A 72,089-nucleotide genomic window follows, 5' to 3' on the forward strand; every position below is an offset into this window, starting at 1 on the left:
GATCCATCAATTTCGGGAAGCAAATCAAGTTGCAGGTTTTCTGGCTAAGCAAGGAGAATTGGGAAGAAATATTATTTATGAGGCGAGCCAACAAATTCCTCCGTTTTTAAAAGATATTGTTCGGGTAGATAAGTTGGGTCTTTCCGCCATTCGTTTATAATCTTTTAGGCCTGTTTAGCATTTTTTTTTTTATCTACTTAGGCCTATTAGGTTTACCTGTGTTGCGTCTGATAGGCTTGTTTAGACTTTTTGGAATTTTATTTTTTTGTGTTTTGCTTTTGTTTGTTTGTATGTAAGAGGACTTTATTGTTCTTACCTGTAATCTCTCAGATGCTTGGCTTATAACTACGGTATTCCTTCGCTACAAATGAGGCCTTATCAATAAACTTGGGACGAGGCCATTGTTGGACATGTAGATATCGGCTCTTAAAAAAAAGAAAAAGAAAAAGAAAAAAGAAACCATATAGAAGAGGTTTGGATAACGAAAAGTCGTAGGTGTTCTCTTAATAGAATTTGAGTCATAGTCTAGACTCTAATCTCATTAAAAAATTCAGTAAATTCTTAGACATCTAATACTAATAGTTAAAGACAATCAATATTCAAATTGAAATTCAAAATCAAATTCGTAAACTAAAACATGTTAAACGAATGATCTAATTCACTACTCTGATTATCTCTTAGAACTTTATCATTTATCAACATATTCTAATAAAATTCATTTCTTTTTCCAAAAAATGAAAAATAATATCATATCAATCTAATTTTCTTAGTTATTTTTAGTAATTTGCGCCCACAGTTGAAGAATTATTTTTCAAAAAAAAAAAAAAAAAAAAGAATTATGGATTCACGAAAGATAGACTGTCATCTTAGGATAAAAATATATATAATGAAAGAAAGTCTTGGCTGAGTAAACAATAAGAGCCTTATAATAAGTTCTTTTTATTGTCTATGCAAAACATCACAATTGATTGGCTTATCAAATTATCCATATAGAGCTATCTGTTTTAGGTTAAGCAAGACGGTAAGTAATTCCTAAACTAGCAATAAAAGCAAGTGGTGGTGCGAAGAAGTATACCGATGTGCATTTTCTTAAGTAAAAAGGTGTAGTGGATGGTTTTTATAATTTCTCTTGATTCATCTTATCTTATTTCATCTAATTATTATAATTTTTTTAAATTTTAATATAAAATAGAATAAACAATTCAATTTTTTTAAATTTTAAAACAAAAATAATATTAAAAAATATATTATAATAATATTTTATTCAACTTTTATCTTTAATCTTATTTCAATTTTTTTATTTAATGATTAAAAAAATATTTCTTAATAATTTTGTGAATTTTTATTTTAAAAAAATATATATTTTAGAATATAAACAAAATGAATAAAAAAAATAAAAGCTTTTACTCTTATCGGAACCATCTCGTGCTGGTGAGCGTAGCAGGGGGACCTTTTGTAATGCGCAGTCGTTGTCAAAAAAAGACTACGCAGCATTCATGCCATTCTGCACTTAGTAGTTAGTACAGCTCTTAGTTGTCGATGATACGTTTGGGTAGACAAATAATAATAAAAAATAAATAAAAAATAATAATAAAATATTAAATAACAATTGAGTGATCACGCTACCCAAACAAAGTCATCCATAGCCTCCCAATTCCAAAAAGGAGGGCGCTACGAGGACCGACTTGCATTTCTGTGCATTTTTTTTTTAATATTTCTATGCATTTTTTTAATATTAAAAAAATTGCACAGAAATTAACCATCGGTACATTTTATTTGTTATTTTGCAATTTGCATTCGGTCATTGTTCACGAAAAAACACCCAAAAGCCTAGTTTTTTTTTTTTATTTTTTATTTCATTTTAAAATTTCTTTTGGATAATAAATGGAATGAAATAATTTTTATTTTATTAATATTATTGCTTTTAAAGATCTATTTAGATAGTAAGATAAAATAAAATGATTTTAAATAAAAATTTAAAATAAAATAAAATAAAATATCATTAAAATATTAATTTTTAATATTATATTCAGTTGCCGACATGCAAAACTGTTCAAAGTTCAAACCTCGCAAGTGATTCAGACCCTCGAACACTAACTTCACCGTAACAAATTCATCATTTGGAATTTTTGAAAACCAGTACTACAGATGTAGTGATTATTGAAGTCTCCAAAAGTTGATTCCCAAAATAGGGGCAATCGGTTTGAATAGGCAACAAGTTCGACCACGATCATGAAGGTAAAATTACTACTTGTTTAAAACCTTAAACTAAAGGAAGGGAAAAGAATAAGATGAGATTTGAATAGTGAGTTGAGATGAGAAAATTGAGATAAAAGTTGAATAAAATATTATTAGAATATTATTTTTTAATATTATTATTATTTTAAAATTTAAAAAAATTGAATTGTTTATTATATTTTGTATACAAATTTAAAAAATTATAATAATTAAATGAGATGAGATGAATTGATATCAACTCTGAATCCAAACGAGACCTTAATATTTGTACTATATCTTTAAAACTCATTCTCACGTGTGGATTAGATTCTCTTTAATAAATAAACCGATGTATAAAATATTTATTTAATTGAATGAAGTGTAGGTTAGAATATGAACTTAAGATTTTTATTTTAATATTATGTAAAATCATTACATATCCAAAAACTTATAACGAAGGTTCAAGTCAATCTCAATATGTAGCACTGGAGTCCAGCACCAAGTCCACACAAGAAGCACCAGAATATGTGCAAGGAGCCAAGTCAAACTCTATCATGTATAGATAGTTGCCTTTGACCATAGACTCATCATTTTCTCAAAGTTGTAGTCTGCTTATTCTTATCACTTGTAATTACTTATCAACCGTACACGGTTAGCTGTAAATATAAGTATCTCGACACGAACTATTATCCATGCCTTCCATTCAATACTATTTCCATTCTTAGTATTAGAGCGTTGCTAAAGGCTTTAAATAAAGGGATAGATCAGTTGAGACTGCACTGAAACATTCGGTCCAATCATTAAGCCAGCCATGATCTGAGTCCTCTTGGCTCTTGCTTTACGCTTTAATTGGCGTATAAAGTAACTGGATGTATCAATTGGTTTTCTTCATAGTTTCCTTACTAAAAAAGTCTTAGAAGGAACAACCTAAAAGCTTTATTGATACTAAATATCCTGAACATGTTTGCAGGCTGCATAAGGCCATATACTCGACCCATTATCCTGAACAACCCAAGGACATGATATACTCATCTATATGGATGATATCATTGTAAAGGGGTCATACAGTTCAAGCTAGCATTACCGGCTAGTTGAAGTCTATAGAAAGATTTCAATATGAGGGACCTGGGAAATTTAACATACTTTCATGGAGTGCATGTTCACGTAAATATACATTGTTTGCATCTTAACCAAGCTAAGTGCATATTTGATTTACATTTTTTTTTTTCTAAAGTGACTTCATTAGAGAAAAACATTAGTACAATAGTAGATTATATTACAGACCATCTCATGGATCATGCTTCTAATACCTAAGGGAGGGTCCTTCCCACTATGAAAAGCTAATAAACATGACGGTATTTCTATCAGAGGAATTTTTCCAAACTTATTGTTGGAATATGCCCATTGTGCTATTGAATGCGCACATCGATTTTGTGATCGATATATCTTGACTGCTCTCCATTCTTCTAGATCTTTTAACAAAAATCTGGTATCCTTTGCTACTCTTTCTGATTCCCAATTGTTTGGATTTTGTGGATGATTAATGTTGTTGATGACATTCAGTGAATCCCCTTCTATGATCACTTTTATGATATTTCTTGTGAATGCTTCTTGAAATCCTATGTAGGTTGCCTTCGCTTCACTCTATTTTGAATCTGTACTCCATAGAAACCTTGTCACTACAAATTGAACTTGTCCATTGTTTGATATGCAAACTGCTACTAATATACTACCATGTTGTCTCACTGTAGCATCAAATGTGATGGAGTAGGTGTCTTCGAATTCAGGTGGCTTCCAATTCCAATTTGAATTGAGTTCTGAACATTTTCACTCCCATGCTTTACACTGTTCCTGGTACATGTCTAAGGTTTTTTTGACAAATTGTTCTACTGCTATGTTGCCTTCTCATGAATTTTCTAATTTCTAGTGAGCCAAATATTATCCATTGCCACAATAGCAAAGATCTGAAAATGATGTGCTTCTTCATCAAAGAGATTTAGTTTAGTAGGATCAAGAATATTTTCAATCCAAGTCCTAATCCCTAAAGGTTTGAACGCTTCTATATTTAGTGGCCAAGGTGATTGTCTCCAAAGAATTCTTGTGAAAAGGCAGCCAAGAAAAAGATGGTCATTAATCTCCTCTTCTTGATGACAAATAGGACATATTTTTTGATCCTCAGAAAGTGTTATAAATCTACTAAGAAGGCTCTTAGTAATTACAATGTCATTTAACACTTTCTAAAGGAAAAGCTTGAGCCTATCTTGAAGATTAAGTAACTAGAGTTTTTTTCCAAGAGGGAGTGAGATTTGTTGAGTTTTGTTCATTTTGTCGAATAACAATAGTAGCATAAGCTGATTTTATAGAAAATAAACTTGATGTATGTTGAATCCATCGTGAATTGTCCTGCTGATTGTGATAATGGTACTCAGTTAGATGGATTTTCCTTATTGCCATTACTATTTCTTGAGTAAAGAGGGCCTGTAACAAAATTATATTCCATCTTCTTGGCTCCTCAAGAATGAGTCCAGAAACTGTCATTTGAGGGTTTTGCCATATTTCAGATGTTTTTGGTAGAAGGTACCCATGGGTCTGTCCAAACTTTAGTTCCAGCCCCATTGTTGATTTGGACACAGAGATTCGAGAGAATGAAGTCTTTTTGTTTGAGAATGCTTTTCCAGAAACTGGAATTTGTTGGTTTTGCAGAGATATTGTGCCAATTTGAATGTCTCATGTATTTTTGGATGAGCATTTCTTTGCATGTGCTTGTTTCTTTATTGATAAGATGCCAGGTAATTTTGCTCAGAAAAGCTTTATTGATGTTTGATGTAGTTCTCATTCCTAGGCCTCCCAAGGATTTAGGTTGACAAATTGATTTCCAAAATTTTGGTGTAAGATTGTGAATTTTGTTAGTCTTAAACTCCCACCAGAACTTCATTTGAATTCCATCAATTTGTTTTGTGGTTTTCTTAAAAAGCCAAGTAGTAGCCATAGTATAAGAAGGAATTGTGCTAGCTACTGACTTAATGAGAGTTGTTCTGTTAGCTTGAGATAGGAGCTTTGATTTCCAACCAGTCAACTTCTTCTGAATTTTTTCAATGATTTCTTGACAATGTTGTTTCATAGGAACCGCAACATTGAGAGGCATACCCAAATACTTGATTTTTGAGTGGGAAAGTTTAAAGTTAAAGATTGCTTTAACTTCTCTTATCAAGTTCTGCCTACTATTCTTACTAAATTGAATGAAAGATTTGGTTGAGTTGATCTTTTGGCCATACCAAGATTGATAAATCTCAAGGCATTGTTCACATGCATGAGCATTTTGAGCATTGGCCGTGCTAGAAAAAATTAAGTCATCTGCAAAGAGCAAATGGGAAAAGTAGGGCCCATTCCTACTGATTTGAATCCCTTGAATAATTCCCATTTGTTCTTGTCTTACAATCAATTTAGAGAGAACTTCACTGCCTAAAGTGAAAAGGAATGGTGAGAGTGGATCATCTTGTTTGATTCCTCGAGTTGGATGTTCAAATCCATGAGATTTTCCATTTATCACAACTAAGTACGAAGTTGTTGTGATACACTCTTTAATCCAATTTATCCAAGTTTGATGAAAACCAAGACAATTGAATATATGCAACAGAAAATTCCATTCCATAAAATCAAAAGCCTTTTCCATGTCAATTTTGACAGCCATAAGTCATTTTCTTCCTTTTTTGTGTTTTAGAACATGAAAAACCTCTTGAGCAAGTATAGTATTTTCTTGGATTATCTTGCATGGAAGAAAAGCATTTTAAGAGAGGGAAATGATTTTTTTCGTTAATGATTTGAGTCTGTTGGAAAGGATCTTGGCAATGATCTTATAGCTGACATTGGAAAGGCTGATTGGCCTAAAATGATGGACAATGCTAGGAGATTCAATTTTTGAAATGAGAACAATATTTGAATGATTCATTTCCTTTAGCATATGTCATGAAGTGAAAAATCTCTTGATAGCAGCAATGAGATCTCCTTTCACAATTTCCTAATACTGTTTATAGAAAAAACTCGTGAACCCATATGGACTAGGGCTTTAGAAGAGGGAATTTGTTTAATTGTTTGAAGGATTTCTTGATTAGAAGGTAGCTGGCAAAGGAATTGATTGTCAGTCTCTGTGATTTTCTCATGAAAAAGATGATCAAGGTTTTGAGTGATATGTGGAAAAGATATTTCAAATTTTTTTTTGAAGTGATTCAGAAACATTATTTGGATGTTCAGAGGATTGGAATCTCATTGGTTTGAGTTATTTTTAATACAACTAATCTCATTCCTCCTTCTGATTGTGGAAGTCATGTGAAAGAATTTTGTATTTAGATCAGTGGTAGTTAACCAATTGATCCTTGATTTCTGCCTCCACAAAATTTCTTATCTTTTCAACTGTTCATTGAGACATTCTCGAATGTAATTGTCTTGTTGTGTGTTATTCTCATTAGGGATTTGAGATTGAATTTGAATTAACCTATTGGACAGATCTTTTATACTGTTTTGAATGTGTCCAAAGTAGTTAATGTTCCATGTTTTAAGACCTTTTTAAACCTCTTTAAGCTTTTGATTGAGAATGATGGATGGTGTGCCAATCCAGATTGTTTCCCAAGCATTTTTAATCACATTGACATAAGTGGAATCCTTTGCCCAAAATTCCTCAAATTTGAAGGTTATAAATCTTTGATTTCTGCCCTAAGTTGTGAGTTAAGAGATGGAACAGTTTTGCATCTGGGTATATCATCGACCATTGAGGGCTTGCTATGGCTCTATCCAATCTTTCTTTTATAAGACCTTGACCATATTATCCTCCATGAATTTCCTTAGGCCACTAGATGTTGAGGTTGAGCAAAATGCCTTCCACCATGTTTTTCAGTTTGACTTAATAGTGAGTTAAAGTCACCTATGCATAGTGTGGGTCCTAGATAAACTAAGAGTTATTTGGTTCAAAAGATCCTAGAAATTCATTCTATTAGAGTACTTAGCAGGGCAGTAAACCATCAAAAGTAACCATGGCATATATACAGGATCAGAGTACACAAGCATAGTTATGATATTGTTTGATACATAAACAGGTTCTACATCTACCCCAGGTCGCCACATGACCAAAAGCCCTCCTTTTTGCCCTTGACATGGAACATGCATATACATAGAAAAACCTAGACTATTAACAACACCTTGTGTTTTAACATCATTCAAAATTGTCTCCATGAGGAAGACCATATCAGGTTGGTGAAGTCTAATATGAGCCCTGAGACTTCTTCTTGCAGCAGGCCGGGCTATGCCTTTGCAGTTTCAAGATATGACTCTCATTTTTGTTTTGGAGGTAGATAAGGCTCTGCCTCTTTAACCAATTGGACTGTTGATGATAAGGAAACTTGAAGGTTCGTAGCTTTCTTACTCTTCTTCTGTTGAGCTGCTGGTTTCTGACATGGACTGTTGAGCTGGTTCCTGCTGCATTTAATTTTTCCATGTCTACCTGCTTTTCTGGTTCTGAGAGGTATGTTGTCAGTGTCTGTTCTTCCTCTTTGCAGCTTCCTTGGCTTTCTATTGCTTGAGCTTCATTCTTTGATTCCTCTGATATTATAGTAATCCCCCTTGTGTAAGTTTCTCTCTTTTTTGGTGGGACATCTCTCTCAAAATGTTCTAACACTCTCTTTCTTATAGTATTTCCTGAACTGATTGAAGCTAAATGTTTTCTTTTGGTGCAATCAAATTTGTTTCTAGTGTTGATGAGTCTTCTGGTATTGGTGTGTTTATCTCCCTAGGTGGTTGGGCTTCTATAAAGAAAAAAGGCTTTGCATTGCTTGCCAGTGCATTGCTAAGTTTGATGGGGGTTGGTTTAATTGGGCCTTGTGTTTCCTTTGTGTTTTGGTTATCTGTGTTTCTGATTGCAATACATGCTTTTTTCCTGAGGGACTAAGCAGTAATGAGAGGGTTGGGCTTTGATTATGGATAGGTCCAGAAAGTTGCTCAAATTGGGCTATGATTTTTTTGAAAATGGAAGGGTTTGTTTCAGGCCCAATTTCATTGTCATCAGATCTTGACGCTTTGTAACCTTGGGAAAAGAGTGTGGGCTGAATTAAATGAGTTTTGGACTATGTGCAAACTGTGAGAAACTGTGTATAAGCTGATGTGAGACTTGTTTTTGGCTCAAAGGTAGATTTGTCTGATCCTGATCTTTCTGCTGATGTGTATTGGATTGTATGTGAGCTGCCTTAAAAGATTATGTTTCCTTGTCCCATGCATAGGACAAAAGATCTCCACATGTCACATTCCCTTGCATTTGTTGACTTTCTTGCATGTGTTGACTGTCTGATTATTGAATAGAATTCAATGAGTGTTGACATGAATTTTCCTGCTACATATTTCTTGGGTATATTGTTGATGCAGATCTTTGTTCTTGATACATCTTTTCTTTGCCTTTTGAGATGGGATCTTGGATTAGACTTAGTACTTCTTTCCCATTTGGACATTGTTCTCCTTTTTATGTTCCTTCTTGGTTTTCACTACTTACTGGAGGCAGAACTTGTCTCATGCAAATTGGAGCTGGCATCTCTACCCGATTTTGCAAATAAAAAAAGTTGCCTCTTCTGCTTCCTCCATGGACCATATTGCAATTTATCTTGTTTAGTAATGAATGATGGACAGGCTTGTTGGATGTGTCCTAATCTCCACAAATATAACAAAATTCTGACAACCTCTCATATTTGAAGAAAATTCTATTTACTGTGCCATTTGGTCTGGGAAGATTAAAACCTTCTGGTAATGGTTTGTGGATATTGTGATGGGAACGGAAGATCCATTTGATATGCATTATCATTAATTTGTTCAAGAATTTGGAAAAGTCCATCCAAGCTACTCCTGTCATCAACATGTAAATGCATTAAATCTAAAGGAGTAAATGGATTAAGTCTATAAAAAATTTCAAAAGGAGAATATAAAGTAGTAGTATGCATGATTATATTATATGCAAACTCTATAAATGACAAACGACCGTCCCAAGTTTTTAAATTCTTATGAACAACAGTGCGTAAAAGCCGAGTTAAAGTTTTATTAATTACTTCAGTCTGACCATCAACTTGCGGATGATAAGTAGTGAAAAATAAGAGTTTAGTGCCCAATTTTCTCTACAACACCTTCCAAAAGTAGCTAAGGAATTTAACATCCCTATCAGAAATAATACTCCTAGGTACACTATGGAGTCTTACTATCTCCTTGAAAAACAAGTCAGCTATGTTTGTGGCATCATTTGTTTTATGCATGGAATGAAATGTGACATCTTATTAAATCTATCTACAACCACAAAAATAGAATCTCTACCCCTTTTTGTCATAAGCAGCCCCAAAATAAAGTCTATAGATATGTCTACCCATGACTCACTAGGAATGGGTAAGGGTGTATATAACCCATGTGGCAAAAGCTTAAATTTGGCCTTTCTGCATATAATGCACCTGCCACAAATGCAATTGACATCTCTCTTCATCTTAGACCAAAAGAAATGTTCATGCAAAATATCTAAACTTTTCTTGACACCAAAATGACCACTCCAATTATATGCAAACTTAATGAAAGGCAAATGATAGTCCCACAAACGTTCATGCAACAAGTCAATAAATGGCAAATGATACTCCCATAAACGTTCATGCAACATATCTAAAATTCTTTTTACACCACAATGACCGAACAAACCACATACATGCACTAGCATCTCACGCATAACACTAGTAGGCTCACAAAGTTTATTCTCTCTAAACAAATATCAATCTAGTCTATAGCACTTACCAAACGGCGCCTTCTCACACTCTCCATACACACTAGCAAAGTCATCATCATTAGCATGCAAATCCTTATCATATTCAAATCTTAATAATTTTGCATATAAAATGAAGAGAATGACATACCTTCTTGGTAAAGCATCAACCACAAAATTTTGTTTGCCATGTGTGTATTTGATTACATGAGGAAAAGTCTCAATACAATCCTTCCACTTAGCATGCATTCTAGTCAACAACTTATCTTATCCCTTCAAGTGTGTCAAGGACTCCTGTTCTTCAAAGAAAGGTTGGTTAGGAATTGTCACACCTGGCACAAAATCAATGTAGTGCTCTATCTCATTAATATGTGGTAATCCACTAAACACACCATTAGAAAACATGACCTCATATCACTGCAATAAAAAGACAACAATACTAGGCAAAGATACGTCAAGTTCATTAGTATTAAGATTCACTTTAGCATAAAAACTCATTTTTTTTCTTTATTTTTCTCACACATTCTTCACTTTGTCCTTTCTTTACACTCCCTTTTCCTTTTTCACTCTCTTTTTTCCTTTTACTCTCTTTTTTTCTTTTCACTTTTTTTTTCCTGTCACTCTCTTTTTTTTTCATCTTTTTTTGAACTCTCAACCTCATAATTGTTTTTCAACTCATTCTTTCTTTTCCTTGAGGTCTCAGCCTCATCCTTATCTTTTTTCTCTCTCATTCTTCTTTTTTTCTCCTTTTCGACCTCATTATTTCTTTTTTTTTCTCAATCTCATATTCACTATTGATTTTTAGCTCAATCGCACTTTCACTCTTACTTTTAGCTCAATCTCTTTTCCACTTTTTTTTTTATCACTCTCACTCTCACTCTTTCTTTTTTTATCACTCTAATTTTCACTCTTTTGTTTTGAGCAACCTCACTTTTCAGTTTCAATTGGTCCCCATGGACCTGCGTTGGAATTAAAGGAACAAGTTTGATTATTTTTCTATCTTTTCCAAAACTGTACATGTTCCTTAACCCATCATGGACCACCTTCCTATAAAACGGCCACGACTTCCCCAACAAAATATGGCCAGCATGCATAGGCACTACATCACAAAGCACCATATCCAGGTATTTCCCAATTGAAAAAGAAACCATCACTTGCTTATTTATCCTAACCTCCCCACAATCACTCAACCACTGCAACTTGTATGATCTAGGGTGTTTCAAGGTAGGTAAATTCAATTTCTCCACTAAAGTAGTACTAGCCAAAGTAATACAATTCCTCAAATCAAAATAATCATACTACATACCTTGTTGTTGATGAGACATCTAGTATGAAAATTGTTCTCGCTTTGCTGCTCTGTAACATCCATTTTAATTTGTGTATTGAGTCCATACTTGGCAACAAGAGAATCACCATACTCTTGATTCTTATACCCATTTTCAACGCTAGACTCACGTCGTCTCCTATCTGCTCTGTAGATTTCTAATTATCGCTTCTTGATGATCCATCATATCCCTCACTTCACTCAATACCAAGCTCAACCGCTCAATCTGTTGTTGCATGGCTTGCAACACAAAGGATGAGTTAGCTGCTATCCCCTTTAGTGATGAGTCACTCCTATGAGACATCATAATGTGTTGCACAAAAAGTATGTTAGTGAAAAACCTCACACACTCCTTTACATTTTTACACTCGAATAATGGCACTCCACTAATGTTTCATTCTTAATTGGTCTTTCTCGATAATAGTCTCATACTATTTTGCCTTTTACCTCAATAGTTTTCTCGCTCAAGTTCTTTAAAAAGTTAAACTAAATCAAGAAAATACAATCTTGTATTATTCCAACTAGCAATAGATTCAAGAAACAAGAACAAGAAACAAGGAAGGAATAAAATGACGTGAGACTCAATGAATTTATACAAGGGAAAGAGTAATGATAAACCAAAATACCAACTAGAAAGATGTATTCAGCCCTTTTGCTGATAAAACTCAATCAACAAATGTATTTCTTTCTCTTTGTTGTACTATGTAGCAACCTTTAAATATGCTACATTTTCTTTTCTTCTTCTTCTTCTTTTCAAATTTTCTTTTCTTTTCTTTTCTTTTCTCTTCTTTTCTCTAATTCAATCACAAACAATAATATTCAATTGTGAAAATCAAGCAATTGAATTCAAACACACAAGAATTGACAATTAAGTATAAGAGAAACAATGGAATGACACTTTAAGCAATTGTAAACTTAGAGATGTAAGAAACCCTAGGTGATGTAAATTTCAGCCAAACCAAAAATTCTAAGAATTTCAGCAGCTTACTTTTATTTCTTTTTTTTTTTTTTTGCAACCCTAGAGCAATGAAGCCTAATATTAAATTTAAAGATGTAAAAATTAAAAGATAGAATCAGACCTGATTGGAAACCTTGCTCTAAATACAAAATGATATGAACCCGCAGAAAAAGAATCCCTTGAACTCACAATTAATTTGAAAACTCACCCAAGAAAGTCAAAATCAAGTCAATGGATGGAGAACTTATACCTGTTGAGAACTTGTTTCAAGAACTTAGATTATATTAAAATCTAGACCCGTTGAAAAACCTGTCTCAAAAATCCAGATTACAAGTAGGAATGCCACAAAGGTTGTGATGGATTCTATTCCCGCAGGTTCATATCACATTGAGTTTAACTTTGATTCGGATATATCTTCTAAGAGCCACTCCAAATACTGATGTAAAATCCACCTCTAGCAAATTCCCTCTGACTTGTCCTATTCTAGTTGCATTGAGCCTGGTCAGCATTTCTAATGACAGGCCATGGATTTGTATCCAAAATATTGAGAGATTTAAGGGAATCTCATTAATACTAAGTCCTGGAGGCCATTGTCTAAGCTCCATGTGAAATCTCTTGAAGTTCCATGGCCTGTTTTCCAACACTCTCTCCTTTTCAAGATTCGTAGAGAATGTAAAGAGAAAAATGTTTACCTCTATATCTTCAATGATGAGGCCAACTGCAAAACTCCAAACAACTTTAATAGTGGCATGAAAAGCTTGTCTATTGAGGGGCTTGGAGGATACTAGCTTCCCAACTAGGGCAAGATTCGAGAAGTTCCTGGCTGCCTCTAGTTCTGGTTCAAGCTTTAAATCATTCCATGTTAGAGCTTCATCCTGAGAGATCAATTTGTCTATTTCTGGATGTGGTGATGACATAGATGTGTTCAGTTGTGGTTGTGGTCGATGTGGAGATGAGTTTTGTTCAGGTAAAAGGTTGGGAAAGGTATGGATGTTGTTTTGTTGGATGGTGATGTTCTTTGTGAGGAAGTTCGTTGTTGCTGTTATGAAGGATGGAAATACTACGAAGAATGGGTTATGTCACCTAGAGAGAGATGGAGAGGAACTCATTTTAGAGAGAGAGTTGGAATTGCATATTTGATTTACTTGATCGTACTAATGTAACACCCAGGCCCAAGCCCTTGAACTATTAATTTATTGAAGTTAATACTTTTGTTCCGCCCATTTGAAATTTAACTAGTAATTTTGAATAGATCACGGGCAAAAATTTATTTTGGTGAAATATGGAATTATTGGGCTTAACATAAATTTAATGGGCCATATTGAATAAGCCTACAAGTTAAATTTATTGAAATTTAGTTAGGTCCATAGGCCCAAAATCTTATTATTAAAATCGCTGAGATGTAGTTGATGATTTTAGAGTATATCAATGGACCGATATTCATAGAAGCCAAATTAGATTAGTCGGAAAATTTTGGAAAGACTACGAGCACATAAATTACTATGGTAGATTATAAGAGTTTTATTAGGCTCAATAACTGGATAGAAGCCTTTTTAATATTTACGGACCAAGTAGGCCCTATTTAATTGGTGGTAGGCTCAACTATTAGTTTATAAGGCCTTTTGTTAAGACCATGCACTAACCAAGCTTGGGCCAAAAAATTTCTGAAAGGAACCTCACCCGATTACCCAAGACCCAGACCTGTTTGTGCTAAACTGGGAGACTCAAAGTCTAATTTTTTTAAACTCCCACCATTCACGTCTCCACCCCACTAGGGTTCACGGCAGTGCATATAAATATACACGCATAATTTTGGAAGCTCATTTTTCTTAATCTAGGGTTGCCAATTTGCACCTCTATCAAACTACCTATCTGTAACACCCCAGGCTTAGGGCCTAAGCCCAAGTGCCAACCCAGCCCACCTAGGTGCAAAACACACCATTTTACTACACTCTCATAATTGCTTCCCCTCGCCTTTCTTCCCTATCCCCTGATAACCCATCTTCCCCTATTACACGGCTCCACAACTCAAAGCACAACTTATCCCCACGACACCACCCTCTGCACATCCTCCTCTTTGTGACCGGCAACCCACAAATCTTGGTTAGTTTTTCCCATTTGCCTTCCGTTGCTCAATCACATTTCATTCCCTCACCCTCTAGATTTCTCCTCGACAAATTTGCACCCTCTCCCCCTCTACTACTCTTATGAAGTTCGGTGACTCAGGGTTCCCCCGTGCGTGGGTCTACTCGATATGGTGTTGCCGTCAAATCTTCGAATCAAAGCACAATTGAACGATGATCACCCGTCACCACATAGGTAAACCCTTATTGCCTTTGTTCGTGGCTCGCTCTCTCTATCTCACTCTCTCTATTTCTCTATCGCTGAGCATATTTCTCTGCTCCTTTGCCTGTCACAGCCACCCACGTGCGACGTTGAGCACCAAGGAATCACAAAAAATTGCTCGTGTCTGACACGGTCCCAGCGCACAAAATTAGCCACTGTAGGTTTGCCTTCCATTGTAAAGCCACACCACCACCAATGTATGTTTCGGTCGATTATATCACACCTTGGATTTTCATTTTGACTGTGTGATTATCTCTCTCTAATTTTGAAAATTAATTTCTAATAGGAATGTTGAATGCTAATCATAGCATAATAATCTCGTCATAGGAAACATTATTTTACTCACCAAAACCCAATTGATCTCTACTCCAAGCTTGTGTAAGGTATTCGCAATGAGTTAGTCTTGTAACTATTGTGTATGTTGGTAACTTGTGTGATAGCGTTTGTTGGAAATATACACTGCCGCTATATGCATGTTAGAACCTATTAATTAGGTAAACATACGAGGGGTTGTGTTGTTTCTTGTGGGGATGCCATTTTGGAAGGTATCTTAGTTTGTGGTAATTCTCTTGACGTAATGTTGGAAGTGTTAGAAATTGTGGAGGTTTGTGTTTGACATGGATTTGGGAGATCTTGTGAAGCTTGTTGGGGTTGATATAGGTAGTTATTTGTGTTTGGACATGTTGTGATTGTGGGCTATGTGTGTGTGATTTGTCATTTGCAGACTGTTTGTTGTTTGATAACCAAAGAGTAATGTTTTCTTTGAATATGTGGTTTGTGTAGTTAATGTACATGTTGTATGCGGTTAAGAGAACCTGAGGAGGTTGGACTAAATATTGGTGTAGTAAGTTTTTGAAGGTTGTACTTATGCCACGGTTGGGAACCGAGGCACTATTATGGGTTAGGTAGGCTAAATTTCGTTAAGAATTATGAGATTTATGTTATTTAGATGCTTTTTGTGCTTGTGTAGATTAAGAACATGTTAGTGAATATTTTGGGTGAGGTCATTGTACTACTAGAGCTCAAGCTCAAGGCTTATGTAATCCTCAGAAGAATCAGATAAGCGGAATTCCTATGCTAGACTTTGTATAAAAGAAATGAACTAAGATTGATCTTGGAAAAAATATGCATGTTTTGTTATTAAAAGAAATTTGAAACAACTCAGTTCTTAGTTTTGCATTACTCATGAAATCTGTATAAAAGAGGAAAGTATTTTTGTCATGACTGGTGTAGACATGAGCAAATTTATAGCATTGTGATTCTAACTATGCAAAAAGAGTGAATATGAAATTTGAAAATTTGTACATGTTATGTGAAGATGCTCTAAATATGTATTGAATATATGAAAATGATATGAAATTTTTCAGTACCCTCTTTTGATATGATGTGGCATCTGAAAAGCTTTTGGCATGACTTTCTAATTCTGTATTTGATTCTGTTTCTGGTCATGATCTGATAATTCTGATTATATTTTACTTTGATATATGGCTCTGCCACGAGTGATAATAGTGGCTTCTAGCCTGTCCTGAGTAATAATAGTGACCTTTGACCTTGTCACGAGACATAATAGTGACCTCCCGCCCTGCCACGAGACATAATATTGGTCTCTAGCCCTGCCACGGGATATAATAGTGATCTCTATTCTGAGTGCAATCGCTTTGGTATCATGGTGATTTATATTCTGCTTGACTTTCCACAGAATGCACAACTTTACCACGATGTTAAATATGGTTTCTATTTTGATATGATATGATAAGATGATGTTCAGTCATGTTTTGCCAAAAAACATGTTTGAATATGTACATTTTAAACTATTGCCCTGATATTCTGTAACATGTTTCTGATTCTTCATTTGAACGTATATGTTTTGTTATGCATTCTGAACTCTGTGAAAAGACTCATATTTACATACTAGTATATGTTTTCTATTTACTGAGTTGTTGATAACTCACCCCTTATTTCCACAATATTTTCAGATTATGTGAATGTGTCAACTGAGGATTAGGAATAAAAAGCGGAAACAAGATTATTGTGTGTATAAGTACTGAGATTTCTAGAGACTACTATCTAGTAGATTGATTTGTTTTATGTATTCGGTTTAATTGGAAAGTTGACACTTTTATTAAGTCTTAAGGAGTTGATTTATTTGTTAGATTATTATTTTTATGACCTTGTAGAGAGAGATTACATTCATATTTAGTGGAAAAGGATGAATTTATATTTATGGAATTTTTTGAAAATAAATGAGGTTATATTTATGGAGTCTTTTGGAATATCCATTTGTATTGTGAAAGATGCTTTTCGGCGACTGGAAGCAACTCTTCGACCTCTTCGGGATTGCGACATTACACTATCGGTTTCCTTTGCTACAAGTCACAGCAGTTTCTCCTTAAGACGCCATCCATCTAGCAAGTCCACCGGTTTTTCTTTTCCACCCACCGCCGTAAAAAGCCACCTGAACCACTCCAAGTCTCGCAAACCAGAGCAGCCACGTTCACGTAGCAACACAGTGTGCAAATCACACTGGAAACCAACGTGCACTGTAGCCAGTCTGCTGCACTAAACCCCCACAGCACAGAGTGCGGACCATTGCCAACGCCAAGCAGAAAACCACTGGAAGAAACCTCCACCACCACACGTCTTCCACACCCACGGCGTTCCTGCATCCATAAAACGGAAGTCTTTGTTTTTAAGCAAGGAAAACATAGCAACTTTGGACTCCACCGTGCACCGGCAAGCATGCAGAAACTGCCGACTAGGCATTTCTGTGACACCTGTCCCTTAGCTACAGCGCCACCGTTCCCTTCAGCCCACGACATCAAGGCTAGCAGCCTTCCTGTCATAGCCCCAAGTCACCCAAGGTGTGACGCCCTGCCATAGTTGTGGTCATGACGTTGTCACCCCAATAGAAGACGTCAAGGAATGAGCCTCCACCGTCTGACGCCACTCAGTTGACCGCCAACGCCACTGTTCGCAGCCCATGCCATTTTTTTTTTCCTCTCTCCGTCGCACAGCTTCTTTCTCTCAGTGAGTCTAATGCACGGTCTCTCTCTCAAGTCGAGGCATTTCGTTCCTAGCCTTTGAGTTTACCCACCTATTATTGATTTTACATAAATTTCCTTAAGATCACGTGTAGCTCCTTTATAGAACATATTGGAAAAAAAATTACTCTGAAGTATTATTACATATATGCCCCGTAGCATGTAAGCCATGACTGAAGGTTTATTTTAGGACAGGTATTTTACATGGGAAGTGACATTTCGGTCAAGCACTTTAATTACTATGTCGTGACAAAAGGTGAGTGTGTTAAATTGGACGTGTTTTCACAATAGACTTGCTTTTATCTTGGTCTTGATAATATTTTTAAGGTTAAGCATAGGATTATTGGGAGAGGTCCTGTTTGCGATGCTCTCAGATTTTGTTTAGAATCGGACAGACTCTGAAGTATCAAGATATGCAATATAAAGTTACTTACCTCCATTCATAACAAATAAAGAAGCAATGTACTTCACATGCATCTAGCAATATGCAATATTTGCAGTTAATTTTTTTTTTTTGAGCAATACTATGCATCAAATAAGATATACCCCAAAACATTGAAACATAATTCATAAATTGAATATAATAGACTTTCAAGATTACAATATAAGTCCAAAAGGTCTTAAATCATAAGAGTATTGGAGACCAAGCTCTTTAGGTATAAGCAGGAACTAAAGCAACTATTAGACTAATCCATTCAGTAGCTCGTGCAACTCACTCAAGGATGCCATAATACTAATGATAAATCAGAGCATCGAGATTATGAGCTCTAGGTCATGCCGTTGCCGTCTAATCGACCGTCTCCAGTTGGTAAGCCTCTGGTGCGCCTCGTGACCCTAACACATGGTCTACCATTCTGGGGGGGAATGGTTCAACACATAGACGACAGTCCGACTTAAGCCACTACCGTGACTGGTGTGCGGAGTTGGAAATCAAGTTGAAGTATTCTTCCCAATGACACCCACAAGCTAATGGGCAGGTCGAACCAACAAACAAAACATTATATAGGATATTGAAGAAAAAAGTTAACTAAAACAGAACCATCGTCAGGACGCCAATGGGAGAGACATCTTTCGTTCTCACTTACGGCAATGAAGTGGTGGTACCACTAAAAGTGAGGATACCAACCTACAGGGTCTCTCATTTCAAGCCGGATTTCAATAATGAGAGACTGGAAGAGCACTTGGACCTATTAGAAGAAAGGAGACAGAAGGATGAAACTCGAATGGCGATCAACAAAGAAAGGTCGAGCACTACTTCAACTGAAATGTCAGACCCAGGTCCTTCAAAGTGGGCGACTTGGTCTTGAGATAGACGAGAATAACCACACAAGAAGGAGGAAGATGGACCACGGTGGGAAGGACCATATGCCGTCACCGCCAACAACAGGCTGGGTCCGAGCAGGCTTAAGAACTCCCAAGGAAACAAGTTGCCACACCCATGGAAGATGCAGCATCTACAAAAATACTTCGCTTAAAAGTACCTTGTAAACATTGAGAAATATGAATAAAGTCAATCTTTTCCCGGAGTTGTATTTCTATTCTCCAATACGGGTGGGCAAGTCCCATGAAAGCCCGACCCCACGTACAAACTAAGTCCTTAGACTCATAGCGAACACGGGCAGTGCAAGTCCTTGACTGCCCGACTCTTGCATGCAAGCTGTATCCCTAGACTCACCGCAAATGCAGGCAGTGCAAGTCCCTTGACTTCCCAAACCTAGCGTACAATCCAGATCCCTAGGTTCTCCGCGAACATGGGCAATACAAGTCCCTTGACTGCCCAACCCTCGTTTACAAGCCGGATCCCTAAACTCACCTTGACCACTGGCAGTGCAAGTCCCTTGACTATCCGACCCTTGCGTAAAAGTCGGGTCCTAAACTCGCTGCGACCATGGGTAGTGCAAGTCCCTCGACTGCCAGACCCTTGAGTACAAGCTAGATCCCTAGACTCGCCACGAACATGGTGGTGCAAATCAGTTAACTATCCGACCCTTGCATACAAGTTGGGTCCCTAGACTCACTGTGAACACGGTCGGTGCAAGTCCCTTCATGCCTTTAAACTCCTTGGGGAGTAGGTAGGACAAGCTTTTAGCTAACTAGCTTACCTCCCTGTGTTGGTAAAGGCAAAAGAGAAGAATCCCAACCTAAAAATAAAAATAAAAAAAATAAAAAATAAAAAAAAAAGTGAGAGAGAAAGAGAGAGAGAGAGGAAGGAGGAAATATGCAAGCCAAGTCGTGAAAAAGGAGTAACCACCCTTCATTAATATCCAATATACATTTGAATGATAGTAGTTTGCAAAAAACGAAAAACACAAGAGCACAACATAACAAAAAGTTGAAATATATATATATATATATATATATATATATATATATATATATATATATATGAACACTTAAGAATCTGGATCAGAGTCTAAGAAAGCATTGGGTATCAAGTCCTTCCCCATAGTGTTGGCGTTGCGCAGCGCCCGACGGTCTAGCTGGAGAGACATTAGGTCCAATGCCTTCAAGTCACTCTGAGGATTCTCCAACACATGGTCATTGAGGTCCAAGCCCTCCCTGTAGCCATAAGCCCAAGCCTAGTTGCAGACCCTCTTTGTAGCAACCTTATTCATCGAAAGACATGTGGTGGCCCTTTGGGAGTCAACCAACTCGGATCTAAGGCCCTTGACTTGCAGGCCGTGAGAGGCCAACTCTTCAAGGGAAAATCCAAGCTAGATTGCAAGGCATTCACCTGCTGTTCCCACGACTGCAGCTCGTCTATGACCATAAACAATTCGGATTCTAGGTCCCAAACCTGTTTGACCCGAGGGTCAAGCTGGGAAGACTTGAGCTTCCAGGACCTTGTGAGGTCCATATACATTTTGGGTAGCCAATTATTGGTCCTCACGTCTGAGTCATACTAGTTGAGCAACTTCACCTTCTTACCTTCAAGGTCGTGCCACAAGTTACGGAGCTCCTCCAGCTCAGCCTCCTTGTGGTCCCACAGGTCGCGCAAGTAGTCACACTTCTCTTCCAGAAGCTTAATCTCGCAGAGGCATTGATCGCCCTCTCCTTGAGATCTGGCCAAGTCGTCTTATGTAATGCCCCAAACCCGGGTGGCTTGGAGAATTACTACCTGTCACTCATAAACACGTCTCCCAACACATCCAAAAAAAAATCTCCAAAAAAATTCATAAATGAAATCAATCTCATATCTTCTCGATAATCTCACTACAAACTCCACACAATCTTAAATGCAATAATAAAAAAAAACATATCAAAGGGGTCCACAATCTCCCGGTAATAACAACATACCAAACTGATAAAACCATAAGTCCTACTAAACCTGAAAATATAATTAAAACTCAAAAACATTAAAAAAAATTGAGAATATCAGAAGTCCTTCTTCTAACCACATTTCCTCAACTTAAACACGTTCACCAATCTAATCCAGGCCCTCATTTAGATTCTCCATATCATCTGAAAAAAATGTTATCGTGATAGGGGTTGAGTTATCACAACTCAGTAAGCAGAAATCATATGCTAGCGTGCAAACATGAGCATTTACAAAGAATACCATGCAGAACAAAATATTTTCCAAAATTATCATGCAGAACAGAACATATTTTTTTCAAGAGTAACAGAGCGATGGTTTTAAGATAAGTAAAAACCATAGTGCTTTGGCATAATATAAACTGAGTATCATCATCAGATCAAAACAGAGCATCAAACAAAGCAGAGACCATGTTTCATCCCCGTGGTAGGGTTGTGCTAACCCCGGTGGCCAAACCAGGCAGAGACAGATGTGAATCTTTCCTTTATTCTTCTCGGAGCCCCGAGTGTGCACACAGGAAAGACCACAATAAAACAACTTTGTTTCCAAAGTGGGAGCACTTAGAGACAGAGAAGTTGGTACCAACCCATACAGAGCAGAGCATAACAGAGCAGAGCAGAGCAATGCAGTGACAGAGTCAGATACGAAAACCAGTACACCATGCCAAAGGTTTTCAGATGTTATATCAAAATAATACAGAGTACCAAAACAGAATCAGACAGTTTACACACGCTGAACACAAAAGCCAGAACATCTTTCTAAATAAATACACAACTTTTCATATTCTCAAAATCGCTCATTTTTCAGATTTCAGAAATCACATGATAGAATTTAGCTCATGTCTACACAATGCATGTTAGAACATATTTTTCTCTTTTTTTTTTCGTACAGATTTCATGAGTATGCAAATAAACAACCGAGGTTGGTTTTGTTTTTCCCAAGTTCTCATTTCACCACAAAAATATGCAAAGTTTTAAAAAAATCAACCTCAGTCTCAAATAATTCGTGTAAGGCCTAGCATAGGAATCCCGCTTACCTGACTCTTGTAGCGTATTATCTAAGCCTTGAAAATGACCTCTATTAGTCTCGTCACCTATTTATAAAATAAAAGAAATATACACCGAGTATTAAAAGACAAAAGGCATAACCTCATCTAATAATTAAATAAAACCCACAATTTAACACACCAAGTCAACCACTTAAAAATATTGAACAGCCCGCACTCCCACTCAAAACCATGTACTAGTCTTTGCTTTTATCCTAAATACTCTCCAAGGTCAACATCACTATTGAAAGAAATAACAATCTCTCGAAAATACCAACCAACAGCACAAAGAAACACAGAACCTAGTCAACTCGAGTATTCATTTGCTCTACCGCACCACCTCGACAAAAATCACAAAATTTATAAATCCTTCTTCAACAACCAAACTATCATATTACAAAGCCCTCAACTCTAATTAAAAACAAAAGAAATCCTTCCCACGCTCCAACAATTAAAGACATAGTTTACACCATGAAAAGTATGGTTCACGGCCTCCTTACCCGCTCAACAGAGTTCAATGCCAAGCCACAGCAAGGAGATTAAACACAATGCGGACAGAAGTGAAACAAAGTGGACTGTAAGAGAAATGAGCGTCAAAGTGGGGTTTTGGAGTGGGGAAGAAAACAACGGCACCGCCTAGAACAATTCAAAGTCGGAATTGCATAAAAACAGAGAAATAAAGTACGGGGAAGGCATCGACCTGAGAGCAAAGAGAGAGATTTACCTGAAGACTCACCACACGCAACACCCAGACACACAAACGCAACCCAAACCTCACGGCCAAAACAGAAACTACAGAAAAAGAGATTAAATCAAACCAAAAACTAAGGAGCAGAATCTGCACAGTTTCAGTAGATGAAACTGAAACCTAAAGGGATGAGAAGGAAACACATACCAGTCGAAAAATGGAGGAATGAGAGGTACTGCTCGCTGACTTGCAGAGGAAGAACAGAAACGTAAAAATGGAGAGAAACAGAGATGCAGCAGACTGCAACTCAATGGAATAAGATGCAGCGCAAGAGAGAAACCGAAACAATGAGGAAGTCTAGGGCATGGGATTCGGAACCTCAAAATAATGCCAACAACTGGAAATAAAGATGAAACCGAAAAGAAAAGAGAGACGTGCGCGAGAGAGGTGCGGGAGAAACTGAAACTGAAACAGAAAAATGCGGAAAGAAACGGAAGTTGAAGAAGAAAACACTCACCTCAAAAACGACGTCGTTCGGGACTCTCACTAGACACTAAAATGGCTGGGCCATTTTCACGCACTAATCCGGGCCACTTTGATGAAGAGACTGGGCCTTACATCCTCCTCCCTTACAAGAATTCTGTCATCGGAATTCGTTACAAGCTATAATAATTTCTTTCGAAGAAGTGAGGATACTTTACTCGCATCTCTTCCTCGAATTCCCAAGATGCTTCATTAATAGCATGATTATTCCACAATACTTTAACCAAAGAAATAGTTCGATTCCGCAACACTTGCTCTTTTCTGTCCAGAATCCGCAATGGTTCCTCGGTGTAGGTCATGTCCTCTTGAATCTGCAAGGGTTCATGATCTATGATGTGAGTGGGGTCATGGATGTACTTCCTCAACATGGACACATGGAACACGTTATGCACCCCTGAGAACGCTGGTGGTAGAGCCACCATGTACGCCACTGGTCCAATCCGATCAAGAATCTCAAACGGTCCAATGTATCTAGGGCTCAACTTACCCTTCTTTCCGAATCTCATAACTCCTTTCTTTGGTGAAATCTTCAAGAATACCTTATCTCCAATCTCAAACTCTAACTGAAAGCGGCTTTTATCTGCATAACTCTTCTGTCGGCTTTGAGCAGCTTTCATTCTGGCCCGAATGGTATCTATCTTTTCTATGGTCTGCTAAATAATCTCTGGCCCAAGAAGTTTTCTTTCACCTACTTCATCCCAATGCAATGGAGATCTACATCTCTTGCCATACAAAACCTCGTAAGGTGCCATCCCAATGCTAGCCTGGAAACTATTATTATAAGCAAACTCGACCAATGGTAAATGTTGCATCCAAGATTCCTTGAAATCCATCAAGCATGCCCTTAACATATCTTCTAAAATCTGAATAGTTCTTTCTGACTGTCCATCTGTCTGAGGGTGAAAAGCAGTACTGAAATTTAACTGAGTACCCATTGCCTCTTGTAAGCTTCGCCAGAACTTAGAAGTAAAACGAGGATCTCTATCCGACACGATGGATACCGGTACTCCATGCAACCTCACTATCTCCCGTACATATAGTTCCACTAGTTTCTCTAGTTTATAAGAAACTTTAATGGGCACAAAACGGGCGGTCTTCGTTAAGCGATCCACGATCACCCATATAGCATCTTGCCCGCTTACGGTCCTTGGTAGAGCTGTCACGAAATCCATGGAGATATGTTCCCATTTCCACTCTGGAATCTGAAGTGGCTATAATAATCCTGCAGGTCTCTGATGCTCCGCCTTCACTTGTTGGCAAGTTAGGCATTGTTCTACAAATTTAACAATTTCTCTTTTCATGCCATTCCACCAAAAGGACTCTCTCAAATCCCGATACATCTTGGTACTCCCTGGGTGAACAGTGTACAAAGAACGGTGTGCCACTTCAAGAATTAACCTTTTTAGTTCATCATCAGCAGGTACGCATACTCTACCACTAAACCTCAAAACTCTATCCTTGGAAACACAAAAATCAGGTTTGTCCCCGTTTCCGATCCCTTCCATTAACTTCACCAACCCTGAGTCTACTTTCTGAGCAGCTTTGATTCTATCTATCAAAGCAGGTTGAACCACTAAACTGGCCATGAAAGCATTTGTATCACTAGCAATGACTTCGATACCGGCTCTTTCTAAATCCATTAGCAACCTATGCTGAGTGGTAATAGCTGCAACTGTTGGTCCCACTGACTTCCTACTTAGAGCGTCGGCTACAACATTAGCTTTGCCTGGGTGATAATTAATGGTGCAATCATAATCCTTGATCAACTCAAGCCACCTCCTTTGTCTCATGTTTACTTCTTTTTGGGTAAAGAAATACTTCAAACTCTTGTGATCCGTATAAATTTCGCACTTTTCCCCATACAAGTAATGTCTCCAAAGCTTAAGTGCAAAAATAACTGCCGCGAGTTCTAGATCATGAGTGGGATAATTCTGCTCATACACTTTCAATTGGCGTGAGGCATAAGCTATAACCTTCCCATGTTGCATCAGTACACACCCCAAACCAAGCCTAGAAGCATCGCTATAGACAACAAATCCGCCTCTAGCTGTGGGAACCGTTAACACAGGAGCTGACACTAATCTCTGTTTCAACTCTTGGAAGCTTTCTTCACACTGTGCTGTCCATTCAAACTTATTATTTTTCCTGATGAGTGCAGTGAGAGGAACTGCTATCTTAGAAAACCCATCAATGAATCGACGGTAATACCCCGCCAATCCCAAGAAGCTTCTAACCTCATGAACATTCCTCGGTGCCGACCAATTAACCACTGCTTCCACTTTTCCTGGGTCTACTGAAATACAATCCTTCGAAACTACATGCCCTAGAAACGTGATTGAATCAAGCCAAAATTCACACTTCTTCAACTTAGCAAACAGCTGCTTGTCTCTGAGTGTCCCAAGTACCAACTTCAAATGTTCTTCATGCTTGGTCTCGCTTTTGGAGTATATCAGTATATCATCAATAAAGACAACCACAAACTTATCCAAAAACTCACGGAACACCCTGTTCATCAAGTCCATAAATACAGCTGGGGCGTTAGTCAGGCCAAAAGGCATGACCAAAAACTCATAATGGCCATAACGGGTCCTGAACGCCGTCTTAGCCACGTCTTCAGCTCTGATCTTCAACTGGTGGTAACCTGATCGAAGATCAATCTTCGAAAATACTTGAGCACCCTGAAGCTGATCAAACAAATCTTCTATACGGGGTAGCGGGTACTTATTCTTTATGGTCACCCAATTAAGTTTCCTATAATCGATACACATTCTCATCGATCCATCCTTCTTCTTCACAAAAAGAATTAGAGCTCCCCAAGGTGAAACACTGGGCCTGATGAAACTCTTGTCTAACAAATCTTGCAACTGCTCTTTGAGTTCCGCTAATTCAGACGGCGCCATGCGATAAGGTGCTTTCGAAAGGGGTGCCGTGCTTGGAATTAACTCAATAGCAAACTCTACCTCCCGCTCGGGTGGAAGTCCCGATAAATCTTCAGGGAAGACCTCTGGATAATCTCTCACAACGGGTATCTGTTCCAACTTCAACTCTTCCTTTGGTGCTTCAACCACACAGGCTAAGAATCCCTGACAACCATCACGCAATAGTTTTCCTACCTGAATGGCAGAAATGATGGGTGGAATTAACCTCACTTTCGACCCTGTGAACCGAAATTCACCTTCATTAGGGGGCCTGAACACCACTTCCTTTTTAGCACAATCAATATTGGCATGGTAGGAAGCCAGCCAATCCATACCCAAAATCACATCAAACCCAACCATGTGAAAAACTATTAAATCTGCTAGCATTAGTCTTCCCTCTATAGAAAGAGGGCATCCAGGTAACATCTCACTACAGACTACAGAATTCCCTGTTGGGGTCGCAACCACTAACCTGTTCCTCAACCTTTCAGCATCTAAAGTGCAAAATTTAGAGTACGTTGTGGAAACAAAAGAATGTGTCGCTCCCGAGTCAAATAACACAAAAGCATTATTAGAAAACAAAGAAAGAGTACCTGTGATCACAATCAAACTCATCCATGAACCAAGAATATTCGAAGTCTTAACCAGAACCAATCAAAGAAAAGAAAATAATAGAAACTATAAATCCTTAAAGTAAAAAAAAAGCGTCATACCAGTGATCACGTCATTCCTACCCTCAACCTCTCCAGGTGTTAGTGCAAAGACTCGAGCAGGCGCAGTAGGACGTTGATTGCTGCCCCGGGCTGATACTTCATTCCTCTGAGGTGGCGGTATGAATGTCTAGTTGCTCCTATTTTGCATTGGACAATCCCTGATGTAGTGTCCTGTTTTGCCACAACGAAAACACAATCCTACCCCTTTTCTGCACTCTCCGGAGTGCACTTGATTGCATGTCCTACACTGGTAGGGCTGTTGATTACTCTGAACCAGCCTTTTGCCGAACTACTACCTTCATTCCTCTTTTTCCATGGTCCCTAGTCCATGCCAGAGTGATACCCAGTAGGAGTAGTCCTTTTCCTCTGTTCATGCATTACAGCGCTTCTTTGAAGGGTTCTTTCAAAAACTGTTGCTTTATCCACCAATTCTGAGAAGTTTCGAATCTAGAAACCCACCACACGCACATACAGTTTCTCATTCAGTCCTTGCTCAAATTTGTGTGCCTTCTTTTCCTCATCGGGAATCAAATAAGTAGCAAAACGGGATAACTCAGTAAACCTAGTAGCATACTGATGTACCGTCATTGTTCCCTGAACCAAGGTCGCAAATTCCATAGCCTTGTCCTCACGGAAAGAGCTAGGGAAGAAGCGCTCAAGAAAGATCTGCTTGAAGTGCAGCTAACTGATTATCTCTGTCCCCTCTGCTTCTCTAATGGTCCTTTTTGAGATCCACCACCTCTTCGCTTCCCCAATAAGCTTGAATGTGGCGTATGCCACCTTTTGCTCCTCAGTACAAGTTAGAACTCGCAAAATCTCCTCAATGTCCTGAATCCAATCCTTCGCCAAAGTTGGATCGCCTCTCCCATCAAATAAAGGAGGGTGCATTCAATTGAATTGCTCAACAGTACAACCCCATTCATTGAAATTACGCTGGCGGCCCGTGGGATTCTGCACAAGGTCATCAATTAATTGATGTGCAGCTGCTCGTAATACGTCGGAAGCACTCGGGTTTGCTTCCCTTTCGTTCTCGATCGCATTCAGATCCGACATGCTTCGTTCTCTACGACGAGGTGGCATCCTGACAAAATAACTTGAATTTTTAATCAACGCTTTAAAAAAAAATAGAGTTTATAAGAACATAGAAAATTTAGTGGTATTTGTAAAAACAAAACGTATATTTTATAATTCAAAATTATAAGAATACTCATAACGGAGAATAGAAAAGTACACATAACCGTAGTAATAGTCAATTTCCAAAAACTAATACTTAAACCCATTTAACTACTTAAGAAGACTCCGCTATTAAACTAAACCTTAATCAACAAGAACTTAGTTCATAGACCTGTGAAATACCACACCTCATGGCTAATCCTAAAGCCTGCGAATTCTAAGACTTCCACATCAACAATATTCAATCCAATAGTTCGCTTTACTATCATAATAAATCTGAAAATGACTTCTTAATCACTATCTATACTCTAAAATCTCTACATCCTATGAACCCATAGCAATCTAAACCTTCAAGGTTTATAGTATGCAGAATTCAAACCGGGCTCTGATACCAAATGTAACGCCCCAAACCAGGGTGGCTTGGAGAATTACTACCTGTCACTCATAAACACGTCTCCCAACACATCCAAAAAAAAATCTCCAAAAAAACTTCATAAATGAAATCAATCTCATATCTTCTCGATAATCTCACTACAAACTCCACACAATCTTAAATGCAATAATAAAAAAAAACATATCAAAGGGGTCCACAATCTCCCGGTAATAACAACATACCAAACTGATAAAACCATAGGTCCTACTAAACCTGAAAATATAATTAAAACTCAAAGACATTAAAAAAAAAATTGAGAATATCAGAAGTCCTTCTTCTAACCACATTTCCTCAACTTAAACACGTTCACCAATCTAATCCAGGCCCTCATTTGGATTCTCCATATCATCTGAAAAAAATGTTATCGTGATAGGGGGTGAGTTATCACAACTCAGTAAGTAGAAATCATATGCTAGCGTGCAAACATGAGCATTTACAAAGAATAGCATGCAGAACAAAATATTTTTCAGAATTATCATGCAGAACAGAACATATTTTTTTCAAGAGTAACAGAGCGATGGTTTTAAGACAAGTAAAAACCCATAGTGCTTTGGCATAACATAAACTGAGTATCATCATCAGATCAAAACAAAGCATCAAACAAAGCAGAGACCATGTTTCACCCCCGTGGTAGGGTTGTGCTAACCCTGGTGGCCAAACCAGGGAGAGACAAAGGTGAATCTTTCCTTTATTCTTCTCGGAGCCCCGAGTGTGCACACAGGAAAGACCACAATAAAACCACTTTGTTTCCAAAGTGGGTGCACTTAGAGACAGAGAAGTTGGTACCAACCCATACAGAGCAGAGCAGAGCAATGCAATGACAGAGTCAGATACGAAAAACAGTACACCATGCCAAAGGTTTTCAGATGTTATATCAAAATAATACAGAGTACCAAAACAGAATCAGACAGTTTACACACGCTGAACACAAAAGCCAGAACATCTTTCTAAATAAATACACAACTTTTCATATTCTCAAAATCGCTCATTTTTCAGATTTCAGAAATCACATGACAGAATTTAGCTCATGTCTACACAATGCATGTCAGAACATATTTTTCTCTTCTTTTTTTTTTCGTACAGATTTCATGAGTATGCAAATAAACGACCGAGGTTGGTTTTGTTTTTTCCAAGTTCTCATTTCACCAGAAAAATATGCAAAGTTTTAAAAAAATCAACCTCAGTCTCAAATAATTCGTGTAAGGCCTAGCATAGGAACCCCGCTTACCTGACTCTTGTAGCGTATTATCTAAGCCTTGAAAATGACCTCTATTAGTCTCGTCACCTATTTATAAAATAAAAGAAATATACACCGAGTATTAAAAGACAAAAGGCATAACCTCATCTAATAATTAAATAAAACCCACAATTTAACACACTAAGTCAACCACCTAAAAATATTGAACAGCCCGCACTCCCACTCAAAAACCATGTACTAGTCTTTGCTTTTATCCTAAACACTCTCCAAGGTCAACATCACTATTGAAAAAATAACAATCTTTCGAAAATACCAACCAACAGCACAAAGAAACACAGAACCTAGTCAACTCGAGTATTCATTTGCTCTACCGCACCACCTCGACAAAAATCACAAAATTTATAAATCCTTCTTCAACAACCAAACTATCATATTACAAAGCCCTCAACTCTAATTAAAAACAAAAGAAATCCTTCCCACGCTCCAACAATTAAAGACATAGTTTACACCATGAAAAGTATGGTTCACGGCCTCCTTACCCGCTCAACAGAGTTCAATGCCAAGCCACAGCAAGGAGATTAAACACAATGCGGACAGAAGTGAAACAAAGTGGACTGTAAGAGAAATGAGCGTCAAAGTGGGGTTTTGGAGTGGGGAAGAAAACAACGGCACCACCTAGAACAATTCAAAGTCGGAATTGCTTAAAACCAGAGAAATAAAGTATGGGGAAGGCATCGACCTGAGAGCAAAGAGAGAGATTTACCCGAAGACTCACCACGCGCAACACCCAGACACACAAACGCAACCCAAACCTCACGGCCAAAACAGAAACTGCAGAAAAAGAGATTAAATCAATCCAAAAACTAAGGAGCAGAATCTGCACAGTTTTAGTAGATGAAACTGAAACCTAAAGGGATGAGAAGGAAACACATACCAGTCGAAAAATGGAGGAATGAGAGGTACTGCTCGCTGACTTGCAGAGGAAGAACAGAAATGTAAAAATGGAGAGAAACAGAGATGCAGCAGACTGCAACTCACTGGAATAAGATGCAGCGCAAGAGAGAAACCGAAACAATGAGGAAGTCTAGGGCATGGGATTCGGAACCTCAAAATAATGCCATCAACTAGAAATAAAGATGAAACCGAAAAGAAAAGAGAGACGTACGCGAGAGAGGTGCGGGAGAAACTGAAACTGAAACAGAAAAATGTGGAAAGAAATGGAAGTTGAAGAAGAAAACACTCACCTAAAAAACGACGTCGTTCGGGACTCTCACTAGACACTAAAATGGCTGGGCTATTTTCACGCACTGATCCGGGCCACTTTGATGAAGAGACTGGGCCTTACATCTTAGACGAGGGCCTTTTCCTAACGAAGCTCTGCGATCTTCTCCTTTTCCTTCTTCTGTCGCCTAGAGTACACCATGTCGAAAGCCTTCTCGACCTCTTCTCTCTCTACTTTTACCTTGTGAACCTCCAGCCGGGCAAGGATGGCGAGGGACCGTAATGCTCAAACTTCCTCTTCCAGCTCCTCCCTCTCATCCACGATGAAGGCAGCTAGCTGATCTTCCTCCTGGCAAACCAAACAAGGGCAACACAAAGTGAGAAGTGGTCTGTAGAAACAGAACATAAGAAGTAATAACCAATAAGGAAGGAAATGTCTTACCGAAGCAAAGAAAATTTTAAGTTTGTCGGATTCCTGAGTAATGGCCTCAGCCCGGGCCTTGTCGAAACTAGAACTGGCCCGTGGCGTCCCGCTTTCGCGAGCTCCTAAGGTGAGGACTCTCACCTTCGTCAGGTGCCGACTTTAGGAGAAGCTTGACACCTTCCACAGCACCATCTCTCTTGAGGTATGCAGAATTCTAAAACCTTAGATCTCCAAAAATCATTTTAAACTATGTAGAACCTTAAACCTTAAATTTCAACAAACTCATTATTATAGTTTGCAAAATCTCTAACCTGGCTCTGATACTAACTGTAATGCCCTATACCTAGAGGGCCGGAGAGTTACATCACGTGACTTGAAATCATGTCTCAACAATACAGTCATAGACTCTTGAGTCTCAATGTCACATAAAACTCATTGGTTCAAACTAACTACTCCAATATAATTAATCTATGATTCCACAAAGTCACAAAATAAATGTCAAACTTCAAAAATACCAAGTCAACTAAACAAAATAAATTTACTGAATAACACTATCCAATAATCGTAGTACCCTTTGCACTCGATCCACTATACTCAAATGGTCTCGCCCTTACTTATTATTCTTGTTTCTCAGTTGAAACATCCAAAATATCTTAAATATCCCAAAATATACACCAGTATGTAAACATGAGCCTGTAAGAGAATGCAGAACAAAAAATATTATCAAAAATATCCAAGCGATAGTTAAAAAATAATCAAACTCAAGAGTCCTTTGGCATACCATAATTTAAACACCATCTTGTCAGAACAGAATTATAGGTTTAATCCCTATGGTATGGTTGTGCAAACCCCAATGACTAACCGACAAGAAACAGAATATGAAATCTTTCCCCTATTATTTTCTAAGTCCCGAGGGTGGACACAATAAAGACAACACAAAAAACAATTTTATTTTTAAAGTGGGTGCACCAAAAACAGGAAGTTGGTACCAACCCAAACAGAGGCAACAATTTTACACCTGTGGTAAGGTCACATCAAATCATAACAAAGTATTGAACAAATTCATAATCATCTTTTCAAAATCATACATAATTTCAGATTTGCTTTTTCTATAAAACTGATAACAAAATGCAAAAAATAGCTCATGTACGCACCAATCATAATAGAAAATATTTTTTTCTTTTTATAAAGATTTCATGAGTAATGCAGATCAAATAACCAAGCTTGTTTCAACTTTCTTTTCATAACAAAATAAGTATGTTTTTAAAACAATCAACCTCAATCTATTTCTTTTTATCCTTGCAATAGTGTCAATCAAAAGTGATCGTCACCTAGACATAATTAATACATACTATAAATTAATATAAAATAAACTGGCGCATCTAAAATAAATGACACAACTAAACAATGCTATGACAATAATTTACCTAGTTTCAATTCGTCTAACCTAGTTACTACTAAACCGCAAATGACTTCCCAAACATCACCTATTTAAGACATTCACACTTAAATTCACTTTTCAGCCTAGCCCATCAAAAGATATTATAGTGGTGTTCCACAAGTAAAATCAATCCAACTTAAAACTCTAAGCCATTAGAAAATCAGCCCACTTAAGATATTTTTTTTAATTAATATAAAACCAAGCCTAACTTAAAGTGCATGCCTAACTTAATAATCTCTTAACATAAAACCTAACTCAAGCACAAGTACAAGATACATCTAGCCTAAAATCAAAAACCCATGTTAACAACCTAGTAAAAAAAGCTGCTAACACACTTAGGGGAGTAAGGTAATTAAACCTTCAAAGCTTACCCTTCGTAAAATAAGGTTACAGAACGAAATATATATATATATATATATATATATATATATTTACGACCCCTTTTTATTTGAGAGCAACACACGAGCGAGAGAGAGAAAGGCGTTTGTGGCAGAGGTTTACGGAGAAAGGGACGACACCCAGTCAAGGTGGATCTGGCTGACTATAGTCGAGAACAGTGTTGGCTAGTTGATAGGATTCTTTCAAACGTGGTGGTGGAATCCAGAGAGAGGATTGAGAGGAAAAGATACTAACTAAGAGAGAGGGAACTCGGTGAGCTAGTGAGAGAGAAAACGAAGAGGGAGAGTACGTCGATAGTCTGTCTGTCTGTCGAAATTGGTGGTGGAACCAGATCTTCTCGGTGAACTGAGCTTTATGCCTCACGGCTTTCTAACTTGAACAAACGTTCGTGAGGATTCTTTGGCGAAACTACTAGGTGTTTAGGCCAGTGGTTTACATCGGCTTGGTGGTGCAAGGTGAGGATCATGGTGGCTGGGTGGTGGTCAAATGGAGGAGGATGGTCACGGCTTTGTGGCTCATGAGGAGAAAGCAAATGCTCTATTTGTGGGTGTAGGAAACAGGGCATGGGGAAGAGCCTTGCGTGGTGGCTTTCGGGCATGAGATAGATCATTTTGGGTGGCAAATCTAGGTTGGATCCACGTGGTGCGATGTTGGTGCTTCTCAATGTTGGAGTTGCTCTAGTTGTTCCCGTTAGTTTCATGGTGATCTCTTGTCTAATTTGGTTGTTTTTAATGTAAAACCTTGGCTTGGAAAGACTGGTGGCGTGCTCGACGTGTGGTAGTGGTGAGGCTCACAGTGGCGTTGTCGTGATTAAGGCTTGCAGAGGGTTAAACTGGTTGAGTTGTTGCATGGGATGGATTGCGATGGTCTGTGATTGTTGGCTCTTGGTTTTATTGCTGGATGTGGATGTTGCCGTGAATTGAGTGAATGTAAGGTGCACTATGGGTGTGGAATATAAACCCACTTACCAAAAATGAGAGATAGAAGGAGAGTTAAAATGTGATGTGATTGAGAGAGGAAGTATCAGGGAGGACAGAAAATGAGGGAGAAAAATGAGGGAAAGAGGAAACCGTCGGGTCTAGGGAGAAAAGAGCGGGAAAAATAAACCCACTTACCAAAAATGACACCGTTTTCCGCAGCTACTAGGCTTCTCAACCTGGGCTAAGATTGAGCCTAGGTGTTACATCCCTCCCCCTTATAAAAAAATTTGTCCTTGAAATTTACTGCACTAAAGTAACGTCTAAAATACTTATCCATCACATTTACCATACCTATTTTAATCCCTGATTAATTTGTTGAATCTTATATTCCAAAAGTCTAACTTTGCGATATTGTCACTCGGGGCCCCACATACTTCCACCTAGGGAAACACGTTCGCGCACATTCCAACAATTATGATATATTTTAATGTCCAATTCAATTAAAAATGTAATTCTCCACAACAAGCTTGATTAAAAGCCTAATAATAACTTTTACCCAACTTCGTAGCTTAACTTCATCTGAAATAGAATATAAAACTCTTAACATAAAATATTAACCTCCTACGGATAATAAAATATAACTCTCCAAAGTCCGGGGTCCTTAATCTCACACTCAATTTACTAAGGTATCCAACTAGTGGTCCTGAAGATCTTATCGTTCCTCATAATCCTCAAAAGTTGAAAATCCATAGCCACGAGATTTAAATTCTAAATGATCTCATGTCAACAAATTTTCAAACCCTCACGAAGTTTACTTTCAACCCATCATGCCTAACTTCATTTGCACACTAATAAATTCACCATCACTTTCTCAATGACACCAATCCATGCTTTCTACTTCCACTATCTTTCACCTTAGAATCTCTAAAAATCTCTTGTTCCTAAAAATCATCAAACTTGAAATCTATAACCACAAGGTCGGAGTCCTAGGTGATCCCAAGTCACAACTAATTTCCCAATTATCACTAAGTTTACTCTCAAACCACCGTATTACTAAAAACCATGCTCCATTACACGCTCTAATAATTTTGCCAAAATGTCTAAAACTAGGATCCATAAATACATCAACGAGGAGTCTAATCCCTTTCAGCACTTACCAAGATGACACTTACCACACTTTGATAATAAATAGACTTATTTTCTACCAAAACCATGCACACTCATTTATACTCTTCTATACTCTCTTTTATTCTCAGTTGCAATCAATACTCTTCAATACCTTTGAGTACACATTTATGATTGATGCCCACACACAACTACCCATGCATCCAAAATGTACCAACCTGCATAGAACAAATATTACCAAATCAAATGGGTAAAATTTGATGCTTTAAAAATTAATGATCTAAAGAGTCTACCCACAATATCCTTACCATCATTTTACTTTGGAGTGATCTCAGAACTCAGAAACTCATACACTAAATTAAGCTCATGGGGTGGATCAGGTTGAGTAGCCATACAGAATGGTCGGAATTCAAAGATGAAGTAGTGAAAGTTGAGATTTTTTTATTTTTATTTTTTTGCCTCAAAGCACCACTTTAAAACAGTATACAAAAACGGTTATTTTCCTTCATATCAAAATCCCAAAAGATTTTTAAGCAAGAAGACTTGGAAATTTTTAAAAGAAATGAGCCATGCTTTTCAAAAGCAAATCAAGTCATGCCATACAAACCATTTTTTTGCAAAGAATGCATGGTAGGGTCTTTTCTGAGGAATGTAAGATGTACATGTGTAAGAAGGTCTGAGTGGTTGCTGCACAGGTCACCGTGAGCCGTGTGCCCCTGCCAATATTGCATCACATTGTAGGTATCTGCATCAGTATAAGTTGGTTAATATATGCATCATACATGTCATGTTATACGCACTCGAGCAGGTACAGATACCTGTCTATACACACTCGAGCAGGTATCTGCACCTGCTCGAGTGCGTATAACATGAAATTTAACTATGGTTGGCACCATAGACATTGATGCTTGACTTTGCTCTGGGGACCAGTTACTTAGCCCAGTTGATGTTACTTTGTCAACCTAAGAGATTTCACACCAGTTTAAATACTTTAGCGTGAACAATGGAGTTCCATTAGAATACTTTCTAATCCTAGCACTAGGGGTCACGATAAATATAAAAGATTTAACTAACTGGAAAATACTTTTTTGTGACAAACTCCATGACATGACGTGGCGTGGAATGAAATGACAAAAGACATTACATGACATAACGTGACATGTAAGTATGACTAACAACATGGCGTAACATGGTTTGCAATAGTTAAACATGGCATGACGTAATATAACATGTAACAAATAATTCCGTACTTGAAAATAAAATATGGCATAACATAACATAACTTAACATGAATGTATAAAAATCTAACCAACATGAATGATGGTTTCTTACCACCATACTTACACAGATACCCTAAAAGTAAGTTAGAGGCTAACTTATAGTGATTGAAACGCAACGTAAACTAGTGCGAATTAACGTGAACTGAAAGGAGATTTTTGTAAAAGTTAGAAACTCCCCATTAAAAAACTTAGAAACATAAAGTACTGACTCAAAATAAAATTTCCATTTTACCCATTTACTTGTGAAAAAAATGTCATTTTACCCCTAATTTAAGGATTTTACATCCTAACTCCAATACTCACCGAAATTTAAATTTCTCATGTAAATTTTATCCTAAAACAAAATATCTAATGAGAAAAATTTAAAACAATTTACTACTAGAAGAACTTCACTATGGTCGAACCACTCTAGGGCAAAAATCAATATTTTGATGCATACTTGACCTTTAAACACACTTTCATGTTTAAACCGATTTCACCAACTTCCAAAAATCATATCTTAGGTTCTAAAATCATGTTACTATATTAAAATATACATTCCATAAAAACCATTAATACCTTATATCAATATACATGCCAAAACATTAAGTTTTGGGTCAAATAGAACAAATCTTTGATGTTCTTGGTCTAACACATTTCAAATCAACCCCAAGAACTCAAAAATCACTAATAAATTTCTTAACATGATCAAAATTCAAACCTAAGTGAGAGGATGCTTGATTAACAACCAAAAATCACAAAACATCCCCCGACACAATCGTCTTGCACACTAACTTGAAAACCAAGTACCACATGCTTTGATTTAAAATCAAACCAGTAAATCCTCAAGAATTAAAATAATATACCTCATTTTTAAGTTATAAACATGATATAATCATTAAAACTAAGATCACATGGGAAAAATCCATGAAAACATAAGACAAATCCGCGAGTCTCAAGTTTGTGTCCTAACCGAGTACCATGTATTATTGACTTGGATCACACACTCCAAATCCAAAATATCCAACAAATAAACCTCAAAGAACAAAATACATGTTGTGTAATCAAGTCCTAAACATGATCCTATCATAAAATCCAAAAATCATAAGGCAAACATTTCATAAAAACCTCAAGCAACTCGAAAGTTTCAATACCTAGCCATGTCCGAACCTTTGCATGCATAAAAATTTATTTCCTCAAGATCACAACTATAAATCTTCAAAATAATTTCCTAACACATATATAAATGACCTAAGAATAACATATGTGAGTATCAAGACCGTCGAAGTATGCTTCCAAAACAATCGATCCAAGTTTACTCAAAAGAGAAATTGTTTTTACACCTCCAATTTCCAACTTTCCCATGTCATGCAAACATCTTAGTAAAAACTCTTAATATACAACAAATTTAAATCCAAATCTTATGTTAATATTTTTAAGTCTAAAGCATAAAAATATCGGACCAAGATCTTGCCAAGAACTCCATCAAAACAATCAACAAGCCACACACTGTCCAATTTATCACCCGGTATGACATTTACATGCTTAAACAGACATTTTGCCAATCAAAACCTCATAAAAATTCACAAAAAATATACCAAAGACAACTATACTCAAATAGGAAAAACTTATATGAAGAAAGTTTCACGAGAATCGCCAAAAAACCTACAAAAATTGCCTCTTGAGTCTTCTCCAAGAAAGTGAATGGAAAGTGATCAAATGGTTAAGGGAAATATTTGGACGACTTATATAGAAGAATGGGCTGACTTATTGGCCAATCTAAGCCAATTTGATGGGAGGTTGGGCAGCCAAAAGTGGTGAAAGTCGTGTGCCATATAGCCCATGGTTTTGAGTTACCGTTGGCCATGAAGGGTGGTGGTTTTACGGTTGCTTTTTGGCCTCCCATCCAAGCACTATATGGACCAACAAGTCAGCCATAGGAAAGTCTTGGTGTGTGGGGGAAACTTCCCCAAGAAGCCTTGCATCGGCAATACATTTCGATGGGCCTCATTTGGGGTTTCAATAAGTTTGGTTTGGGGTTTAGGTTTCTATCAAATTTAAATCCAATTTTTCTTGGTCCAATGAAATTACCAAGGTATAAAAGAATAAATAAGGGTGTAATGACATAAATTTTAATGGTTAATAGCATGTGAAAGTGATTTAATCAAATAATTAAACACTAAACTAAACCGGCTAGATTTAGGGTGGGTTTGGATAAAGAGTTCAGATGAGGTAAGATGTTTTGTTAAATATAATTAGTAGTATTTTTATTAAGGGATTTGAAAATTTTGAATTTTTTATTATATTTTTGTATGAAAATTTGAGAAAGTTGTAATGATGAGATGAGATAGGTTTGTGTACCCAAACCCAGCCTTAGGGTTTGTGGTAACCATTTGGGGTTTGGGAAAACCATTTGAGATTGGAGGTTTCACTAAGGTTTTGGGGTTTCAATTGAGTTTCAATTATTTGGGGTTTTACAAGGGTTGACACCCTTTTTGGTTTGGCACAAAATGAATGGTTGGATATAATAGTGTTTGATTTAGGTGGCTTGATCACAATACTTGATTTTCCTTCATTTCTTACACATTTCCATCTCATAGTTCCTTTTGATACCATGTGTCCTATACTATTCATCAAGTGTGGTTAACATCTTGCCAAGTATCTAAATAAAACTTCTCTAGACTGATTAGGTCAATTTATACTGTGATTTGAAACGACTAGACTGTCTGCTAACATTGGTGTTACTATTTACTTCAAAAATTGTGAAAATAACTTTGCACCATAAAATCCTAAATAATCCTACAAAACTAGGAGTATACCTCGTTTCACGAATTTGGACTCCTAAGAGGCTCGAATAAATCAAAACACATTTTCGAATAGCTGTTGTCTGGAGAACGAAAATTACTTTATTATGCCGAAAAATCCTAAATATTCATCTGAGACTAATGCCTTAGAAATTTTCTCATTTTCACACTCCTAAGTACATCAATTAAATAAAATCACGTTTCTTACACCTAAGTGGGTAAGAAATTGACTATACTAATAGATCAAAATCTACGCTATTGCTTGATTCGTGAGACCTTTCCGAGGTTTTAACGATATTCCTAAAGCCTAAAAAAATTCATCCATTGAATTTCAGGTTGGCTATTACACTCCTATTGTTTCCTCCACATGACTTAATTTATTTTATCTTTCTCCTATCGTGATAATTTTGTTACCAATTTTTAGTGGTGGATCGAGAAATATTCTTGGGCTTTAGACGTAACTAAATAAATAAATAAATTCATATAATGTATTTTTTTTTTAGTTTTTGTATCTTACAATAAAATGTTATAATATACTCAATTGGTATGCTGTAATATAATAAAATTTGTGTAAGATAATAGTTTAGTTTATGGCATAACTCTATCAATATATGTCACACTTTGTTTTAAATATCTCTTTCAATATATGCAACATTGACAAAAAAAAAAAAAAAACCCTAGTTGCGCCCCTTTTCTCTCTACACAGCTGCCTCCCCCCTCAAAAAACTCAGACCAAAGGAGGGGTTGGAGCTTTGGCTCCTCCTTCCCTCCTCCCTCTTCTCTCTAGTTTTTCTTTGATTTTTCTGGTTTTATTTGTTTTCTTCTTTCACAGTGGAGCGAAATGCATATCTGTTGTTCTCCGGAGCCAGTTGACCACCACGCACCCCACTGTAAGATTCTCAAGGCGCCGATCCTTTAGACGAACAAAAAATCTCGCCGAAAAAAGCGACGCGTGAGCCACACGCACGGCCCAAAGTGTGCGCATGACATTCATGCGCCATCACAAAAAGAGCTCTACTGCTACCACACACGGCTCTTTTGGGACCAAGGCCATCAGTTTCTTCAAACTTGACGTTCCGCCATACTTTTAAGATGGTGTGTGTCCCTCATGCGCTACCATAGTGTATCTTTTACTTTTTCTGTTATTTCCTTTGTTTTAGGTTAAAAAAAATACATAGTCTCTTGGAATTTTTGTCCATAGAATGTGTCATCTACTCTGTCTTAGACAGAGTGTGAGGTTTTTTAATTATGTCTTAGGATAGAGTGTGGGGTTTGTTAAATCTGTCTTAAGACAGAGAGCTGTCTCTCAGACAATTTGTCTGTAGAGAGTTACAGCAATGGACTAGACCATATCAATCACAAAAAAATTTGTATATTGGGGAACCTAAAAAACAGTAGTTACTTTGTATTCTGTATGTCTTAAGTTAAAGTTATAATGTCCTTTTATGAATGAATGGAGTTTGTTCTATTTTCAAAAAAAATAAATAAATGACACTTTGAATACATGTAACATCCTCACAAGTCATATTTTTTAATTTCCTCAACAATCCCTTGGTGAGTTGTGAAATGACGGGTCAAACATTATTTTGAGGGTCTATTCTAATTTAATACCAACAACAATAAACTCAAAGGTGAATTTGATTATAGTATTTTGAGAGTTGGTTAGATTTTAGGAGATGACAATAAGTCTGATTACTGCTTTAGTCAAGTTCTTTGATGTATAACCTTACATTGCCTTTAAACAGTTTTGATGGGCACCAACATGGACCTAGTCTTAAAGATCATTTAAAAGTTTCAGATGGGTCAATTACAAGATCTAGGGCCAAGAAGATCAAGGAAGCAACGCAACGATTGGTGCAATTCACTTAGGATGAAGCTAGCAAGAGCCCAACACACAAGATGAGCTTTAAAGAAGAAAAACCAGTTTCGATCCACGTGGTACAAGCTATGGAAGAGTGCAACATAAATTAGAGCCTATTTTTATGTTTATGTGATTGAAGATCTTGGACTTGTTCATTTCATTAAAGAGACTTATTTTATTAGTTATAGGAATTAGTCTAGAATAATTGGGTGAGGATCCTTGGCCCACATATGTTTTATTTTGTTGAACTAGGGTTTCAAAAAGTAACTATAGTTGAGTTATTGTAGCCACGACACTATTCATTTAGGGGTAATTTTGGAAGAAAATGCTTTATTTTGATTAGGGTTTTAATAAAGTTTTGGTTCAAATATTCTTTGTAGGCTCATTTTAATTAATTTATGAAATTTGATGAATTTATTTATTGTGAGTTGAGTTATCTTCTCTTATTCTTGAATAAAATTTTGAACTTATCAAAAGCAAATCACAACCTTTATGACATTCTTTCTTATAATTTAAGTTTTTGAAAGAGGTTCTTCAACGGTTTTAGATTTTTATATAATCTAGGTTCTTGAAAAGAGTTCCTTAACGGATCTAAATTTTTCATTGGCTTGATTTTGACTTTTTTGGATGAGTTTTCAAATTGATTATGGGTTCAAGAGATTCCATTCCCGCGGTTAAGTTTTCTCTCTTTATATATAGAACATCCGATCTTTCAATCACGTTTTTCTATTGTTGCCAATGAATTATTGGTTTCATATGTTGCTGAAAACCCCAATTCAGTAAAATCACCCAAAAGCCTGGTTTTTTTATTAGTATTATTGTTGAGTTTGCTGCGCGTTTTTATTTTCGTTCAGATTTTTTTGATGATATTTACGGTAGAGTAATGCTACATATAATAGCAGAGTGCGTAAGCGTCATATAGTCGCTTTAAAAAAGAGTGAGATCTACTATTAAAAAATTAATTTTTTTTTTATGTGAGTCCTGTATTTATTTATTTATTTAAAATAATTATACTGTATTTATACATTCACAACTATAACTATTATTCCACTTTACGATAATACGAGGCTTTGGGGTCCAATCCAGTGAAGGTAGGAAGGATTAGGAAAGTGAGTCATATTCAGTTGCCCGACATGCAAAACTGTTCCAACCTCACGTATTAGGAGTGATTCAGACCCTTTAACACTGTCTCCGCACCATCATAAGTTCTACTTTTAGAATGTTTGAAAACCAGTGCTGTTGATATAGTGATTGTTGAAAACTCCTAAAGTTACCAATAATTCTTGTCTTTGACTCAATCATCCCATTTCAATTCAATTGTCTGTCAAGCCACAACTATGTGTAATTTCAGTTTGGATTGGCTTTTGCTTGTCTTGGCAAACATGCTAGGACCACATGTACGTGATCCCTAAGTAAATTCAGATTTTAACAAATTATATACTTAATTAAATAATTACACAAGCTCAACTGATAAGTCCGAACATCGAGAGACTTCGTACAAAGTCTTCCAAGAACTCAACATTTATATTTATATTTAAGTAAATAGAAAGATGTAGATTGAATCATTTATATTTATTTTATTACTCACTTATATGTAGACCATACTTCTTTAATGAGTAGGTCCAACACGTAAGTATTTAATTAAATTGGATAAAACATAAAGTTAAGGTTCGAATTTAAGACCTTTACTTTAATACTATGTAAAATCATAACTTATTCTAAAAAATTGAACTGATTGAAAGATTTAGATCTAATCATTTATATATGTCTTAACAGTGCCAAGCCAGTAGACTTTCGGTTCAGCCATACTATAAAAGGCTCGCTCAAGTCTCATTTGGGCTTATTAAAAATGATTAGTTATTGGTACAATTAAACTTCCTTAAGAGTTATTATAGAAAGCAAAATATTCTTAGAAATAATGTTGTGGGACACTATCTTCTTGTATTCAGTCCATCATATTATAGATCAATTATTTATATATTTCAAAACTAAGTGTAAGGAGATTTTCCCCTCGAGGCCCAAGAGGCCCAATTAAACCTGGTTCGGAGCATAAAGCCAATTAACTCGGTCCATTAAGAGGCTCTTCTCTGTACATGACCTGTAGGAGATATGGTGCTACAGAAGATGTGACTCGTCGATCTGAGGACCCCTTGGGAAGTGTCTAGTCTTCGAGTGCCCGTCCGCATAGCGGACGTGATTTACGGAGAACCATTGATCTATTAATAGAAAAGGCATGAACAGACTAGAAGGAAATTAGACTAAGAGGAGAAGGTCGGAGAACCACACCGCATTAATGGTTTTGCCACCCAAACAACACGTCACATTAATGAAGCCGTCGCAAAGCCACACTCATTTAAAGATTCTGACAAAAGGAATAGTACGGGGAATGCAAACTTCATGAAAGAAGGCACGGTCAGCTCCTCGGGCCTGTAGTATAAATAGCATATCTCAGGTACAAGAATATCTCTCTAATCCCTAAACTCTGTTACTTATTTACTACACACCAAGAATATTTACTAACTTTGACATCGGAGGTTCCCTAGCCCTAAGGCCGTCCTCTCAAAGCAGTAGTTTTTTCTACTCTGTGCAAGACCGTTTTCGAAGACCTGAGTTGCCAAAACTTGGCCCAAAGGTGTGCAAAACACGATGTTAGTAGTGGTGTCGTCTGTGGGATCGTAATAGATCCTGCGTGTCCTTCTCATGCTTGCGACAACCCATTCCGAATAATTCAGGAGAAATATGGGAGACGCCATGGAAGCAAGGTTGAAAACCATGGAGGAGTGGGTGACAAAACTAACTGGCGAAGACACTCTGCAAAGAGAACACGGTACTCAAAAACCCAACGAGAGCAAGATGGCGGGGCAGGATCCAGCGACAATCAACACATGGGATCACGAAACACACAAGCGCGACCTAACAAGGGAGAGGAGCAGAAAAACATGCAGAATGAGCTCTGCAGCCTCAAAGGGAAGTATGAGGAAATAGCAAGGAAAGTGGGCACGTCATCAATAGTAGATCAATTACTCACAAGCACGGGTCTACCCGATACTGAAGTAATGGCGGTTCCTTTACCACCAAAGTTTAGAGTCCCCACCATAGAGATATATGACGGAGGAAGGGATCCCCTCGAGCACCTGGAAATTTTCAAGGCTCACATGACGCTGCATGGCTTCCTCGGCGAAATAGCTTGCAAGGCATTTCTGCAGACCCTTTAAGGGTCAGCACGTGTATGGTTTGGGTCACTAGCACCTAAAGTGGTGGACAGCTTCGGCAAGCTAGCTAGACTGTTCCTAACCTAGTTCATGTTCAGTTGGAGGAGGCAGCGTCCTGGTGCATACCTCCTCACTATCATACAAACGGATGACGAAAGCCTAAAGTCCTACTTGGCCTGGTTCAACAAAGAGCGTATGACCACCGATGACCAAAATGAGAAGATAACCTTGGCGGAACGCCTGGGAGGCATCTGGCCACGCTCCTAGCTTATGGCTGAGCTAGCCAAACGAACTCCAGTGACATTACAGGAATTTGTGGACCTGGCTGACAACTTCATCAACGCGGAAAACACTCTTTAGACGTTGACAAAGCTGTGAAGGAAGGAAATAGAGCGTGGGGAGAGGAAAGAGAAGGCCCCAACCAAGACCAAGCCCCTTGAGAAAGGGAAGAAGGCCTCCCAGGAGAAGTGACGGGAGGAAATCCCGACAAAAGGACCTGGACCACAGTACTACCGGCCCACATTCACCATTCAAAAGGAGGACGACCAGGGAACAATGCGCTACTATTGCACGTACCATCAGTCCACCTTACATAACACCAAAGACTACTTCTCCTAGGAGGAATGAAGGAATATGTGAAACATCATAGGCGCCGCTGCTCCCCGGCCAGAAGATAAGAGCAAGAGAGAAGGGGGAAATCGAGGGAAAGGAGTTGCCGAGGTGACTAGCACAGATGGGCGAACAACCCCAACGACTGGTGATAAGCGAGCCACCGCCAGGTCGCCCCTATTCCCCACCAAGGCAGTAGCCCCTTGGGGAAACTTGAACCATAGAGGGAGGGTTCGCGGGCGGGGGCATCACCTCATCAGTAGGAAAGCACATGCTAGGCGGGCTCGATACTACGAGTTATACTCGGCTGAGTATCATCTCTCTAAACAAATAAGGGGTAACCTTGCTTCAACAATCTCATTCACAGAGGCCAACAAAGAAAGGGTTATGTACCCCAATGAAGACGCCTTAAAAGTCACAATGCTCGTCGCCAACTTCACTCGTCGTCAACTTCACTACCTGCAGAATCCTCATTGACAACGGGAGCTCTGCTAACATCCTAATCTAGGAAGCCTTCGCCAATATGGGCTCGGCTGCTACCCACCCCCATGCCCTTAAAAGGCTTCTCCGGAAGTATTGTCCAGCCGGTAGGAACCATCAAGTTGTCCATCCTAGTGGGGAGTAACCCCTCCACAGCCCATGTTATGGTTGACTTTCTAGTGGTGAAAACTCCATCGGCATACAACGCCATTATCGGGAGGGCCCTCAACAACTTAAGGGTCGTCACATCTACCTACCACCTTAAAATGAAGTCCGAGGAGTGCAGGTATTGGCAAGGGAATGCTACGTCTAATAGCTGAAGTAGAAAGACGAAGGGCCTGTCTTGAACAGCAACAGTGGAACAAGGTAGGCCGAACACCATTGAAGAAACCGCGACAAGCCTCCGACTACACCTCACCCTGCCAGTTTTGAGGGGGAAAGTAATGGTACGCGGCTTTGGAGAGAAGGATGGATGCGACCTCCCCAAAGCGAGATTCCTTGTCCCTTAAGTTTGTAACATCTCTTCACCTAGCTAGTGCCTTCCTTTTTATTTAACAAAAAGGGGACCTTTCAGGAATATGCAGAACGTCTACTCCATGTTTTCATATTACCAATAATGCGCCAATAATAAAATGCGCGGCCAATGAAATCTACGGCAACAAAATCATCAACATATTACCTCCCCGCAGGGCACCATAGGGAAAGATAGGTTTAAGGGTTGCCTTATCTCTTTCGCAAAGGAGTGCGGGTCAGCCATTAGCGGCCCAAAAATGAAAATTTACCTTCTTTATAGACGTCAACAAGTAGGTACGGGTCCAGTCACAAATTGTTCGAAAAACTTACTTCCTCGCAGGATACTATAGGAAAATGTTAGCCTAAAGGTGTCCTTATCCCTCCTGTGGAGGAGAGTAGGATCGGCCTCATGGCCCCCCAAATAAACTATCCTGACCTTCACCGCAATGAAGAATGGGACTAGCATTAGCCTAACCCAACATTTACATTTCTTATGATATCAACAAGTGGGAGCAGGTTCAGTAACAGACTGCCCAAATAACTTACCTCCTGCAGAGGAGAGCGAGTCATGCCTTCAATGCGGCCTGAAGAACTTACCCCGTCAACTTTCACGGTGAATAGTGGTCAACCAATTGCTGTCCAAACTTACCACACCGCAGGATACCATAGGGAAATGTAGGCCTTAAAGTTGCCTTATCCCTCCTGCGACGGAGTGCGTGTTAGTCCTCAACTACCCGAAATCAGAAAATGTACTTTCCTCGTAAGTGTCAACAGGCGAGAGTGGGTACAAAGACAAACTGCCTGAATAACTTAACTCCCCACGAAATACAAGGAGAAAGGTCGGCTGAAGGGTGGCCCTACCCTCTCCCCCCTCGGCGCGCCGCGCGAAGGAAAGCGACTTTGCCCTTTGCGGCAACTCGAAAACTTACCCTGACCTCCATTGTGAGTGAAAAGTCGGTCTAGAACCAGCCAAGCCCAAAATTTTACATTTACATGTGATGTCAACGAGCGAGAGCATGACCAGTAACAAATTGTCCGAGCGACTTACCTCCTTGTAGGACCTAATAGGGAAAGACTGGCCTAAAGGCGACCTTACCCCTCCCGTAGAGGAGAGTGGGTCCGGCCTTCTAGGTAGCCCGAAGATTTTACCCTGACTCGTATCATGACGAAAGAGGGGACTACCCCAATGACAGCTCAACGAAGTTACCTCCTTGGGGGACCAAAAGAGGCTGGCTAATTTGAGGTAGCCTGACCTTTCCCCAATGGAGTGCGGGTTTTAGTCTCACGATTACCCGAAATAAGAAGAATCTATAGAAAGGAAGCAAAGTACCACAAAAAGGCCGCACAAGTATCAACAAGCAAGAAATAAAGTGAGGTTATAAACTCTCCAAATACCAAGGCGAAAGAGACAAGCAAGAACAAAAACAGCACACAGCGGAAGGAAATAAGCGTGGAACAATGCAAAAAAATAAATAAATAAATGCAGCAAGGAAAATGCGGAAACCATACAACTGGATACACAAAATCATTTTTATTAATTGTGCAGGATTACAAGGAACAAATTACAACATAAGATATAAGTTACAAGGAACAAGTTACATCATAAAGCAGCAGGACTACAAGGAGCAAGTTACACCGTGAAGCTAATATATCCAACAAAATGAGTTCCAATGCCTGACCCTACACCATGAAACGACCAGGGAACCTAGACTGTAAAAGAGCCAGGGATAATCTAAAAGATCCATAAGACCTCATTGTTCTCAGACCCATATGAAACAGGACAAACAATTCTTGAAGCAATGAAGAAGATAGCACAAAGAATCAAAACATCTCGGAGTTGACTTCTACGTTAAGAACCGCTTATTGGACAAAAGCTCTTCTCTATTGCAACCAAGTAGGCAGAGAGTTTGGTGCACGCAATGAGTGAGGATAAGAGTTTTGAAGTCGAGCCCCATAAGCAAAAGGGCGAGAACGAGTCAGGTATAATAAGCAAAAAGACAAGAACGAGAACAAAGGGTTTGGGACCCCAACAACGAAGGATTGGCGATTCCACCCTCTGACCCTCCAGCAGCGGCTTGAGCGCCACCAGAGGACCTGTCGTCCACTAGGGTGTAAATGATTCATCATAACCATGAAAGATAGAAGGAACTACAAAGGAACTTTGGTAGGAAAGTAGAGGAAAACAAAGGAACTGGGAACTCAAGCAGTAAAGCAAGAGTCACGGAATAGAAGAAAAAGACAAAAGTGAGTATAATAGAATTTCTAACTAGAAGAAGGGCCCTTATATAGGCAACGAGGACGTTTGGCCTGCCAAGGCGTCATAACTCCACGAATCACCATGAGTGGCCACACGTCCCCTCCCCCCCCCCCCCCCCCCCCCAAAGAACCAAAATCCCTTGATTATTGCAATTGTTACAGAGCATATCTACTAATACGACGTGCAAAATTAATGCAAGTAAAGAACGGAGCCATAACGCAAAAATCACAGGGACGCCATTTAATGCAAAAACATAACTAGCACTAGGTTATTACGTAAGTAAAATATAAACGGTCACTCAACATGTGACCAGGCAAGCCAGGAACTTCACGAAGCATAAATGAAGGAAGAGATAAGAAGAATTCTTCCCCGGACACGTCCATAAAGAATTAGCGGGGTAACTATTAGAGATTTATTCCCATTACACAGAACCCACTGGGTTTCCCACCATTACCCGGCCTGAGGGTGCTGAATAGTCAACCAAGCAGATCGGCCTAACAATCTGTGGCCACTTTCAGAATCTAGAAATTTGCACAAAGCACAAAAAAAAAAAAAAAAAAAAAAAAGGTATCAGAAAAGAGAAAAAGCAAACGGAAAAGATAAAAGAAAAAAGCAAAGGAAGCCAATGAGGTGGGCTGAGAAACTTCAAAGGCTAAGCAGCTAACGGAGTCGGAAAGGTTAAACCGGATGCCAGCAGAGTAGGTCGGGAAACTTCAAAGGCACGGCTGGACGTGGCTGCCCAAATAACGATTAAAACGATGGCCGTACTCCGAGAACGACTATCCATACAGGATAGGCAAGTGCAGCATGACTGGTTAGCGGGGTACGTAGGAGCTCTGCAGACCCCTTTACAACAATTCCCCAGGCCAGCCACACAAAAACAAATGAAGAAAGGAAGAAGAGGCAAAGAAGAGACATGACAAGCAAGATATGTACATTACTCAGTGTGTATATATATACAAACCACCGAGCAACAAAATGCGGATACATGTGTAAAAATAAAATAAAAAAGAAAAAGAAAAAAAGTTATTATTAAACAAATAAAATCTTTAAGTCTTAGCGCCAAGAGCATCAGTCTCAGCGGCAATAGGAGTAAAGTTGACCGACTCAACGGCAAGGGAACAAGGTCGGCTGGCTCTACTAATGCCGGCATAGGTACGGCGAGACCAGGGAAAGCATTTGACATTTCTTTCTTTCCCAGTTCATGGTTGGTTTCAAAGGATGCCTCATCTGTGGAAATTTTGGCAAGAGCAAGCCGTTGAAGGTACTTGGTGAAAGATCTTGAGCTCAGCTTTGGACTCTCCAGAAGGAATACCTGCAATGATTTTCGACCTTCAATGATCCCACATCCCCATACCTTGTCGTGAAGCTGCGGGAACCACCTTAGCTTCCCTTGTAAGAAGAGGGTGGCGCCCTAAAGACTTTGGTTCAGCAGCTCCAACTGTTTGCTCTCCTCCCACACTTGGGATAAGTCGCCTTGGAGACGTTGGTTCAGCTACTCCAACCGATCCCTCTCCTCCTGCCTGAGATAAGTCACCTTGGAGACTTTGATTAAGTCACCCCAGTCGAGTTCTCTCCTATTCCCCTTTCTGCTTGCTTTTCTTCTGACGACGCTCCAGCTTCTTCATTCTCTTGCACTAGCCTGATAAGTCAAGTCTCATCCTCTGGAGTTCGCACTTCAACTGTTACCTCTCCTCCAAGCACTTTTGAGTGGTGGCCTCTTGATCATAAAGAAAAAGACTAAGAAAAAGGAAGAGAGAAGAAAGTAAAAGGCAGGAAAGAAGCGATCGAACCTCATGGAAAAAGCCCGATAAGTACTCAACAACCTAGTTAATGGCTTCCTCCCAACTTCCCACCAGAGACGTCAATGGGAGCAGGTGGGTCTCCACTTAAAATCCCCAAATAAGGGCCAATCGTAGCATCCAGAAGAAAGTCGTCCCCCCTGGACGCTCAGCCCGGGCGAGTGGTTCATCACTCGGACTCTCACCTACGGAACCACCACCTTCAAAGAACTCCACCTGGATAGGTGGGTCGATGACTAGACTCCCCTGACCATCATTGGCAAAAATATGCCGAAAGGGACTCCCCCTCTCTGGGAATGCGGCTTGGACAGAACAATCCATAGAAACACTCTTCGAAACCCCAAGGATGGCAACGTTTGGATGGGACTTACTTCCAATATGATCTCTTGCCTATGCGCGGTTGCTAGAAGTAACCTCCACCCCTTCATCAGCCACCTCAAGAGAATGACTCCCAACAGCTGTGCAGGATGAAGAAAGAGGGAAGATCTATGAAGACGAATGTTGTCCCTCATCAGGAGCAGTAGATTCGAAAATGCTTTGATGGAGGACGTTCATCCCAACCTCACCCTCAAACTCCACAACAGTGACCACCAGTAGTGGCGCCACGAGAAAATTGCTCGCCAGCTCACCCGCCACAACCGGCGTTGGACCTAGCATTGTAATGGGATGGCTGGTCTTCAAAGTGGCCAACCCCCACATTAAGGGGTCCTGTACTCTAGGAAGAGGTCTATCCTCGGCCTGAACGCTCTCCCGACAGGCTTTCTTCCCCTTATCCTGCAAAGGAAGATCTAAGGGACACTTTCGAAGCGGAGCAACTTGGGGGCCGCGTAGCAACTGGCCTATCATCAAAAGGAACGTGTCCCAGGGGTGGCAGAGAACTCCTCAGACTCTCCTCAGAAAGGAGGACCTCAAAGAAAACACTGTCATGATGGTTTTTCACCCATTCCCACACGATTGCACGACGCTTCGCTTCATAAGGAGTGGATGTCGGATGCACAGCCTTATCTTCCAAAATTTTTCCTTACTCTGTCTATATAAGCAAATTTTGACAATTTACCTGGCCCACCAGAAACAAACATATATAGCCAGATACAAAAAAGAACTTGGGAGACCAGTCTTTCACCTTGTGGTATTGCAGCTCCAAGGTGACTAGAGCATGAGACACCTTGAAGCTGCATACATTCCCCTTTAGGCTTAGCACCATGTGGGCTAGAAGGAACTCGCGAGTAGTAAGGTCAACGTCGTCTAGAAAGAATTCCAACAAAACCCACCGCCAGATAATAGTGAAGCAAATCAATAATCTCCAGGTGTTTGGATGCAGTTGGGAAGGGGCCAAGCCAAGGCAGTCCAGAAGGTCACGGATAGGGTGAGGGAACGACAATCTTAAGCATGGAAGGGTAAAAGGGCCACCTTATTGGAATGACCCTCTGCATGGACGGCACCCTCGTGACCAGGAATTTCGAAGGGAACAGACTCTGGTACGTGGAAGGTAAGGGCTAAGGAGGCCAGCGTTGATTTGTTGGTAGTTGAGCGCCATCTGTTACCCAAAAACTATGACCAAGTGTTAGCAGAGCCCCCACCGAACACGTTAGGCTGAACAGATTTTTCAGAAGCCATCACCGCAAAGAAGATAGGTCGAAGAGAAGAAAAATCAAGAGAAATAGAATGGCGGGACAATGACATCGTAGTGGGCAAAAATCTGGTCTCACTCCAACGTTTTATTAAAAAAAGGTAACAGTTAGACCCTAATGAATCATAATGACAAGGATACTTGCTGTTTCAGTTTTGGGGAATGTGGTTTACAAAGCGATGCCAACATGACAGCCACCTAACACCTTTTCATTAATAGGTTGAAAAGATGTTATGAAAAGGTGAATCCATCATGAAAGATAGGAATGCCGTTAGAAATGCCAACCCGCAGAAGCCTCTCGGACCTTAGAAAATCTAAGGTTCCCGGCCTCGGGGAGTGTCAGCCAACACAACAGGCATGATTTACGGAGAACCATTGATCTACTAACAGAAAAGCATAAACGAGCCGGAAGGAAAACAGACTAAGAGGAGAAGGTTGGAGAACCATGCAACATTAATGGTTCTGCCACCCGGAAAACACGTCACATTAATGACGTCATCGAAGAGCCACACCGCACTTAAAGATTCTAACAAAAGGAACAATACAGGGAACGTGGACTTCATGAAAGAAAGCACGGTCTGCTCCTCAAGCTTGTAGAATAAATAGCATATCTCAGGTACGAAAATATCTCTCTGATCCCTATACTCTCTAACTTATTAACTACACTCCAAGAATATTTACTAACTTTGGCATCAGAGGTTCCCCTGCCCCAAGGCCGCCCTCTGAAAGTCGTAATATTTTCTACCTTGTGTAGGGTCCGTTTTCGAAGACCTGAATTGTCAAAGTTTGGCCCAAAAATGTGTGAAACACAACATTAGCACTAAGGTTTTAACAAGTGTTTGATCAGTTGTTATGGTATGTTCTTCAATAGGACACAATGCAAATTGACAACCTTCATTGTATAAACACGTGTATTATGTGTTTGAAATAAGGTTTATGTTGGAAAAGCTAAAAAAGAAAGAATGGTATTGGAGGGGATAAAAATAGCAGACCTAGCCCAACAAAAGGTCGCCATTAGGAGGCTAGTGGGAAAATGAAGGAATTAGATAAGACAAAAAGGAAAAGCAGGGTGTCAAGGAAAAAGAGAACTGGAGGAAAAAATGAGAGGAAGGGGGTCAGACATGAAAAGTAGACGGTGAGATCACATAAAATTGATGTTCTCCACTTCCAAGGGCTATATAAAAAGGTATATGAGAAGGGATTTCGGGCCAAGACAAAGCAACTTCTTCTTCTTTAACCATAGACAAGGTGAGACTCCATTTTTTATCTTCCCTAGGCTAAAAGGGTCTCAACCCCCACTATACTAAGAGATATGAGAGATCATGAGAGATTTTAAAATACTTCTATCATAGTGAATTTTCCCTTCAAACAACCCTTGGACATAGCTCTTGTGCTGAACTACGTAAATATGTGTGTCCCTCACTATTTACATCTTCTGTATTTACTTTCTATTAATTGCTAAGGATGTAAGTACGGGCACCATACCTCCACTCCAGACCGCAACCATTGACTACGGAAGACACCGATCGAGACTAAGCCACCACCATGGCCCAAGGATGACTTTCTCCCACTCCGGCCTGTGGGGATATTTTATGCATTAACATTTGGCACCGTCTGTGAGATTGATTTATTATCTACATCAAAAGTGGGAGAATGATGATTTTTCTACTTACGAAATCATCTCCGAATGAGCAGATAAAATTCCTCTCAGATAAGTGTTCTTGGCTTTCCATCTCTTTTTATTTATTATTATTATTAATGCTACTGCTAGAAAAATGAAAGAGGGGAGAACTTAGCACCCTAAGTGTGCACTGTGCACTTAGTATCGTGCACCATGTATGATAGGTATATGTCGGGCGTGTATTGTGCGTTCTGCATGTAAAAAAACCCTTATTGTGCATGGCATGCACAGTGTCATGCATAGTGTGCAGTAGGTGCATGCACCCAAGAGGTTCATGGCAGCAGACCGTGAGCCTTCAGCGAGGTTGCCGATAGTCACCACGTCGACCGTCAGCGACCACCGACGACCTCTGTCTCCAAGGAAGTGGTCCCCCACCCATGGGGACCTAGCACAGTGTGCACGATGCATGCCACACCCAAGAGGCCCATGGAGAGCCAAGCCCAATCCAACCATGATTCTGATAAGGGTGTAGGCGACCACCATGTGGACCTCCGATTCTTTCTATAGCTATCAAGGTTGTCCCTAACCACGAAGCTCATGCACGCCGTGTATGGTGCGGGCAATGGGTGCACGTTGTCCCTTGGTCCCAGCTTCCTTGGTCGCAATGGGTTGCTCGGTCATAGCGCATTTGCTTCACCACAATAACTCCTCGCCACTGCCACTCCTTGCCACCACCAGGCTCTTTGGCATTTTCTGTAGCCCGCCACCCTCGTGGCTGGCAACAGGACCCTAGTGACTCGCCCTACGAGAAACCACCCTGCCACCAAGGAGACACAACACTACTATAATGCATGGTCGAGCAACCATCCCGTCATGCTAGCCCAGCCACATGCATCACCTTCCATGCCCTCGAAGCCACCCAAAGGCTCGGTCCCCCCCAGGGCAACAAGTGCAAAGGCCCATGGGTGCACGTTACCTTGCACCCAGCAATGGTGGGCACAATGCCCGCCACCCCTGACGGAGCTGCCATGACCTTGCTCGGCCACAATGTTTACTCACCCCAGTTGCTTTCCTCGCCATCCCTCAATGCTGGCAACCTCTTGCCCACCATGAAACTTGCTGGGCCACTGTGTTTATTCATTCCAGTGGCTTTCCTTGCTACTGTTCTTCGCCATCCTCACTAGCACACACCACGAGTACACCATTAGGGGCAACAGAAACTATTGGCAGTAATATCTTCCACTGATGGGCTTGCACAGAGGCAGGAAACAACAAGCAAGAACCAAGATTGCCCATGGTTCCTCGCTATCCCCGTTTCATTCCCACAACTACTAGCAAGGACGTGCGTCAGCTACCTTGCCCGACCATTAGATCTTGCCCCCTCTATGGCAGGCACAAGACGGAAGACCCATGCATGCACATAATGCGCTTGCCATTCATAGCAGGCTTAAACACCTCACAAGGAACAAAGTCATGGGCGCATTGCATGGGCCATGCAACTTGCGCCACCAACTACCAAGCTCGGTCTCTAGCCACCACACATAGTGCATGCAAAGGATACATGTCACCATGCATTCTAGAAAGCCACAAGCGAATTTTCAGTGAACTGGCGAGACCACCATCAGCCACTACTTGAACTGCCGAAATCTTATGTCACTAACAAGGTGAGCCTCCATCATGAGAGCTCCCTGACCCACGAGAACTAACCCATAGGTCACGTGGATGATGTGCTTCCACTACACCTATCGGACGCTAACCAGACATCCGGCCACTTTGCTCAGGTTTGTAAATCCCAAACATGTGATTTGGATTATCTACACTAACCTGTTTGGTTTTTCGTACTATCAAAATCTATCTCCTGTCACAGTCGGGCAGTCGAGGTTCATCTCCTGCCACACTTGTACGGTCAAGCCGTCTCCCATAATAGCAGCTAAGTCAATGCTCTGTGCTCACACCGACGAAGAACGGAAGGAACATCTCTCCCATGTGTCCTATCTCTCCTTGCCTCAATGCGGTCGAGCACATCTATCACCAAATTAGCAAAGTTGATGCTCCACGCTCACACCCGGTGAACAAAGGAGGGAACACCTATCCTAAATATCCCATCTCTCCTCATGACCCAACGCGATTGAGTCCATCTCCAGCCTAGCTATCTATGTCAATGTTCTGCGCTCACACCCGACAAACAAAGGAGGGAACACCTCTCCTAAGTCTCCAATCTTTTCTCGCCCCCAACACTGTCGAACACATGTCCAGCCTGGTTATTTAGTCGATGCTCAACACTAGCACTTGGCAAACAAATGAGGGAACACCTCTCTTAAGTCTCTCATCTCTTCTTGCCACCCAACGTGGTTGAGCACATCTCCCACCTGGTTATCTAAGTTGATGCTCAGTACTTGCACTCGAGGAACAAAAGATGGAACAGCCCTCCTAAGTGTCCCATCTTTCCTCGCCAACCAGCGCAGTCAAGCACATTTCCCACCTGGTTATCTAAGTTAATGCTCCGCGCTCACATCGACGAACAATGGAAGGAACACCTCTCCGAAGTGTCCCATCTCTCTTGGCCTCAACTCGGTCGGGCGCATCTCCCACCTAGTGTCTTCTGCAGCAAATGCCGAGTATTGACACTCGTGCCATTACCACCACTAGCGAGCAACCTTCAGGAATGATCTTCTAAGCTTGATAACCGCCTCACATGGGTTACATTCAGGAACAAGTCAACGAGCTCAGCAACGCTAAGAGGTCGATGGGCTCCCTGACAACTTAGCGCAGGTTACTATAAACAAACTCTAACCTCAACACCAACATAAAATCACATCAAGGGGCAAAAAATCCACTACTATCAACAATAGAGAAAAAAAAAAACAATTGCAAGCACACTTTTTGCTAATGATAAACGTTCAAATGGTTGCATCCTTGAAAGCCCTTACTACAAAATTTGTAGGTCTTCTCGAGCTCCACGCTAGACACCAATGCAATCAAGTCCATCTTTTGTCTAGCTCTCCAAGCGGAGCTCCATGCTTGCCACTAGCGCAATCGAGTCCATCTCCCGCCTACTCTCCAAACCAAGCTTCGCGCTCGCCACTAACATGGTCAAATCTATCTCTTGCTTAGCTCTCCAAACCGAGCTCTGCACTCACCAATAGCACAATTGAGTCCATCTCCTGCCTTGCTCTCCAAGTTGTCCGCGCTCACCACTAACGCGGTCGAGTCCATCTCCCGCCTAGCTATTCAAGCCAAGCTCCGTGCTTGCCACTAGCACGGTCGAGTCTATCTCCCGCTTAGCTCTCCAACCCAAGTTCCATGCTCGCCACTAGCGTAGTCGAGTCTATCTCCTGCCTAGCTCTCCAAGCCAAGCTATGTGATTGCCACTTGCGTGGTCAATATTATCTCCTACCTAACTCTCCAATCCGAGGAGCTTCGCACTTGCCATTAGCACAGTTGAGTCCATCTCCCGCCTACTTCTCCAAGCCAAGCTCTGTGCTCACCACCAAAGCGATCGAGTTCATCTCCCGCCTACCTTTCCAAGTCAAGCTCCACACTTGCACTAAGCTTAGAAACCCTCATTGCTCAGCACAAACAAACAAAAAAATCGGGGACCAGCTCTCAGAATTACTTTTCTACAGTGTTTCACAGGCTATGTTTATCGTGGGTTGACTTGAAAATTCTTAAGGCCTTCTTGTTGAGCAAATCGACTTTAGAAATCGTTGGCATACTGGAGGGGATGAAAATAACAGGCCCAGCCCATCTAAGGGACATCATTAGGAGACAAGTAGGAATATGAAGGATTGGGACAATGCAAAATGGAAAAGCAAGGTGGTAGAGAAAAAAAGAGAACTGATGGGAAAAATGAGAAATGAGAGGAAGGGGTCAGATGTGAAAAAGTAGACAGTGAGTTGACATGAGGCTAGTGTTCTCTACTCTCAAGGGCTTTATAAAAATGGATGTGAGATATGAGAAAGGGATTTCGGCCAAGACAAACCAACTTCTTCTTCTTAACTTCAGAAAAGGTAAGACACCATTTTTTATCTTTTTTAAGCTAAAGGGGTCCGACTCCCATTGTATTGTGAAATATGAAAGACATTGAGAGGTTGTAAAATACTTCTATAATAGTGGATTTGCCCTCCAACATACCCGTGGACATAGTTCTTGTGTCAAATCACATAAATCTGTATTTCTCTCTCTATTTACATCTTCTGTATTTATTTTCTATTCACTATTACGGATGTATGTATAGATATCGTACCACCACTCTGGACCACCATCGTGGGCTACAGATGACACCGATTGAGGTCCAAGCTACCACAATGGGCCAGACTTATGAAGAGATTTTATGCATTAACTGGTATCACGTTGGTTTATAATCGAGGTCTGTTGTGTATTCATGTTGTTCTCGTCGATTAAGAAAATAAAGTACACATACATGTAGTCCGAATTATTAATCCTATTTTATACGAATTTGTATAGCATTCATAATGACTTTTTTAAAATATAATTTTTTATATAAGATGTTCAAAAGTTCATTCCAATAGATTTTATATTTCATTTTTATTATACACTTTGCTACAATAATCCATCTAGATGTAGAGGATATTGTTTACAACTCTAAAATATTTTAAATTAATTTCTCTCTCCTCTAAGTTTATTTTCCCATTACTCGAGTCATCATATTTTTATTTCAGCTATTCTCTCTCATTTGATGGCATAATACTTAACATTTCATGGCATCACTATAATTAAAAAAAAAAAAAATCCTGCACCTTTGAGTGTAGCTACTTTAATCTATGTCTAGCATTTGTTTCTTATTCGGATGAGAGGGTGGATACAATAGAAGGGTTGTTTTGTGTATTGTCTTTCTTGTTTTCATAATATACTTTGAGAATATTCTCAAAAATATAATCACTTTTTTTAATCAATTTATATTTTGGTTTAGCTTATAAATTTGGATTAATTTAAAATAAAACATAATTATATGAGATTGTATATGAAGAGATAATGCAAATATCAAAAGATATAAGGATATAATTGATAGTTATAGAAAATATTTGAAATGAATAAAAAATTTTAAGAAGTATAATATTTAAATGATATAAATAAAAAATAGATAAGTTGATGTAAGGTATATAGTAAAAATTTATATGCAAAATAGAAAAAGTAAGTTTTGATAATGTATTTTAAAAAATAGGATGAAGTCGTTGGAATGACTTCCATGTGCACTGACATCCTTGAAAAAATTCAGGCTAGACTCAGTAGTTGGAGTTCCAAACTTCTTTCACAAGCCAGACACACCACTCTTATAAAATCTGTTTTGGCTTCAATGCCATCCTATCTCATGTCTTCTCTTGCCATCCCAGAATCTATTTGTAAGCAGATAGACTCTCAAACAAAAAACTTCTGGTGGGGCTTTAACTCAATCCAAAAGGCCAACTTCACTCCAAAAGCTTGGCAAGCTATTTGCCAACCAAAGTACAAAGGGGGCTTAGGTATCAGAAGAACCAGTGACTTCAATTTGGCACTAATCTCAAAGATTGGGTGGAATCTAGCCAGCAAAAAATCAAATTTGTGCAATCAATTCTTTTCTTCTAGATACCTGAAAAACTCATCTTTCCTAGAAATTACCACAAAGGCCTCGGATTCTTGGTTTTGGAAATGTGTTTTAAAGACTAAACCTACCATAATAGCAAATTTATGTTACCAAATTGTACATGGGGCAAACACAAAAGTCTGGTATGATCCTTGGATTCCCACAATCAATTCTTTCAAGCCTTCTCCAAAAGATCAAACCATCCCTTTAGACTCAGACTCAACAATCTTAGCTCTGATGTTAGAACAACCGAGGAGGTGGAATAATATCTTTCTTGACACTCTTTTCACCCCTGAGTCAATCCAAGAAATTCAAAAAATTCATCTTCCTCAAGCAGTCAATCCTCAAGCCTCTGATAAAGCAATCTGGATGGATCAATCATCACTCAGGATCATTTTCTGTCAAATCCTCATACGACTTCATCTTGACACAGCATACTCCTCAACCCTCCAGTCCATTCACAAAAACTGACTGGAAGCAATTGTGGAGAATTAGGATCCAAGACAGATTGAAGCTATTTCTTTGGAAGGTCTACATTAATATTCTCCCTTCCTGGACCAAACTTCAATCCCCTTTATTACTTTCAGATTCTGATATTCTTTGCCCAATATGCCAATTTGAATCTCAAACCCTTGACCATCTCTTTCTAAGATGTGCTCATACTCAAATCTTTTGGAGACTCTCCCCATGGCCCTTCAACATTTCTCAATTCGCAACACAACCTCTCTTAGAATGGCTAAAAATCATTCTGAATCCCTCAAAGCTGCAGATTTCAAATCCAGAATTAATCCACAGTTTCCAACTTTTTGCCATTATTGCTATGGACTCTATCTGGTTCTTAAGAAATTAAATAATCCATAAGCAACAGTGCCAACCCCCTAATCTTCTCAAAAACAATAGTCAAGATCTACAATGAACACCTTCCCATATGGAGTTCAAAAAATAATAATAATCTCCCCCCCCCCCCTCCCTCGGGCGAGTGGTCTCCTCCCCCCTTAAGGACATTTCTCCCTCTCCTATGATTTAGCAGTTAGAAAGGAAGATTCCACAGTAGTTGCAATATGCAGATCACATGAGGGTGAACTCATCCTTGCAGCCACCAGACATTGCATCTACTAACCTAACATTTGGAGAAGCAATGGCAGCCAAATTAGCAATTGAAGAAGCTGCCATCAAACAGATTCCTAAAATCATCATTGAAGGCAATAGTCAAGTGATAACAGATGCTTTGATAAACAACTCATCCTCTCTAGATTGGTCCATTCTCAATATTCTCACAGATATCAATTCTTAATTTGAGTCCTTTCAGGAATGGTCCACTCAAAAATTTTATCGACATCAAAATCGATAGGTGCATAACTTGACGCAATAGGCTGTTAGGCTGTTACAAACAAGATATTTGGATGCATACCCCTTATTAAGTTACCTGAACGTGTTCTGAAATTTTACATTAGTAAAAATCTCCCCGTTTGTAATATTTTTTCAAGACTTAATCAGGACTTTATATTCTTTTATATAATGCACAAGATTGATTTAAAAAAAAAAAAAAAAACCATATATCTGTATAGCCTAACATGGCTTTCGTTCATTCGCTTTATCTACTGTTCAGCAAATCATAAAGTAAATGCCCCCTCCCCAGTTGACAAATCCTGAAGAAATCACACCTGTTTTACTGGAGATCTGGCCCCTCCCATCCATTTTATTTTGGGTCATAATATAAACGACAATCGTACATGAAGTTGGTTAAGCTTGTACCCACCATCTTATATTGTTTTTTTTTTTTTTTCTAATTATTTATTTATTTTGTCTTCGGATTTTTTTATAATTTTCTAACTTAACCAGGTGGAAAAACAATATAAAAAATGATAGAATTATTGACATCTTACTATTTTTTTACTATTTTTTTAATTTTTTATTTTACTTTAATAAAATTATATGGATATAACTGTATTTACCTTCACTATAAGCACATATAAATGCATGATGGATGCCAGCCGAGAAACTTTTGCTTTTACGAAGTACTGTACCGAGTTTTTGGCCTTCTTCATGGACCAATAAAAGAGGTCCACAGTTACACTAGGCAATATCCTATGAGAATGACGTTATTTTCAGATTTCTTTGCTTCATTTTCTATCGAAGTTGTTTCGATTCATGGAAAAACATGTTTATTTTAGTAGTGGCTTGGCTTACTATTTTTCACCAATATATTTCTTGGGCAAGCAAAGGTTGCTGTTTTCAATATCCATCCACTAATGTAGAACACTAATGTTACTCATCATCAATTGTACTATCATTCTCTAGTCATCATCCCATCATGTGATTTTTTTTTTTTTTTTTTTTTTTTTTTGTTGAAATCAAACAGATTATGTTGCTTCAACAAATTGAGGATTACAATCATGCACCAATGTATTGCAGGTTACAAAAGGACCCCTTCGATCAACACCCTTTCCTCCCCAAGAAATAAAGCATGTTTAGCCAACAAATGAGCAACATAATTTCCTTCTCTAGGAATATAACAGACTGTCCATTCTTCCCTTTGATGAAGAACCTGCTTAATATCATCAATAATATGCTCCATCCACAAGTAGTCTTCGCCTTCCTTATTTATTCTGTTAGTAAGAGCAACTGCATCCCCTTCAAATATTAACTTGGAATAGGAAAAAGAAAGTACACTGCATATCTCGAAGGCTCTCCACAAGGCAATACACTCAACCAAAGCAGGGTCATTAACATTTTGTTTCACATCACAAAAAGAGGCAAGAACCTCCCCCTCTTCATCCCTGAACACAATTCTCATTTCCATTCTCTTATTTTCCAAGTCAAGAGCCGATCCCAGTTTGCCTTAACCATATTTGCACTAGGTTTTCTCCACTTCTTCTGCATTCCATAAGGAGCATCACCTTCTTGGCTGCCAAAAGTACTCAGTTGTGCTGACATATAATCCTCCAATCCCTCACTAGCCATCTGAATGACTTGTTTAGGACAGTAGAATTTATTCTCAAAAATAAACATGTTCCTTCTCAACCAAATTCTGCGCATAATCACTGCAGTCCACTCTAGCTCCTCTTTTTTTAAGCCATTGGACATCTTATCCCAAAGAGTCATGAAGCCCCTTCATCTATAGCTCATTTCTTCACAGGACTATTGTTCTCTGCCCATATATCAGCAGCTAAAGGGCAACGCCACAGTATATGAACCAATAATTCCTCACATAATCCACATATTGGACATAAACGACAATCACATATCTTTTTCTTGAAAAAATTACTTTAGGTAAGCAGAATATTGTTTACTGCTTTCCAGAGAAACAATTTAACCACTGCAGGTACCTCCAATCCCCACAATTGCTTCCACACAACTTCATTTTTGTCAGCTTTTGAGGCTTCCCCTTTTCTTTTTATATTAACACCTAGGTGGTATGCACTCCTCATTATGAATACACCATCCTTAGTATAGCCCCATATCAATTTATCACATGTCCCCAACTTGATCAATGGTATTTGAAGAATGAAATTTGCCTCCTCATGTGAAAACAAGTTTCTGATCAAAGCCTCATTCCTGGACTTAGTAACTGGGTCAATTAGTTTGCACACCTTCTCCTCTTCCCAATGCCTCATAACTAGGGATTGCACACACTTAGTAACAGGAGTAGGCAACCATTTCTCTCCCCAAATTTTGATATTGTCTTCATTACCTACTCTCCATTGCAAAACTTCCTTCAGTAAAGATCTTGTAGACATTACACTTCTCCATATAAAAGAAAGGTTAAGACCAATTTTGGCCTTTAAGAAATCTGAGTCTTTGAAGTACTTATCTCTATAGATTCTGGCAACTAGTGATGTGGGATTTTTAAAGAGGTGTCATCCTTGTTTAGCTAGCATAGCAACATTAAAGGTTTCTATATCACTAAAGCCCATTCCCCCTTTAGCTTTCTGCACCCCCAATCTCTCCCAGTTCCACTAATGCACCTTTCTTCCATTTTCTCTATGTCCCCACCATAATCTTGCATATAAAGAGTTAAGTTCCTTGCACAAAGAAATTGGTAGTCTGAAAACCCCTAAAGTGTAAGAGGGTATTGCCTGTAGCACTGCTTTGAGAAGAATCTCCTTCCCATCTTGAGACAAGAAATTGTTTTTCCAGCTTTCTATCATCTTCCATACATTCTCCTTAACCTCTCTAAAAGTATTGTATTTAGATTTGTCCACCATAGTAGGTAAGCCCAAATATTTTTCATAATTGTCACAAACCACCCCACCAGCTGCGTGAGAATGCTCCTTTTTTCTATTGCATCAGTTTTTGAGCTTAAAAACAAAGAAGATTTTTTCTTGTTTAGAACCTGGCCTGCGGCCACCTCATATCTCTTTAACAAAAGGCACCATTGTCTCCATTCCTCCCTTTTGGCTCTTCCAAATAGCACACAATCGTCAAATAATTGACTCTTAGTCCCCCTCTAGCCATAGACACCCCTCTTATAACTCCTCTCTGGTCAGCATAATTCAGTAAAGAACTTAGACTTTCAGCACATAGGATAAAAAGGTAGGGAGAAATTGGGTCTCCCTGCCTTAAACCCTTAGTAGGTGTCACCTTACTCCCTGGTTTTCCATTCAAAAGCACTAAATATTGCACAGAAGTCACACAACTCATCACAAGCTGAATCTACTACACATTAAACCCCAATCTTCTCAAAACAGCTTCTAGAAACTTCCACTCAATCCTGTCATAGTCCTTAGACATATCCAACTTCAATGTCATACTCCCTTGCTTACCCTTCAACCTAGTTTTCATTATATGTAACACTTCATAAACTACCGTTGCATTATCATAAATAAGTCTTCCCAGAAGGAAAGCACTTTGATTAGGAGATATAACAAAAGAAAGTAAAGATTTTAGCCTATTTGAAATAACCTTTGAGCACAATTTATACACTACATTGCAGAGACTAATAGGCCTATATTTACTAACCAACATAGGCATATTCACCTTAGGAATTAAAGTAATATAAGTGTAGTTTAAAGATTGAGGGATAGTACCACCATTTAAGCATTAAAGATTGAGGGATAGTAACATAGGCAAAGTTGCTCATTCATCTCCTCAGGGACTTTTGGTGTCATGTTTTGTATACAATCTTTGATATCATCTTCTGTTGGGTTAGAAGTTATGAAATGGTTCTTGAGAAAATTGTTGAAAGCCATTTCAATATTGGCAAGTTCATTTACCAACCTGCCATAGCTATCTTTGACATGTGTAATCATGTTTTTCTTTCTCCTTTGATTAGCACATGTATGGAAAAATTTGGTATTTCTATCACCCAGCTTATACCAATTCTTTTTTGCCCTTTGTCCACTTGAGGTCTTCTTGGTCCTGCAATAACCCTACCTCTTCTTGTACTCTTTTTTATTTCTACCACATTCTCTCTACCTTCCTCAGCTTGCATACCTTTTCAAATCTCAGTTTTCTTCTTAATATCTCTGCCTCTATTTACATCAATCTTATAACTCCACTTGCTTAAAGTAGCACTGAATTTGGAAAGCAAATTTTGGACCATAGTAGTTGAAGTTCCATCATTCCTGCCATGCCCCCCATTCAGTCTCAATCACTCTGCTACATTCCTCTTCCAGTGCCCAAGCAGCTTCATACTTGAACAATCTTTTCTTTTTTCCCCCCTCCTCTTGGCCTATCAAAGCATAATATTATTGATCTATGGTCAGGGCACCTCAAAGGCAATACCTCGAGCTATTTTTCTAGATAGAGCTCCAACCATCTTGAGTTAACCACAGCCCTATCCAAACGTTCCTTAGTGAAGGTACCATCAATATGCATGTTGCTCCATGTAAATTTATCTTCACACCATCCAATATCATACAGCTCACTCACCTCCAAAGCCTCTCTGAATTGTGCCATCTTACTACCCCCCTCTGTCTACCACCTACTTTCCATCATGTGTAGATATTTCATTAAAATTCCCTATAACACACGATCCTATCCAATACACAGGTTTGAAAGAGGGAAGCATACTCCATACCTCCATCCGTTTCTGCACCTCTGGGTGACCATAAAACCCAATGAATAACCTCTCCTTAGTTGTAGGATCAGAAAACCAACATTTTATATGTCTCTTAGAAAAGTTATAAATGCCAAGCACCATCTCACTTCCCCAATATAACATTAGGCCTCCACCCTTGCCAATTGCATCCACTTCAAAACAGTTAGGCATATTGAGTTTTCTCTTTAACCAGACAGTTTTTCCTCTATGCATTTTTGTCTCCATTAAAAAGATAAAATTGAATTTCTTATCCTTTACTAAGAAACAAAGGTCCTAAACTGTCCGAGAGTTCCCAAGCCCTTAGCAGTTCCAACTTAAGAGTTTCATTTTGTTGAACAGCCTCCGCCAATACAAGTGTATTGTTTGCAAGTTCTCCCTATTTCCTACTTTTCTTCCTTGTGCCTCCACCACAGCAGCCTCCCTTCTATTCCTACCACGTTTTGATTTAACATGGGCTATAACAAGCTCAGCAAACACACCTTTCTCCCTTGCCCTCCTCTTCCACTTCCCTCCTCCTTTTGTACCCTGCAAGTTTATCACATTCACACCAAGATCTCCTCCCCCATCCACCTCAATCCAATTTAGACTAACTATGATTGAGTTTATATCTTCTTTCTGACCAGATTTTAACCTCTAGAATTCTTCTGAATTGCATTGCCCCTTCCCACATCATTAGTCATTCCCAGATCTCCCATTGTTTCCCTTTTATCCTTTCTCAATCCCTCCTCTTCAGCCACCTTTTGACCCTTCTCAAGATCATCTCTAAGGTCCTTTTCCACCTCAGTTGGAGCCATTGAAATGTCATCATAAGACTTACTGTCAGCTCCCCTAGAGTTGGCTTCACTTCCTCTTTTCTTCATGAAACCAATCCCCACAATCTTTTTTGCAAAAGAATCTGCTCTAAGCCAGAAGCCATATTGTCCATCCCTTCCTTGTTTTTGCTTTAAAACCTCCTCCCTCTTCATACATTTCCCCCATAATGAGAAAATCTCTCACAATCAAAACATATTTTAGGGCGTTTTTCATACCTAAAATAGATCCACACATTCTTCCCCTTCACATAAATCACCCTCCCCCTTGCCAACACCTTCATGAGATCCACTTCCACATGAATACGCAGAAACTGACCCCATCCACAACCATACTCACCAATTACCACATCAAGAACCTTCCCAATTACACTTCCTATCTGCCTCTCACATTCCTCATTCATATAAGCAAAAGGGAGGTCATGGAGCTGTACCCAAAACCTTTCTATAGCAAATGACATTTTCTGCTAGTTGAATAAAACCATCATACAGATTAAGGACAATTAGAAAATTGTCAAATAACCATGGTTTTCCATCCCAAACCTTTTGTTTATCAACCATAGTAGCAAAAGTTATAACAAATACATTTATCCTTACCTTCTGAAATGAAGCAGGCCTGGAAATTCTCCACACCTTCGCCAAGGTAGCTTCTAGTACTCCCTTCCCAATACTCATTTTAGTTAACATCCTTCCCACAAGTCTCCTCTCCCCCTTATGTTCAAGCTCATTCGGGATACACTCATCAACTACGAGAACTTGATCCTCTTCCTCAGTGAGTCGCAACTTCTCCCACTTCTCTGCCATCTCTTCCATTGTCAAAGATGTTCCTGTCAATTTCTCTCTCAGAATTAACCCACCATAACGTTAGAATCATCGAATTTCACGATATCAACATTCTACGAACCACCCTCCGACAAGTTCTTCCTTCCCACCGCCCACCCTATCAAATTCCTTTCCACCCTTAGTACAACAACACCAAATTTCACGATGTCAACACTCTGTGAACCACCCTGTAGCAGACCTTCCTCGCCAATACCCACCTTGTCAGATTCCTTTCCACCCTTGGGACCACCTCCAAAAACTTCAAAAATAGTTATAACAACCTCACGTGCCTGGCACGACTTCACTCCACCTCTTTTCCTAGAGAGAAAAGAGAGGAGACTTTATCATTCACTATATAGTTGTTTCCATCTTTGATCATTGATGTGATATTAAATATTGGAGACTATTTATTATGTCATATCAAGGGATATTAAGAAGATGATTATAAAATGAAAAATGATCAAACTCATGCTTCCTCATAATGTCACCAAATATCATGGCAATCCAATCATAACTATTTGATTATTTTCTTGCTTTTTCCTCAATAAGAACATGGAATATAAATCCTCATCCCCTTATGTTCTCTCGCTGAAAACATTTTTCCTACTTCTACAAGCCCTTGTCCATATAGGTTTTCTTTTTCTTTTTTTTCACTTTTTTTTTTCCTCTATTAAGGTTAGTAAATTTTTAATAATTGCCTTTTGAACACCAAAAGAATTAGCCCGCCACACCAACACATTCCCAAGCTACCGATCTACAAGATGGGCCAAGAACTACCGTTGTCCGACAAGCATGTGAGGTTCACAAGCCGCCCAAGTTGCACATAAGCCCCTCATGTCGTCATGACTCCAACGACCACACATGTGCGGCACCAGCGGGTTCCTTGGCCTGAGATCTTCAAAGGTGCCAACCGCCACTCCATTCCCACCAATGTGTGAGAGTCCGCACTGGTATAGTGTCTGGTATTCTTGAGTCTTACCAATGATCAACTTTTCTAGCTTTAGACGCTGTACCACTATATTCATGTTTTCCTTGAAGGTGAACATGGAAGCATTGGAAGTGAAGTTTCCCTAAAAAAAGTAATAATGCAACCAAACGTAGTGTCTTTGTTCCGATTATGGTTTATTAAACCACAACCAATTGATCCTCTAATTAGATCAAAACAAACCGCATTTGGCAATCCCCTTTTGTTAGAGGTCTAAGGAATATGAGCCCGAACTTATAGTTCATTGTCTATTTATTTTTATTTTACCCTTCTCCCTCCGGTACTGTTATCACTATAATGAGATTTTTGCATGCGACACCCTTGCCCCTCCTCAATCTGATCTAATTTATTGAAAAAAAGAGAGAATGTGGGGGTACCGGAAGCAAAATCTACAGAAAACGCGCTAAAACACGTGATTGCAATAACCCTTTGCCGCTGCGACCTCCCTCCCTCCCTCCACAACTCTTCTCCTACTTGTTAGACATCAACAAACCAAGTCACTTTTGATTATCCAAGGTAAGCCCAGATCTCTTATCCATTATCAATTGTTTATCTTCATTTTTGTTTTCAACCACTTCATTCAATGAGACGGATTTTTGTTTGTTTGAGAGGGAACCCCACAACTTTTCTGATCTTAATTTTAATGAAACCACGATTATAACTTTTTTAGAGGAAAAAAAAAAGGTAAAAGCTTGGGCAAAAATTAATGATTCAAGTCATAAAGTTGTTGCTGTTGCTGGACTGAGTGAGATCTAACGCAAAGAACAAAATAAAAGTGAACTTTTTGGTAGAAGTGAACATCACAAAAAGGAACTTAAAACATAAGCGAGTCTTTTCACTGTTTTCAGTTTCTTATGATTGTGCTTTCCTGACAAAAAAAATAAAAAGAAAAAAAGGTTTTCTGTAACGACAGTTTTCTGGGAACGTAATACAGACTACAGAGTTCAATCGACTTTGAACTGATGCAGTTCGGAAGGGAAAAAAAAAAAAAAAAACTTTCAACTGGCAATGCTTATCTCACAGTGCAGCACAGTGAAGTCAGCAACGGGCTTACATTATTTTTGGACATAACAAGAGCATTCTCACGGGTGGTCTCATTATTTGCAACACTTCAGACTTGCCAATAGCAGCTAACAAGGCTGGGGCACACAGGGCAATGCAGCTGAAACTTTGCAGAAACTGAGGTTTCAATTCGAATAGGGGGCTCTGCCCCATTTACACTTCGGCATTTTACCATCTGCTCCATAGATATATATATGACCAAAACTTTTTATAACCCCAGAAAGAAAATTTACACTGTACATAAATATTAATAGACATTAACCTCTCTTGATTCACCTGAAAATTACAAAAGATTCCATCCAAAAACAAAAAAAAAAAAAACCCCAAAAAACCAGAAAAATAAAAGATTAGGGAAACAGGAACAAAGGAAGTGGTGGGTCTCACTCAGTCTGTGTCAGAGGTAAGCCATGCCACTAGGCAACGCACAATTTGACAGATGCCCCGGTCCAGTCCACTAGCTTAATGGTGGGTGGGGCTCATTGGAATCGGAATTGGGTTGATCGGGCTCGCTGTGTTGACTCAGTGTGCTACTGTGGCTTTGCCGGCGAGCTGCCACGCCGAGGTGGCGATGAGTGGACGAGTGTGCCAACCCAGCATCAGACACCCACTGTTCTCTTCCACTCTGTAGCCTTCGCAGCCGGCGAACAGGTCCAGCAACATGCTCGCTTGCTTGAACGCGTTTGACCCCAGATAGACCGGCGCAAACCCAGCCGAGCACAGCCGAGTACGCCACTGAGCCGACGTCTCGTGCCGTTCCAAACGTTCAGCTCCTTCACACGCCACCACGTTGAGTATCTGCTTACCCAAGTACACCTCCGACATCGCCTTGTCCTGATTGCTCACAGACCCCTCCAGCGAGTCGAACATGGTGGAGTAATAGTGCAGCGACTCCGTGAAGCGGTCCATGAAGACCGGTCCATTGTGATTTGCTTCCAGCTCGACCACCGTCATGATATCCGGCTTCATTTTCTTCACCACGGCCAACACTTTCTCGATCGCTCCGGGCCGAGCCAGCAGCTTGTGCAGGTCGAATACCGAGTTAACCGCAACCGACTCGACCTCACTGGGCCGGAGATCGAGCATGGAGGCGTCGAGATCTGCCAGGCTGTTGACAACGAACCCTCTGTACTCAAACTCAACATGAATCGTCTCGGCCAACTGGGCCAGCTTCCAGCCAACTTCCTGAAGATGATCGGAATTGTCCGGAGAAGGAGGGCCAATACCAGTTAAGCGGAAAACAGGGGGTCCACCAGGACGGACAGCCAAAGCTTGCATTAGAGCCGGCCACTGCATCCCTTGGTTCATGGAGAAGTCGATAACGTGGACGCGCTTTTTTCCCGCGAAAGCTTCGAGAATGGCTTGATTAGCAGTGAAGTGAGCGAATTTCAGGTAGGGACAGGACTCGTAGAAGTGCATCAGGAGGATATCCGAGAGCGAGTGGTCGAGAGCGTTCTGAGGATACAGCCGGTAGATTCGACGAGCCAGGGCTTCGGCGAAGTATGTCGCTACCTTTCGCATCGCGCCGGCTTGAGAAACGGCTAGGAATCCGATCTGCTTGATAAGGGCTTCGGCTAGGTTGAGGTTGTTCTGTTGTACGGCCTCGGCGCAGGCCACCAAAGCGTGGACGAGGCGAATTCCGTTCTCTTGGTTGTCCCCGAGGACGACTGGGCGAGTTGACTCGGTGGGAACAGTGAAACCGCCGCCCATACTAGTAGGACTTGGGAATAATACATCTTGGTTTGACCTTGAAGCTGAAGAGGGTTTCAACCGTTTGGCGTCTCTTGAAGATGGAGATTCGATCTGGGCAGTCCGGCTTTGGGGTTGGCTATACATGGCCTTACCAGGAATAGCTTTAAGATCGTAATCGGAAGAAGATGAATCTTCGAAGACTCGGGTGTGATTAATACTGTTTTGTCGATCAAAATCAATGGAGGTGAAGGTGGATGATTCAGCCGGAGCAAGTAGAGAATCGTCGAGAGGAGCGGATGGAGCGACGGCGCCAGTGGCGTGTGGCACCATGGGATCGAAACCATTGACAGCAAGTGGGTTGAACTCGGAGAGCATGCTCTGTAGCCATGTTGATAGATCGGAGGGGTTGTAATGAACGGTCTCGGATGCGAGTTGAGAGAGGCCATCTCCATGAGCATTACCCATCAAATCGTCCAGCAGTTCGAGCTTCTGGGCAACCTCGGCCATGTCGGAGGACCTCACCTGGTACCCCAACACAGCCAAGAGCTCGTCCATGCCACAGTCTGGTTGGACCTCATCTTCCCAACACATCTTGGCTTTGGCAGTGGCAGTCATGGAATTAGATTCTGGAGTAGTCAGAGACTGGAGATTAGGATCCAGCTCCCTTTTCATGGCTTTCCTTATTTCTTTCGTCGTTGATGAGTGGGGGAAGAGAAAGGGTTTGAAGCAGGGGTTGGGGAAGAAAGAATTGGGGGATTCTGCTTGGTTTTTCAATACTCCTCCAACTCCAATATCACAACGTCAGAGAGTGTGAGAAAAAAGAAAAAGAAAATAATAGTTAATACACGAGGACTCGTGATCCGGGGCGCGAGCTCCAATGATCCTACCGGCTAACAACAAGTACTGCACCTACAGCTCGAACAGATAAGATGGAACTTTTCTTACAATTTTTTTTCTCTTTTTTTCTTGTGCGTAAATGGTAGCAATCTGTTTATAATTAAAAACAAAACTCATTATGTTTTTGGATTCGTTTAGTTTTATGGATGAGGTAAGATCTGTTAAATAAAATATTATTAAAATATATTTTTTATATTATTTTTATTTTAAAATTTAAAAAATTTAAATTATTTATTTTATTTTATATAAAAATTTAAAAAAAATATCATGATTAGATTAAATAAGATGAAATAAAAAATTTTATAAAAGTGAACGATGTCTTATATAATTTATATTTTCTAATTTTTTTTTGAAAGAAATCCACGAAAATTTGCTTAATTTTAAAATAATAAATATCATTTTTTTTAATTAATATCTATTTAAGGAGATAATCATATATAATCACATTCTTTTTCGGTGGGGTGAATTGAGAAAAGTTTTTTAACCGGATGTGATGTTACTAGAAACTAGAAATTAGATTAGTCAAGAAACAGATAGGAAGGATCCTAAGAGTGATAAGTTTCAACTTCCATCTTAAATAGATCATTAGGTTATTAATGTCCATAGTCTTTTCAAGACAAATTTATATTTAGATTGAACCTAATCATATTATATTCCAAGTTACTTAAAAGTAACCCAAAAACTATTCAATTACCGCATTTGGTGGTAATTCCTGTTGCACGTGATTTTGGGTCTTCTGTGTTTAGTTATAGTTAAGCATATGCAAAATATTTATTATGAAATCCGGGTTAATTTAAAAAGAAAAATTACAGATTTTCATGCAAATCGATTTGTTTTTTCTTACAAATATAATTCCAAGCGGAGTTGTTCGAATTAATAGGCTTACTAGGAAGTAATGCCACCCTCTAACAAATTAAAGTCATGTTTGCATCGTAAAAT

The 72,089-nt window shown here is 39.3% G+C and overlaps 2 protein-coding genes and 3 long non-coding RNA genes across 5 annotated transcripts in view; all 5 read right to left on the minus strand.

The window, feature by feature from the left end:
- The window catches only part of LOC121258459, a 14,462-nt gene extending 10,744 nt beyond the window's left edge, over positions 1 to 3,718 (minus strand). Inside the window, exon 1 of the long non-coding RNA XR_005939410.1 lies at positions 3,434 to 3,718. This is a non-coding gene — a long non-coding RNA (uncharacterized LOC121258459). The remainder of the gene's footprint in view (positions 1 to 3,433) is intronic.
- Positions 3,719 to 21,905: 18,187 nt separating this feature from the next.
- Positions 21,906 to 23,318, minus strand: LOC121256908. The gene is made up of 3 exons (XR_005939128.1): positions 22,911 to 23,318; positions 22,516 to 22,807; positions 21,906 to 22,063 (listed from the first exon to the last, which is right to left on the minus strand). It is a non-coding gene; the product is annotated as an uncharacterized LOC121256908 (long non-coding RNA).
- Positions 23,319 to 23,359: 41 nt separating this feature from the next.
- On the minus strand, positions 23,360 to 23,863 carry LOC121258657. Its single transcript, XM_041160202.1, has one exon. The coding sequence runs from the start codon at positions 23,861 to 23,863 to the stop codon at positions 23,360 to 23,362; it is 504 nt and encodes a 167-aa protein (XP_041016136.1).
- A 5,845-nt stretch (positions 23,864 to 29,708) lies between these two features.
- Positions 29,709 to 30,765, minus strand: LOC121256909. Its single transcript, XR_005939129.1, has 3 exons — positions 30,616 to 30,765; positions 30,191 to 30,512; positions 29,709 to 29,768 (listed from the first exon to the last, which is right to left on the minus strand). It is a non-coding gene; the product is annotated as an uncharacterized LOC121256909 (long non-coding RNA).
- Positions 30,766 to 68,755: 37,990 nt separating this feature from the next.
- On the minus strand, positions 68,756 to 71,140 carry LOC121257573 (DELLA protein GAIP-B-like). Its single transcript, XM_041158629.1, has one exon. It carries the CDS (start codon positions 70,923 to 70,925, stop codon positions 69,084 to 69,086), a length of 1,842 nt encoding a protein of 613 aa, XP_041014563.1. The 5' UTR covers positions 70,926 to 71,140; the 3' UTR covers positions 68,756 to 69,083.
- Positions 71,141 to 72,089: the final 949 nt, after the last annotated feature.

The sequence above is a fragment of the Juglans microcarpa x Juglans regia genome, chromosome 3S (genome assembly GCF_004785595.1).
Source record: "Juglans microcarpa x Juglans regia isolate MS1-56 chromosome 3S, Jm3101_v1.0, whole genome shotgun sequence".
NCBI classification, from domain to species: Eukaryota; Viridiplantae; Streptophyta; class Magnoliopsida; order Fagales; family Juglandaceae; genus Juglans; species Juglans microcarpa x Juglans regia.

Excerpts from the sequence above, each read along its gene's own strand:
- LOC121258657 (XM_041160202.1), bottom strand. The coding sequence starts at position 23,863 with ATGAAAGCTGCTCAAAGCCGACAGAAGAGTTATGCAGATAAAAGCCGC.
- LOC121257573 (XM_041158629.1), bottom strand. The coding sequence starts at position 70,925 with ATGAAAAGGGAGCTGGATCCTAATCTCCAGTCTCTGACTACTCCAGAA.